Source organism: Myxine glutinosa, chromosome 5 (assembly GCF_964187855.1).
Source record: "Myxine glutinosa chromosome 5, kmMyxGlut1.1, whole genome shotgun sequence".
In the NCBI taxonomy this organism is placed as follows: domain Eukaryota; kingdom Metazoa; phylum Chordata; class Myxini; order Myxiniformes; family Myxinidae; genus Myxine; species Myxine glutinosa.
In genome coordinates, this window is record NC_136265.1 from 73,507,068 (window position 1) to 73,579,156 (window position 72,089).

Sequence of the window (72,089 nt, forward strand, 5' to 3'; positions counted from 1 at the left end):
CCATGATGGTGAGCTGCCCAGGCCCCGATGCAGCAAACCTGCCCCAAACCATAATATTTCCACCACCATGCTTTACAGTTGGTATCAGGTTCTTGTGGTCAAATGCTGTCTTTGTTTTTCGCCAAACATGTCTTCTGGTACTGTGGCCAAATAGCTCCACCTTTGACTCATCTGTCCAGAGCATATTGTTCCAGAAGTGCTGGTCTTTGCCTAGGTGTTCATTGGCAAACTTTAGTCTTAACCCTGATGTTCTTTCTTGACAGCAAAGGTTTCCTCCTGGCACACATCCCATGTACATCAAATTTGTGCAGCTTCTTTCTAATGGTAGACTCGTGCACTTTGACATCAACAGTGGCAAGAGCTACCTGTAGGTCCCGTGATGACATTCTGGGGTTCTTAGAGACTTCTTTCAGCATCTTGCGGTCTGCTCTCGGGCTGAACTTGCTGGGGTGGCCTGGCCTGAACAAGTTGGCAGTTGTTTGGAATCTTCTCCACTTGTAGATGATCTTCCGGACAGTCGAATGATTGATTTCAAATTGTTTGGAGATCTTTTTAAATCCCTTCCCAGACTCGTAGGCATCTATAACCTTATTTCTGAAGGCCTCAGAGAGCTTTTTTGATCTTAGCATGGTGACGCCGCACACTTCAACAACAAAGAGCGAACCAAACTAAATGTCTAAGGTTTAAATAAGACAGGTTCCTCGAAGATCCTCTCTAACAATGTACTCATCATTTGCACCTGAGCTGGTGCACCTGATTCTAATTTTAGGTATTTGAAGTAGAGATAAATGTTGGGGTGTACTTACTTTTTCCACATGCGAAATTTGCATTTATGTTTATTTAAATTATACAATGGATGACAAAATGTAAATGTTTCATGATATTTGTTATATTATATCACATTTATCTGTCAATATTGTTGAAATGAAGATCAAATAGCTGTATGTTGAAATATGTTGAAAAAGTCAAGACTTTACATGGGGTGTACTTACTTTTTCAAGTGACTGTAAACACTTAGACAGGCCCTGTAGTGAAAACAGTAATTAAATTTCCTTCCCTGACAATGACTTTGTAAGAAAACAGACAGGAAACCAGGCCAGGACACCACCGATGATGGCGGCCACCGGTCGCAATTCGAACTTGCATAGCAACATGCCCAGGAGGCCTGTGATTGGTCAGCGCGGTAAGCGCAAACCTCCAGCCAACCAGTGTGGGAGGTGCAAGGACGCAACTAAGAGGGAGGTTGTTCATTGGAGGAAAGTCGCTGGAAGGTTCGGTGGCTGGCAGAAAGCTATGCGATGCTGATTGGGGAGCGCGCCAAGATTGACTTCACCGGGAAGGTTATAAAAAGGATGCGCTGGACGATGCGCGAACGTGGATTTGGATTCGCGCTTGGCTCGGAGCAGCAGCTCACTTGAATTTGGACTTTAATTCGTGCTTGGCTCGGAGCAGCAGCTCACTTGGACCTGGACTAAGCTCTCTTGGGTTTTCATAGCGTGCAGTCGCCATTGCTCTCCTTTGGTCTCTCTCCCCTTTTGCCATTCTTCTTCGCTGGTCACTGGACGCTATACGACATCTGTTGGTCCCTGTGCTTCTCTTCATCGGGCCGACAGTTCGCTCGTGGTGCTTGGAGCGGTGCTCGGTGCTTCTGGAGCTTAGAGTGGTGCACGGACCTCGTGGGCGGTCGACGAGGAGCCTGGAGTGGGCTTTGGCTCGGGCAGTCGCGGTGCTGTGGTGCTGGAGCGAGGGACCTCATGGTGTGCAGCGGAGCTTGGAGCTGCATGGGAACAAGACGACGGACAGTTAAGACGCACCACATTTTACATTCCACCACACGACGATTATTTTCCTTTCATCCATTCCTGTGTGCGTATTCGAGGTGCGGTGTGTGGGATCCCAATATAGGATTTAGTTTATTTGATTACCGTCGCGTTTCTTGTTATCGGGTTCCTGGAATAAATCTCTATTTTTGTACATTAAATCTTTTGTCCGAGTTCATTAATTTCCCTGCAGAACCGGGGCTGCCATCGGTTCGCTCAAGGTAAGCGCTTTTACCACAGCTTCCACTTTCCTTCTTCTTCCCGCACAACATAAGTAAAATCCATGTTTGGTCGTCGCCTCAAGTAAATCCGTTCTGGTCATCCGCGGTCCCTGGTGTTAACCGGAAGGGTCCGTGCGACAATATATTAGACAAGCAAACTTACCCCCAATGCCGGTTACCTCCTCCCACCACTTCCCCTTCCTCATCCTATGCTTATTCCTACACCACCCCCTCCAAACTCCCACCCTCCCCTCCCTCCTATCCAACAACCCCCTTCCCTCCCTCCTCAAACCACCTCCCTGCTCCAAAACAGGTGGCTTGTGTGTTCACAAGTTATGAAATACAAGAAAATGACTGTTTAAAAGTATTAAAATAAAATGATAATCTCATTTGCTTTTATGTTGAAGATAACATTGTTCCAAGCTCCTAATGAATGAAATAACATCATAAATGAAAGCAGATTGCACAAATAGGTGAAAACTAAGAAACATCGAACAATAGCACTCAAAAGACTAGGTATTCAATGAGCTCTTTATTGTACAGAAACCATTATGACCTCTTCAAAAGTAAGGCATTTTTTTGTAGGTGGAAACAAAATGGCAGATTAAGACCACGTAACTTGTCCACCTGGTCACAGCCCCTGGCTGAAGCACCCCCCTATCGTTTGGTAAACGGAACTCACAGCAGGAGGGGAGCAAGCTGATGCCAGGACTCGGTGCACGCATGACCTCGGGGCATTAGCGGAGAAAGGATTAGCTGACCAAGGATAAAGCCTGTTTTTGTGTGAACACAAGTTGACCAAGGATAAAACCTGTTTTTGTTTTAATTTCATAAGCCTGTTAATTATCTTCAAAAGGGGTGTTTAAATGTACCCAAACACCCAGTTTACATTCGTGCACTCCCTTCGAGTACCCTTGGCATGCACACAAAGTTTTGGGCCGCTAGATATCATGGTTTTTTGAGTTATGGAGAAGACACTGACAAACAAACAAACTTTATTACACTAGCAAAGGTATTGGGGGTTGCCCGGCAATGCATTGTCGCTTTGCTGGCAGCAATGTTGAGAGGAGAGGGAGAGGGGTGAACCGGCAAGGCCTCAAAATACAAATTCTCCAATATCAAGGTGTGTAATCCCTCAAAAGCTTGATTTTCCCAAAACTTGTTTTAGCGCAAAGGGTAACACTAACAACCTCAGTTACATCTATTAGTAAAATCACATGTAATATTGATAAAACCATGCAGGAAACATGTAATCATGCCTGTACATGTCACGTTATTCCTTTTGCCTGCAGTGCACAGAACAATCGGATTTCATTTTATAACATGTTTTTCACCAAATTTGTTTCAATTTTGTGTGGAGCACCTGAATGAACCTTTAAAAATGTAAATACAAGTCAAATATACCCCATGGCAAAGCAGTCCCGAAAGGGGACAAAGCACAAAACAGTGGTAAAATGCATAGCATGTAGTACCCCTTTAAAAGCTATTCACAGCCTCACTGCGGTTATTTTAAAATAAATTTGAATCGTTCTCAAATTTTACAGAATTAATCGACTTTAGTGACGAGCAGAAATCAAATTAAAGTTAATGAGCATACGCAAAAGAAGAAATAAGCACCGTTTATTGTATCACCATTGCTTGCAAAAACAGTGCACTGAAGTACACTCCTGTTAATCTTCAAAAAAGGTGTTTACATTTACCCAAACATCCAATTTTCATTCATGAACTCCCTCACAGTTCCCTTCGTGTGCATACAAAATTTGGAGCTGCCATGTTTCATGGTTTTTGAGTTATGGCAGAGACGCACACACTATGGCTTTTATTAGAGGTGTCGGTCTGTAATCTGGTCCCATCTGATTACTTGCACTGGTGACAGGATTACAGGTTCAAATCCCAGGTGGTTTGCATTTGGATCCGCTGGCTCATGGAAACCTACATCTTCTCCTCCTCGATTTTAGAGCGCAAGGTCGTCCAGGTGTTTTTGACATGACGGAGAAAGAAATGCAAATTCAGAACTTGAGTAAGAAGGTTAACATGAGGCTTTTGTGCTTTGCAACAGAGAAGCCAGGTAAGGATCTGGAGATGGCAGACAAGGTGGTCTAACAATGTTACCACATGTGTATGGTATAGAGAGCAAGAGGTCTGGTTTTTCTCAGGCATTACTAAACACCAGATTTTGCTAACAAGCTTACTTGTGCTGTATGTATCGGCCACAGCTCACTACCTGGAAAAACATGCACACAAATGGTCACCTGGATGTCAAAAGAGTAACCATTATTTATCAATATTCAGGTAAAAGAAATCTGCAAGTCAAGCACTTTGGCCCTGAAGCTGCAAGACATGTCCCAGGGATCGTTGTAGTAATTTAGACCCATCGCAGTACGATTGTTAACTATTTGAACAGTCGTCCGCCATCACGAGTGTGGGACACATGGCTGATAGGATAGCCGAGAGGTACACCCACTCACCTGGGTTCGAATGCACACCCAGCTAAAAACCTTACACCAGCACTGTGTCCCAGGAGTGATGCTGTGTGCAGTTTGGAACAGAAGTGCTTGTGGTAGATTGTCAGGTGATATTACATTGAGAGAACCTCCAGCATAAACCTGTTACCCATCTAATTCAAACAAATGTATACTTAGATGGCTGCAGCTAAGAATTGTAGCTCACACGAGGCTTGAATTTTTATTTATATTTAATTTATTTTATAAACTTTTTTTTTTCTTTCTAAAAAGCACACGCAGAAGCAACCCGATGGGTTTGTGTGGAAGATTAATTATATTGAAAAAAATATACATATATATATATATAGATATATTCAGGCTTAAAATGACAGGTACTGCATGACCAGTTGGAAGACCATGGTCCACATGAGATTACATCTTTGACAGGAATGAATCAACGAATCAAAACAAATTCATTGAGCAATAATTTTATTTCCACCACTGGACAAACCAGGAAATGCAATCAATTCAATGTGAAGCTGAAAAAACATTTACAAAATGTGAAATCACGTGCGGACATTCAACACTTATTTGCTTTGTTTACCCTGAGGCTTCGTACCGGTTGAGGATTTACAAGCTTCAGAGGAGCGATCGGAATCGGGGTCCTGGTGCTTCGCCTCCACCACCTGGTTTAATGGAGTTTTCTGCAGAATGGAGTCGAACCCCGATTTTAAAGATTCGCTAACACCGGTTAAACGGACACGACCGCTCTCTGCAACAACCTGGATCCCGGCAGAACTCTTCCTGAACACCTCTCGCCCGGTCTTGCTCGACACAGCAACGAGTCGCCGGTAAAGGTCAAGGGACGAGGAGCTTGGTACGACAACCTTCTCTTCTTCAGGAGTTTCACCTTCTGCAGGATGCATAGGTATTGGTTTGTATACAAACACAAAACGTGATTCACGTCCATACAGCAATGACTTACCTTGCTTATCTTGTGGCAGGTATCGATCCACCTGAGAAATCAATGAATCTGCACCCGACAAAACCACCTGCCCAAACTTGGTTTTCAGTAGCGAGTCTGCACCGTCCAACACCACCTGCTTGGATCTCTCAAAACCCACTCCGACCTGGGACTTGGACCAATCCAGAAATATTTCCAAACGTTTTTGTGCAATTTGCAAATTCTTCGTTACATCATCAAGTACCTGGAAACAAGGAAATATAAACCAATCACCAGACAATATTTATTTTTAATTACTGCATCTGGTCACAGCAGGTACGTTTGGAAAGGTGAAGGTAGAGTCAAAAACACAACTTGATGTTATTTCTCCAGTTCCAAAGAGCCAGATGTCCCCACACTAAATTACATTCACAGGAAGATCCAGAATCACCTCCATTCTCCATACCTTGTTGACAGGTTGATGCAAGATCGGGACCTTCTCCTCCACAAGATCCAGACCCCGGCATGCGAGCTCGTCCACAAACTTAACTGGAGGAAATAAAAAGTGGAAAACATCAAAGATCATGGATATTGATGAATCACTCAGTGGAACAGAAAAAGGGAAATTTCAAAAACGACCCAGAACAACCTCCATCCTTCTCCAGAATCGATCACAATACAAAACTTTCCATTAAAATGAAGAAAGTTCCACAAGGTTCGAGTCAAAATAAACAGAAGTTCAGACATCACATCCGATCTGCATGGAATCACTCTCTGCAGATGAAGAATCCTGGTGATTGGTTCGATCCCACTGGAGGTGATCACAGCTACCCCCGTAACGCCCCGTTCCACCATGTTACCAAAAGAGAGAAGAACAGGCCTCGACTCCTTCCCACACTTGTAGGCCTGAACCAAGTCATCCGCAACAGAACTGAACAGCGGTAGCGAATACAATCTCTGAAATACATTCTGTGGGCAAGAACAGAAAGTTACAACAATGAGAGGACGTCTCACATTCCGAAACTTCATGGGATTGGCTGGTTGAGGTTTTCATTAGAACAGATGGATGGGGTTAGAGTGGGGGGTGGGGGGGGGGAACGGTTAAGGTTAAATCCACCAACATCAAATCACTGCTTAAATTGACATGCGTCGAACAGTTTTTTTCCAGAGCAAAGGTGACGAGGTTACCAGTTAAACAAGAACAGTTAACAATGGACCACAAACTTGTTACATCAAATTCATTCCAAGATAATCCGACTCATTCTTTATAAACGAACAATCGCAATCACGAGTCCGACATCAAAACTTGGCATGACAGATTTTACATTAGAAAATAGTTCCACACTTTATATGTACCAGCAACGGTACCCACCCTATGGCAGGGCTTCAATTGGGAGGCCCAAATGGAAAGGCAAAATATCAGAAATTGAAGGCTTTGTTTATTTTAAACGATTCATATGAACATCTGTTGAATCACATCACACGCAAATCATCAAAATCTAAACAGTACATGGCGCCCATTTTGAAAAAAGATAGAATTCTGCAAAACGGAAGCGGCCGCTACACGTGTTTCTCAGTCGTTCTGCACACGCTGCCGTGTTCCTTCGGAGCTGCACGTTTATATAGGAACAGTTCAAGTCGATCTACTCTCTCCTGGTACGTAGAATAAACAGTATTTGTAGAATTTCAACAAAAGCCACATCACTGTTCCATCGTGTTTGGAAAACCTGGAAAAACAATAGCCGATAGCCTATTTTACTCCCAGGGGTCCCAGGAATACCCACCCAAAATATCGTTGAGATCGGTTCAGCCGTTTTTGCGGTACCTTCGAACGGACGGACACGGTAAATTATAGTAAGATTAAGTGAGAAATGAGAAAACAAACTTCAAACTCACCCCGTCCGTCCGTTTCCCTCCAGACAAACACTCGCACCATCCCACCCCACTCCAAACTTCCACATTCCCACCCATACGTCCATCCCCACTAATAACTCATTCACCTGGAACTCGGCCCGACATGTTCACCTAAAAAACCAAAGAACTCACCTTGGTACCGACGCTCTGAATCTGGACGGCCATTTCGTTCAAAACAAGAAATGATTCACGGGGAGAGAACCGAGCGAGATCAAGACAAGAGCACTGAATCAATAAGAGCACTACCAGGTAAGCAACCCAAACCAGGCACAGACAAGGGAATGACGAAACGAATAAATTTCTCACCTTTTTATACAATAAACAGGAACACCTGCTCCTCTGACGTCACACCGTTGCACGACTCCTATTATAATGTTGTAATTATAACGGCCGAGCCCGAATGCATTAACCCCATTTTCGGACTAAGTCCAACGGGGGCAAATAAAATACTTCAAATGGAAATCGATCCGCCATCGCCAAAAATGGCAGGGACAAGATTGTTAAAAAATGGACCCAGGTTGCTCCTGTTTAAAATCATTGGAGAGGCGGGGGATGGTGTGTCTGATCTTCCGGTCATTGTTGGTCATAGAAACCAGAAGCATCATAGACTTGCAAGGCGGGCCGAAACTCTTTAAAAGCGAGCGGGAGATCCGTATAGTTTTATGGATCTCCCATAGGCTTCTTATTGTTATTTCTACGTTTTCTTTTCAACACAGGTATGTTCAGGTGCGTGGCGTGTATAGAGTATCGCGGCTCTGAAAACACCATATAAAAAAGTAATGGAAGAAGAAGAAGAACATTGAAAATTTAGCTATTACCTTTGGTCGGGGAAAAAAACAACTTCTTTTTTTCTGACATTTTTGTTCATGGCGGATTAGTTACCATTATTTGTCATGGAGACGTGACGTCATCGAGTGTAAAAAAATGACTTGACTTCATTCCGATATTCATATTGACCAAATACCGAAACATTCTTAGGTTCAGAATTTAGATGATATGACAGAATTTTTATAAATGATTGATAGTAATTGTCGTCAAAAATTAAATGTATATTAAAACTTTATCACAAAATTATATATACTGGACATTAAAACTTCAATACAAAATTATATATAGATTTAAACTTTAATACAAAATTATATATAGATTAAAACTTTAATACAAAATTATATATAGATTAAAACTTTAACACAAAATTATATATAGATTTAAACTTTAATACAAAATTATATATAGATTAAAACTTTAATACAAAATTATATATAGATTAAAACTTCAATACAAAATTACATATAGATTAAAACTTTAATACAAAATTATATATAGATTAAAACTTTAACACAAAATTATATATAGATTTAAACTTTAATACAAAATTATATATAGATTAAAACTTTAATACAAAATTATATATAGATTAAAACTTTAATACAAAATTATATATAGATTAAAACTTTAACACAAAATTATATATAGATTTAAACTTTAATACAAAATTATATATAGATTAAAACTTGAATACAAAATTATATATAGATTAAAAATTTAATACAAAATTATATATGGATTAAAACCTTAATACAAAATTATATATAGATTAAAACATTAACACAAAATTATATATAGATTAAAACTTCAATACAAAATTATATATAGATTAAAACTTTAATACAAAATTATATATAGATTAAAAGTTGAATACAAAATTATATATAGATTAAAAATTTAATACAAAATTATATATGGATTAAAACTTTAATACAAAATTATATATAGATTAAAACCTTAATACAAAATTATAAATTATATAGATTAAAACTTTAATACAAAATTATATATAGATTAAAACGTGAATACAAAATGATATATAGATGAAAAATTTAATACAAAATTATATATAGATTAAAACCTTGATACAAAATTATATATAGATTAAAACCTTGATACAAAATTATATATAGATTAAAACTTTAATACAAAATTATATATAGATTAAAACCTGAATACAAAATTATATATAGATTAAAACTTTAATACAAAATTATATATAGATTAAAACCTTAATACAAAATTATATATAGCTTAAAACCTTCATACAAAATTATATATAGATTAAAACTTGAATACAAAATTATATATAGATGAAAAATTTAATACAAAAATATATATAGATTAAAACCTTGATACAAAATTATATCTAGATTAAAACTTTAATACAAAATTATATATAGATTAAAACTTTAATACAAAATCATATATAGATTAAAACCTTAATACAAAATTATATATAGATTAAAACTTTAATACAAAATCATATATAGATTAAAACTTCAATACAAAATTATATATAGATGAAAATTTTAATACAAAAATATATATAGATTAAAACCTTAATACAAAATTATAAATAGATTAAAACTTTAATACAAATTATATAGTTTAAAACCTTAATACAAAATTATATATACATTAAAACTTGAATAAAAAATTATATAAAGATTCAAACTTTAATACAAAATTATATATAGATTAAAAATGTAATACAAAATTATATATACATTAAAACTTCAATACAAAATTATATATAGATTAAAACTTTAATAGCAGCCTCCTCATTCCTCACAGCCTCCTCACTCTCTGAAGACCTGGACGAAATCACAGACTGGTCAAACAAGTGGAACATGTCTTTCAATCCTGACAAATCTCACACTCTTACTATGTCTCTCAGAAAAGATTGACTGGACAACCCTCCCATCTTCTTTCTCAACAATCCTCTCCAAGAAGTTCTGTCGCTCAAGCTTTTGGGTCTCACTATCTTTCATGATCTTTCTTGGGAAAACCACATTTCCAAGCTGGCCTCCAAAGCCAGTCGCCGACTTGGCATCCTCCGTCGTGCGAAGTCCTTCCTATGCACACCTGAGCTCCTCAACACATACAAGGCTTTCATCCACAGCTCAATGGAATACTGTTCTCCCCTATGGGCCGGTGCTCCTGCCTCACACTGAGCTCGGCTTCACGCTGTTGAAACCAAAGCTTTCAGAATCATTGGAATCTCCCGTGATGAAGCTATCTCCGAGGGCCTTTCACTCACTCACCGCAGACAGGTAGGTGGTCTTTCTGTCTTCTACCGACTCCTCTCCGGTCTTGCTCCCTCAGCTCTCTCTGTGCTCTGTCCCCCAAATATTCCTACAGGTCGCACAAGATCCGCCAGCAACCCTCTGATGGTTAAACTACCGAAATCTCGGCTCTCTGCTCACCTTCACTCTTTCGTTCCTCTTTTCTCCCGCCTCTGGAACAAACTCCCACACTCCCTTCAATCCCACTCCTCCCTCCAGGTCTTTAAAACAGCTGTTCACCACCATCTCTTATCTTCCCCCATCCAAAACCTTGATCTTTTCTACCCCCGCTAATTCACCCCAGATCCACCTTGTTTGAAATTCCAACTTCTTTCCTGGAAGTCCTGGCAGTGTCCATATGTTTTATACCTCTCCCACCCCTCCCCTTCCCATCACCCCCCCCCCCACAAAGCCCTCTCCCTCCCACAGATCTCTCGATGTCTCCATGTCTCTCGATCCATGCTCTCAAATGTTATGTTATGTTTGTGTCCTTCCCCCTCTCTCCCCATCTTGTCTACCGCTCCCGATGTTATATGTTTTATGTGTCGGTTTGTCTTTCTGTGTGATTAATGTTCGCTCTTTCACGAGCCTCGATGTTGTATCCCCCAAAAAAAAAAAAAAAAAAAAAATTATATATACATTAAAACTTCAATACAAAATTATATATAGATTAAAACTTTAATACAAAATTATACATAGATTAAAAATTTACCTCAAATTATATACAGATTAAAACTTTAATGCAAAATTATATATAGATCAAAAATTGAATACAAAATTATATATAGATTAAAAATTTAATGCAAAATTATATGTAGATGAAAACTTTAATACAAAATTATATATATTGATTAAAACTTTAATACAAAATTATATGTATTGATTAAAACTTTACTACAAAATTATATATACTGGACATTAAAACTTTAATACAAAATTATATATGGTTTAAAACTTCAATACAAAATTATATATGGTTTAAAACTTTAATACAAAATTATATATAGATGAAAAATTTAATACAAAATTATATGTAGATGAAAACTTTAATAAAAAATTATATATATTGATTAAAACTTTAATACAAAATTATATGTATTGATTAAAACTTCACTACAAAATTATATATGCTGGACATTACAACTTTAATACAAAATTATATATGGTTTAAAACTTTAATATAAAATTATATATGGTTTAAAACTTTAATACAAAATTATATATAGATTAAAACTTTACTACAAAATTATATATAGATGAAAACTTTCATACACAATTGTATTTATTGATTAAAACTTTACAACAAAATTATATATGGTTTAAAACTTTAATACAAAATTATATATGGTTTAAAACTTTAGTACAAAATTATATATAGATTAAAACTTTAACACCAAATTATATATAGATGAAAAATTTAATACAAAATTATATGTAGATGAAAACTTTAATACAAAATTATATATGTTGATTAAAACTTTACTACAAAATTAAATATAGATGAAAACTTCAATACAAAATTATATGTCGATGAAAACTTTCATACAAAATTATATATGGTTTAAAACTTTCATACAAAATTATATATTGGTTTAAAACTTCAATACAAAATTATATATGGTTGAAAACTTTAATACAAAATGATATATAAATGAAAAATTTAATACAAAATTATATGTCGATGAAAACTTTCATACAAAATTATATATAGTTTAAAACTTTCATACAAAATTATATATTGGTTTAAAACTTCAATACAAAATTATATATGGTTTAAAACTTTAATACAAAATGATATATAAATGAAAAATTTAATACAAAATTATATGTAGATGAAAACTTTAATTCAAAATTATATATAGTTTAAAACTTTACCACAAAATTATATATAGATGAAAACTTAAATAACAAAATTATATGTAGATGAAAACTTTAATACAAAAATTATAGATAGATTAAAACTTTACTACAAAATTATATATAGATTAAAACTTTAATACAAAATTATATGTAGATTAAAATTTTACTACAAAATTATATATATGGGACATTAAAATTTTAATACAAAATTATATACAGATGAAAATTTTAATACAAAATTATATATAGATTAAAACTTTATGACAAAATGGTATATAGATTAAAACTTCAATGCAAAATTATGTCTGTGGAAGGGAGAGGGCTGGAGTGCAGTACACTGGATAAACAAGGACACTACAGGGGGTTTCGAGAAAGAAAACAATTTGAAAAAGGTGCATTTGTGATGTATTAACTGGGGTAGAAAAGATCAAGGTTTTGGATAGGGGAAAACATATGGTGCTGAACAGCTGTTTCGAAGACCTGGACGGAGGAGTGGGATTGAAGAGTTTATTACAGAGGCAGAAAAAAGAGGAATGAAGGTGAGCAGAGTCTTGGTTTTGGCAGTTTCACCAGAAGAGGGTTGCTGACAGATCTTGTGTGCCCTGAAGGAATATTTGGGGGACAGAGCTGGGGGAGCTAGGCTGGAGAGGAGTCTGTAGAAGACAAAAACCACCAACCTACCTGTGGTGAGCGAGTGTAAGGCCCTCAGAATCAGCTTCATCATGGAAGATACCAATGATCCTGAAAGCCTTGGCTTCTACAGCGTGAAGCCGAGCTAGGTGAGAGGCAGGAGCACCAGCCCAGGTGGATAGCAGTATTCCATTGAACTACGGATGAAAGCCTTGTATGTGGTGAGGAGCTCAGGTGTGCCAAGAAAGGACTTCATGATGGAGGGTGTTGAGTCGGCGACTTGCTTTGGAGGCCATCTTGGAAATTTGGTTTTCCCAGGAAAGATCCTGGCAGATCGTGACACCCAAAAGCTTGAGTGATAGAATTTCTTGGAGAGGATTGTTTAGAAAGTAGATGGGAGGGTTTTTCTAGACGGTCTTTTCAGAGAGACATTGCGAGAGTGTAGGATTTGTCAAGATTGAAAGACATGTTCCACCTGTTTGACCATTTTGTGATATTGACCAGGTCTGCAGAGTGAAGAGGCTGCTGATTGCTGATCTGAGGGTTGAGAAATGTAGCGGCAGAGAGGGTTGTCATCAGCAAAGAGGTAGAGAGGATTTTCCAGAGAGTCGGAGAGATCATTAATAAAGCCCAAAAACTCACAGGGCCCAGACAGAACACTGTCGTGAGGAACTCCAGCCTGGACAGGAAGCGGAGATGGGAGAATTCCATTTTGGGCCACATGTTGATTACCACAGGAAAGGAAGTCCTCGAGCTATGCGTGGATTTCCATGGATACTTTAAGGAAAGTGAAACTCATGAGAAATCAATGGTGCGCCATCACAAATCCCCGTGCGTCCCAACAAAAGCAAAGTTAAATGATGGCAAAAGGTTCCTTCCACCAGGAACGACCCAATATCAAATTTTGAGTTGAAAGTTATTTTCCATTTTTACCCTCTGACCCCAAGTCCCCACCCTCTGAGGCATGAACCTGGGGTTAAATCCCAAAAATCGTTCCCTGTAACGGACTCGTATAACATTGAATAATTTTGCTTTGGCAAAAGTGATGTTGGATGGTGTTACGGTCTGTGGCCTTTTTCTTATTGCTTCCCACCCACCCCCTGGGAGTTTGACCAAGTGGTTTGGTCCATGTGTATAAAGCCTAAGATTGGTTGTGGGGCAGGGGTGTGGCCAGGAAGGTGATTCAGAGGAGTGAGTGGCCATTTTGGAGGAGGGCTTATGGCAGAGTGCTTTTTCGGCGGTTGTGGAGTGTCCGGCTGCAATCTCTCCACCTGAAGGGTGACGTTGATCGAACTCTTGCTGCCAACCACTGAGGCCTGCCTTGGGGCCTACTTGTGGACTTGCCTACTCCTACCCTCTACCACTGGGCTGGCCCTGGGGCCGACTGTTGGGCCTGCGTTGGGGCCTACTCTTGGACCGGCCTGCTCTTGGACCGGCCTGCTCTTGGACCGGCCTGCTCTTGGACCGGCCTGCTCTTGGACCGGCCTGTTCTTGGACCGGCCTGCTCTTGGACCGGCCTGCTCTTGGACCGGCCTACCCTTGGACCGGCCTTCTCTTGGACCTGTCTACTCTTGGACCTGCCTACTCTTGGACCGGCCTACTCTTGGACCGGCCTACTCTTGGACCGGCCTACTCTTGGACCGGCCTACTCTTGGACCGGCCTACTCTTGGACCGGCCTACTCTTGGACCGGCCTACTCTTGGACCGGCCTACTCTTGGACCGGCCTACTCTTGGACCGGCCTTCTCTTGGACCGGCCTTCTCTTGGACCGGCCTTCTCTTGGACCGGCCTTCTCTTGGACCGGCCTTCTCTTGGAACGGCCTACTCTTGGACCGGCCTACTCTTGGACAGGCCTACTCTTGGACCGGCCTACTCATGGACCGGCCTACTCATGGACCGGCCTACTCATGGACCGGCCTACTCTTGGACCGGCCTACTCTTGGACCGGCCTACTCTTGGACCGGCCTACTCTTGGACCGGCCTACTCTTGGACCGGCCTACTCTTGGACCGGCCTACTCTTGGACCGGCCTACTCTTGGACCGGCCTACTCTTGGACTGGCCTATTCGGGTTTTTCTCTCTTTTCTCCCTTCTTGGTTTTATGTGTAGGAAGAGATTTTCGTGTGATAATCCATAAATAAAGACAGTGTGATTGAAGGCTTGGCTTGGTGTGCTTCAGGCTGTAACAAATTGGGGGCTCGTCCAGGAGCTGGATTACATGATACCTGTCTTGGATTTTTGTTTCTTTTTGCAGTAGTGCGTTTTCTCATTGGCAGATAATTTGAATTTTGTTTACAGTGCTGATACTTCTATATTTACTGCAGTCGTACACCATGGCTGAGGAGATGGATTTTGAAGTGAAGGAATTTGTGGAGAAGAAGGGGCTATCAGTGCAAGATGTAGAACTGTTAGGTAAGGTAGAGTTACGAGCTGTAGCTGATCATCTTGGGGTTAGTGGGACATCTCGTATGAAAAAGGCGGAGATTGTTTCGGCTGTCAGTCACATGGGTTTAGAACCGTGGGTAAGATTGAGGAGTGAAGCCTTGGAATTGGCCCGGATAGAATCAGAAGAAAGACAGCTAAGACCAAAGTTAGAAGACAAAGAATGGCAAAGAGAGTTTGAAAGAGAAAAGGAAGAAAAGCAAAGAGTTTGAAAGAGAAAAGGAAGAACAGCAAAGAGAAAAGGAAGAAAAGCAAAGAGTTTGAAAGAGAAAAGGAAGAAAAGCAAAGAGACTTAAGGAAGAAAAGGAAGAAAAGCACAGAGAGTTTCAAAGAGAAAAATGAGAACGGCAACGAGAGTTTGAGTTAAGAAAATTAGAAACTCAGGTGGGACAGGCCCAACCGGTTTCCATCGATTCAGGTGGGGGTCAAAATGATCTCCCCCATTCCTTTGATGTGGCTCGGAACATTAGACCTGTTCCCAAGTTTAACGAGGAGGAGGTGGAAACGTTTTTTCTGTCTTTTGAAAAGATAGCAAAACTCTTCAGTGGCCTGTACAATACTGGACCCTGCTACTACAAAGTGGGTTCATAGGGAGAGCCCAGGAAGTGTATTCAGCTCTGTCGGAGGATCAGTCAGAGAATTATGAGGCTGTTAAAAAGGCTGTGTTGTCAGCCGATGAGCAAGTTCCAGAAGCATACCAGCAGCAGTTCCGAACCTTAAAAAGACAGGCTGGGCAGACATTTGTTGAATTTGCGAAAGATAAGGAAATGAGTTTTGATCGGTGGCATCGTTCTCGATAAGTGGATCGGACCTATGGTAATCTAAGGGAGGTTATCTTGATGGAAGAGTTTAGGAACAGTATACCCTTGGACATTAGGACACACCTTACGGATCATATGGTTGGTGAGTTGAAAAAAGTTGCTGTTGGTGCAGATGATTATGAACTTACCCATAAGAGAGGCCTTGGTTTTCCTCATTACGGTACTACCTGGGATAACAAGAAGGGGGTTAGAGAGGACCGGTCAGAGGGGAAGTGGACAGACCATAGGGGTCCATTGGTGCGGCCGTCTCTGGGTAGACAGTTTGAGTGGTCGAGTCAGGCATCTCGCCGGGGACCGGCCCCCACGTGTTATTACTGTAAACAGAGGGGACATCTGAAGTCGAATTGTTGGAAATTGCAAAGGGAGGAGAAGCAGGGAGACTCCGTTAGACCTATTGCATTGGTTCGAACCAAAGTGGACAGCCACAGGGATCGTGCCCTTACAGTTAAGGCGGAGGAAACTGCGGACCTTACGAGCCCCGTACAGGACCATTACAAACCCTTTGTGTCAAAGGGCAAGTGTCTTGTGTTACGTGCTCCTCCTGAAACCCCGGTCACGGTGTACCTCCGAGCCCTGAAAGGAGTCATGGCAGAAAGATGTGTTATTATGTGTGTCAATGACAAATGGTGAAACCACACCAACCGATTGTTACCAAAAAACAAGTATTGTATTAATGTCGCACAAGAATGACAGCACAAGTACAATATACTTTCAATTGCACAACCAAAACACCATATAATTTCTATGATGGTACCATCAGTTTGAGCGAAAAGAACATTCCCCAAAGTCTCTGTCCCGGCACCAAGCCAAAGTCGATCCATGCGCCGGTGATCGCAAGAAAAAGGTCATATCGAGACCAGAATCCAGGTCGGCTGACAGTCAACGCTGCCAAAGAGGCGCAAAGGTGCACCCAAAAGGCGACTGGGAAATCACACCTTCGGGTATGAACGTTTAGCGGCTCCCAAACGGAAAACCGCAAATTCCCACTCGAAATCCACGTTACACATGCAAACCAGGCTAACGGCTGGGTGCAGTGAAATGGCTGGAGCGAGGTGAAAAGGCTGGAGCGATGCGAAATGGCTGGAGCGATGCGAAATGGCGGGAGCGATGCAAAATGGCGGGCGGGCCCCTAATGGAGGTGTACCTGCTCTCCAACAGCGATTCTCTTCGGAATCAACCTCAAAACCCGTCACGCAGTTTTATCTGTCACAGCGATAACCACTCTGTCACAGGAATCCCTTTCCCGGGAAAACCAAAGTTCGCTCGTGACCCACGTTCGCCAGCGTCTCCTCGAGACCTCAAAGCAGCTCGGCTTTTTCTTCCCGACCTCTCTTTGCTCCGCTTTTTTTGCTTCCTCTTCTTCCAGTTTCTCCCGATCCGGTTTCCGGTTTCTTTTAAAACACTAATTTTCCACCTTTTGAAAACATTTATCTCCATTTCACTCAAACTATACCAAGAATAGTACATGGAACCAAAAATGCTTACAGTGGATGAAAACCACAACGACGGAAGTGACGAGTCCGTAACACTTGGGATGGGAAAGTCAAGTCCGTAGTTATTCTGAGGGATACTGGGGCAGCCCAGTCGTTTATGTTGTCTAACATTTTACCATTGACTTTGAGTAGTTCGGGGAAAGCAAGTGCCTTAATCCAGGGCATTGCAGGTCGTTATGTCCCAGTCCCCTTACATAGGGTGAACTTGAAGTCTGATTTGGTCACAGGACCCATGATGGTAGGAATAGTCCCCACTCTCCCCATAGAGGGTATTAGTTTCGTATTGGGAAATGATTTGGCTGGCAATAGGTTTTGTGTTTCCCGAGTAGTGAAAGAGAGTTTCCTCGAAGAGACGGAGAACCCTAACCTTCCAGACTATGTAGGTACTTTCCGGGAGAGACTTACCACCGCCTGCAATGTCGCCAAGGAATAGTTGAAAGTATCTCAGCGCGTAATGAAGACCCGTTTTGACCTGAATACGACAGCTCGTAATTTTAGGCCTGGAGACAAAGTGCTAGTTTCACTACCTCTGCCTGGGGAGCCACTATTGGCGAAGTTTAGCGGTCCCTACTTGGTCGAAAAAAGCTGAGTGAGGTGAACTACATGGTGCGGACCCATGACAGATGGAAACCCCACCGGGTGTGCCACATTAATATGCTTAAAAGGTACTATGGGTGTGAGGCTGACCTCAGCCGGCCAGTTGGTAGGTCATATAAAGCATCAAGATATTGACCAGTGAATTAGACAGCATTGCTCTACAAGCACCTGATAGGGAACCGATGGGGGATTTTAGTACAACCGTACCCCTTGAAGATTGTACATATTTCGGGTCGAGATAATGTCATTGCAGATGCTCTATCTCGAGCTTAAGATATTTTTTTTTCATGCCCCTGCATAGTAGCTATGATGCCTGGTAAATGTCACAATGAGAGGTGGCTGTTTGTTTATTGCACTGTTTATGCTGGGTTTAGACTAACCTGCCTTTGTAGTAGAAAACTTTTCTTGGGTAAAGTTTTCTTCTCGAAGGGGGGGGGGGGGGGTGTTACGGTCTGTGACCTTTTTCTTCTTCCTACCCCCCCACCCCCCTGTGAGTTTGACCAAGTGGTTTGGTCCATGTGTATAAAGCCTATGATTGGCTGTGGGGCAGGGGAGTGGCCAGGAAGGTGATTCAGAGGAGTGAATGGCCCATTTTGGAGGAGGGCTTATGGCAGAGTGCTTTTTCGGCGGTTGTAGTGTCCGGCTGCAATCTCTCCACCTGAAGGGTGACGTTGATCGAACTCTTGCTGCCTACCACTGGGGCCTGCCTTGTGGCCTACTTGTGGACTTGCATACTCCTACCCTCTACCACTGGGCCTGCCCTGAGGCCTACTGTTGGGCCTGCTTTGGGGCCTACTGTTGGGCCTGCCATGGGGCCTACTGTTGGGCCTAACCTGGGGCCTACTGTTGGGCCTGCCTTGGGGCCTACTCTTGGACCGGCCTACTCTTGGACCGGCCTACTCTTGGACCGGCCTACTCTTGGACCGGCCTACTCTTGGACCGGCCTACTCTTGGACCGGCCTACTCTTGGACCGGCCTACTCTTGGACCGGCCTACTCTTGGACCGGCCTACTCTTGGACCGGCCTACTCTTGGACCGGTCTACTCTTGGACTGGTCTACTCTTGGACCGGTCTACTCTTGGACCTGCCGACTCTTGGACCTGCCGACTCTTGGACCTGCCGACTCTTGGACCTGCCTACTCTTGGACCTGCCTACTCTTGGACCTGCCTACTCTTGGACCTGCCTACTCTTGGACCTGCCTACTCTTGGACCTGCCTACTCTTGGACCTGCCTACTCTTGGACCGGCCTACTCTTGGACCGGCCTACTCTTGGACCGGCCTACTCTTGGACCGGCCTACTCTTGGACCGGCCTACTCTTGGACCGGCCTACTCTTGGACCGGCCTACTCTTGGACCGGCCTACTCTTGGACCGGCCTACTCTTGGACCGGCCTACTCTTGGACCGGCCTACTCTTGGACCGGCCTACTCTTGGACCGGCCTACTCTCGGACCGGCCTACACTCGGACCTGCCTACACTCGGACCTGCCTACACTCGGACCTGCCTACACTCGGACCTGCCTACACTCGGACCGGCCTACACTCGGACCGGCCTACTCTTGGACTGGCCTATTCAAGATTTTCCCTCTTTTCTCCCTTCTTGGTTTTATGTGCAGGAAGAGATTTTCGTGTGATAATCCATAAATATAGACAGTGTGATTGAAGGCTTGGCTTGGTGTGCTTCAGGCCGTAACAATGGAAAATATCCTGTTAAGTCACAACAACAGCAACACCAAAACAGCAACAACAACAGGAGGGATAAAAGAGCATTGGCAGTTTGAGAACGGCAGAAGAAGAAGAAACGGAGACAATGAGGAGGAGAAGGCAACGACACTTCTGAGCTGTCACGCTCATTTTCAAAAAGTGCAAATCATTTTTAAACTGACATAACCAGTAAAGGAGGAACCGTGGATCTTCTGCATGCGAACCTGGGCCGAGTTTAGTGACTCGCCTATTCCCTGAAAACGATAGACCAACTTCGACCCACTGTGTGTTGGTCTATGGAGACAGCTTGGCTTCTTATATTATACCTGGTGAGGTAGTCTTGTCTGAACGCCTTCTACTCATGGAATCTACCTGTCGGCCATTGCACTGTTGTTATCTAAGTGACCTTTTCAAACCTTGTATACCTTCATTGGCACCATTTTGGGTTATTTACATGCCATTTCTGAGAAGGCACGCGGCTGATTGACCCGTGCATAACTTCAGAACATATTCGTCCCTCCAATCTCTCCTCTTCCACAAGTAATGAAACGGAAAATCAAATACTCCATTGGAGTCATTAGAAGGAACCAGAAGAAATAAAAAGCAAAGTTGGAGTCATCAGGAGGAACCTGGATAAGATTTGGGTTTCAGCCCATACTCCACAACGCTCAAACCCATCGTGGATCTTCAGTATGTCATTCGTGGATCTTCTCCAGTGCCCTGAGGTCGACATGTAATTGCTATGTTGTTTGTACTCCCGATCCGTGTTTCCTTCATTGTAAAAACTACCAAGTCAACAGTTAAAAGGATTTTGAGACGATAGGTGCTATGGCCTTTGCAAGATCGATGGAGACAGCGATCTGTTGGCTTATACACCGCCAAAATAGCTTTGTGGAATTCTCTCATGTCGAGATTAAACCCACGTCGTTTGAACTTTGGCTGAGGTCATTATTTACTTTTATTGATCCAAAATGGCCGATAAAAAAGTACTTTCCAGCGAGTCCTTGGTCTCTGACCGATTTTTAATCTGTTTATCTGTCTGTGAGCGTGACATCCCAAAAGGTTATGACGGATACAGAGGAAATTTGGTGTATCACAATAAATCAACGAATGATTAGATTTTGGTGAATATCTGGATCCGAACCAATAATTTTTTTAAGTGATTGTTCACCATTGAGTGATGCGACTGTATGTAACTTGATATTTCAAGAAGTTGTGGATGGATTATGACAAAACTTGGTGGATAAGTTGGGTCGGTGACACGAACAAGCCGATTAGATTTGGGTTCAGGTCTGGATACAGATCCAGTGTATCAGTGGTATACAAACCCATAAACTGTTCAGCCTGGTGGAGGTCTGCGCTCTACCAAGTGCCGTTCTAGTTTTTGTTGTTTTCTTCGTTAATAATTTGTGCACGTGAATTTTTTGACCGCTCTTGGAGATGTAATCTAATCTAGGCTGTCGACCGCAATGACGACTCCTCCTTTGCCCGTTACAGATAACAACCAGCACAGGAGAGGTCATGATCAGGTACCTGCTCCGCATGGGAAACGGAGCACTCGACGTCGCAAGGCAAATACCCACACCTGAGGGCCTGTAATCCAAGCACGAGTAGCCTAATGGTGCTGTCAGGCTCCGCCACGCGACACCCGGGCGTTCCTGGAGTTCCGGCAGGACTCCACGATGTCGACGACTGCAGGTGCAGTGTGGCCTCGGTGAAGCGAACGGGACATCCAACTTACCTATCCAGGCCTGTGGCCGTATCTGTGCGGGCTGGGGCCTCGCTGCATTTGGTTTGCGGGGCTTTAGGCATGATAGTATGCAATGATCCAGATTGTTGGGTCTCATTTGAGTTACCCGATTGGATTTCACTTTTTTTTTCTTTTTTTTTTTGTCCAGCCCTGAAGGAACGGCGCTTGTGGCTATCACCCACGGAGACCCATCACGGTCCCTTAAGCATGCTCATAGCTATCCCCTCCCATTTGCTTATGTTCTGGCCTGAACCATTTGCTTATGTTTTTTAGGAGCAGGTGACATGTACTTGACGAAACATAACATTGTAGCAAAAATTGAAAAACCACACTTGAAGTGATTATTTTGCATGCGCTTGTAATGCGAATGAAGCCCATGCACTGATGTTTGTACCCCGGTTGAGGTTGGTGTTTGCATGGATTGTATTGCACGTGAGGCCTAGGTTTATTTTTTTCAATGGGGAAGGGGGATAAAGGTTTTACAGTGATGTGTGATGAAAGTTTTAAGATTACACTTGTTCCCTTATCAAAGCAAACCGGACTGAAGCAAAGGTTTTTTTTTTAGTTCTTCGTACAAACTGGTCATTTGGTTTTATGATGCTATTGTGACACTCCTTTTTAAAAATGTGTTGGTTGTTTGCATTCAATCATTTTTTTTCTTCATTGTTTAAAGCTTTTCTTTTGTCGAGAATATTTCCAATTTGCTTAAGTAACCAGCCCTGAGAGCTGAGATTAAGCCTTGAGAAATTCAGTGAAATGTTATAATAATTTTGAGTTGACAACAAATCACGACAACCTCCATATACAGTCTTCACAAAACATACGGCTCGATGGCTCCCAGGAAAATCCAGGTGGTGTTTAAGCAACATACACACTCGCGGCCTGAACATGGAGGTGTTATCAGTGTGAAGCAATCTTTTTAGTAACAGGTGCACATGTAAACACGCTGATTGAATTTGTGTTGACAACAAATCACAACAACCTCAACATATGATCTTCACAATACATATTACTCGCTCACTCCTGGGAAAACCCACGCAGTGTATAAGCACAAGACCTGATCGAGGCCTGAAAGCCAATTATCTGGTTTTATCTGGCATCAATTTTTCATCCAAACATATAGCCCTGTGTCCTTTCTCTAGATGAAAGATGGGGCAATGCAAAGTTTGGTCTCACTGGTTATTGCAGGGTTTGAAGGCATAAACAAACAAACGCACATTCTACTTTATATTTTAGAACAGCAAACATACCCGCAACGCCGGTTCCCTCCTCCCGCCACTTCCCCTTCCTCATCCTATGCTTACTCCCACACCACCCCTCCAAACTCCCACCCCTCCTAATTCCCACCCCTCCTAACTCCCACCCCTCCCCTATCTCCTATCCAACAGCCCCCTTCCCTCCCTCCTCAAACCACCTCCCTGCCCCCAAAACAGGTGGCTTGTGTGTTCACAAGTTATGAATTACGAGAAATTGACTGTTTAAAAGTATTAAAATATGATGATAATGTCTCATTTGCTTTTATGTGTAAGATAACATTGTTCCAAGCTCCTAATGAATGAAATAACATCGTAAATGAAAGCAGATTGCACAAAAAGGTGAAAACTAAGAAACATCGAACAATAGCACTCAAAAGATTCGGTATTCGATGAGCTCTTTATTGTACAGAAACCACTACGACCTCTTCAAAAGTAAGGCTTTTTTTGTCGGTGGAAACAAAATGGCAGATTAAGACCACTGAGGTGAACACAGGCTGACCAAGGATAAAACCTGATTTTGTTTTAATTTAATGAGCCCGTTAATTATCTTCAAAAGGGGTGTTTAAATCTACCCACACACCCAGTTTTCATTCGTGCACTCCCTTCGAGTACCCTTAGCATGTACACAAAGTTTTGGGCCGCTAGATATCATGGTTTTTTGAGTTATGGAGAAGACACGCTGACTGACAAACAAACTTTATTACACTAGCAAAGGTACTGGGCGTTGCCGGGCAATGCATTGTCGCTTTGCTGGAGCAATGTTGAGAGGAGAGGGGGAGGATTGGACCGGCAAGGCCTCAAAATACAAATTCTACAATATCAAGGTGTGTAATCCCTCAAAAGCTTGATTTCCCCAAAACCTGTTTTAGCGCAAGGGCAACACTAACGACCTCATTTGCATCTATTTGTAAAATCACATGTAACATTGATAAAACCATGCAGGAAACATGTAATCTTGCCTGCACGTGTGTCGCATTATTCATTTTGCCTGCAGAGTGCACAGAACGATGGGATTTCATTTTATAACATGTTTTTCACCAGATTTGTTTAAATTTTGTGTGGAGCACCTTAATGAACCTTTAAAAATGCAAATACAGGTCGAATATACCCCATGGCGAAGCAGTCCCGAAAGGGGACAAAGCGCAAAACCGTGGTAAAATGTATAGCATGTAGTACCCCTTTAAAAGCTATTCACAGCCTCACTGCGGTTATTTTAAAATAAATTTGAATTGTTCTCAAATTTTACAGAATTAATAGACTTTAGTGACGAGCAGAAATCAAATTGAAGTTAATATGAGCATACGCAAAAACAGAACAAGAAGAAATAAGCACCGTTTATTGTATCACCATGGCTTGCAAAAACAGTGCACTAAAGTGCACTCCTGTTAATCTTCAAAAAAGGTGTTTACATTTACCCAAACATCCAATTTTCATTCATGAACTCCCTCAGAGTTCCCTTCGTGTGCATACAAAGTTTGGGGCTGCCAGGTTTAATGGTTTTTGAGTTATGGCAGAAACGCACACACTACGCCTTTTATTATAGAGGTGTCAATCTGTAATCTGGTCCCATCTGATTACTTGCACTGGTGACAGGATCGCAGGTTCAAATCCCACGTACAGTTTGCATTTGGATCCGCTGGCTCATGTAAACCTACAGCTATATCTCCTCGTCCTCGATTTGAGAGCGCAACGTCCTCCAGGTGTTTTTTGACATGACGGAGAAAGAAATGCAAATTCAGAACTTGAGTAACAAGGTTAACATGAGGCTTTTGGTCTTTGCAACAAAGAAGCCAGGTAGGGATCTGGAGAGGGCAGACAAGGTGGTATAAAAATGTTACCGCATGTGTATGGTTGGGAGAGCAAACGGTCTGGTTTTTCTCAGGTTTTACTAAAAACCAGATTATTTTGCTTACAACCTTGTGCTGTATGTACAGGCCGCAGATCACTCCCTGTAAGCACATTCACACAAATGGTCACCTGGATGTCAAAAGAGTAACCATTATTTATCAATATTCAGGTGAAATAAATCTGCAAAAGTCAAGTTAGTCTGGGATCCAGTCACCAAAATTTGAGAGAACCTGACATGGCATGTTATACTCTTTGTTTGTGTTTTTTCTATTAATTTGGACATTAAGGTCCGCTGAATGAGAGGTCTGCTCTGCTGGAAACCTTGCGAAAAAAAGTTGTGGCCATTTTTGTATATGCCTTAAAAAATGGTCTTAAAATGCATGTTGTTGTTGTTGTTGTTGTTGTTGTTGTTGTTTTGTATATGCGCCCTTTATTTTTTGACCGAAAAATGTGAAAAATGTTTTTTTCCTTAAAATCCTCAGTGGGTTGTGAAGGGTGTTTCCCACACATAGACTTTACTTGGGCGGGCCGGGCCGCCCAGGTATATTAACGGCCACCCAAGTAAAAAAATAAAATAAAATAAAATGTTTTAATTAAAAAAATAAAAATTAAGCCATCCGTCCGAGAGAACGACGCGACCCGCGACACCTGCGATTGATTAACTAGTCCAGCGGACAATCTCCCCTCGCTCTACCCCTCCCCCCTCCCCTACTGACAAATGTGCGCTCTGCAGAGATCAAAAAACACAGAGAGAGAGAGAGCGAGAGGGTTCTCTGGACAGCTTTTCAAGACGCGGACACTGTGGATATTTTGGATGGATACAGCACGGACGAGGTAAAGCAACTCCTTTTCTCCTTATTGTGTAATTGTTTTCTTGACTTTTTTCATAGTAGCTTGAATTCTATGAAAGCAAGCGGCAACTATGCTGCGTTACCAAAAAAAGCTTGATATTGAAGGAGCTGTGGCTCCCACGTCGATCGAAAGAATGGACGCGACAAAAAGCTTGAATTCATCTGAGCTGCTTTATTAGAATCAAACACTCAGGCACTCTCCTAAAAACGTTTTACGGTCGGCAATATATATCTATTCCGCCAGGGGGTTTGCCCAGGCCTGGCGCCAGGGGGCGTGGCCCCGCGGGCCGGCTGCGGCCTGGCAAGCCGAGGGCGAGCCTGCCCGGGCGTCCCGACCGAGGCCTGGCAAGTCGAGCGCGGGCCTGCCCGGGCGTCCTGGACGAGCCCGGCCTGGTGATCGCTCCGCGTCCTTGATAGGTGCAAGGCGATTGTGTAACCCCAGCGGCAGCCGCTACACACGTCCCCCCAGAATCGACTTGCACCGACAGGGTCAACTTGAGGGGGGTCCTGATGACCCGGCCGAAGCGACCCCTGGTGGGTCGTGGGAGGGGGTCCGGTGAGGTGGTGGGCGGTCGAGTGGGGGGCACCGTGGACGGGGGGCGGCCTCGCCGCGGCGGGAGGGCCACCCGTGGTGGGTGGTCGACGTCCACGTGCGCCGGCTTGAGGCGGTCCACTGCAATCCGGTCCGACCTGCCGCCGATGTCGATGACGAACGACTTGTCGTCCCGTCGCAGCACCCGGAAGGGCCCGTCGTACGGCGGCTGGAGTGGCCGCCGATGTGCGTCGTGACGCACAAAAACATACTCCGCGGTGCGGAGTGCTGGGGGGACGTAGGACTGGGGGTCACCGTGGTGGGATGTCGGCACGGGGGCAAACCGTCGGGCGGCCTCCTGGAGGTCCGAGCGCTGGCGAGCTGCGGACCAGGGGCTGGTAGCGTCGGGCACGAATTCGCCCGGGACGCGTAGCACCTGGCCATAGACCAGCTCGGCGGTGGATGCCTGGAGGTCCTCCTTGGGGGCCGTGCGAAGGCCCAAAAGGACCCACGGCAGCCGGTCGGCCCAACCGCCGTCTTGAAGGCCGGCCATGAGCGCGGCCTTCATGGAGCGGTGGAATCGCTCGCACAACCCGTTTGCTTGGGGGTGGTAGGCCGTAGTACGGTGGAGCTTGACCCCCAGGTTGCGGGCGACCGCGCCCCACAGCTCGGAGGTGAACTGTGGTCCGCGGTCTGACGAGATGTCCGCCGGTGCGCCGAAGCGGGCGACCCAGGTGGCGATGAAGGCCTGCGCCACGTCGGCGGTGGTGGTGGAGACGAGGGGAACGGCCTCCGGCCACCTGGTGGTCCTGTCCACCATGGTGAGCAGGTGTGTGAACCCTCGTGATGGGGGAAGGGGGCCCACCAGATCCACGTTGACGTGGTCGAAACGTCGTTCGGGCACGGTGAAAGGTGCCAGCGGGGCCTGGGTGTGTCGGTGGACCTTGGCCCGTTGGCAGGCGGTGCAGGCGCTGGTCCAATCGCGGACGTCCCGACGAAGGCCGTGCCAGACGAAACGCGCCGACACCAGCTTCTGGGAAGCTTTCCGGCCCGGGTGGGAAAGGCCGTGGAGGGAGGCGAAGATGCGGCGTTGCCAGGTGACGGGCACGATGGGGCGAGGCCGGCCTTGGGAGACGTCGCAGAGCAGGACAGTGTCCGCGCAGGGGATGTCGGCCAGGCGGAGGCCCGTGTCCGCCGCCCGGAGGGCTTGCACCGTGGTGTCGGTGGTTTGGTCCGCCGCCATGAGCGCAAAATCCACGCCCAGGTGGACCGCGTTCGCGCTGGCCCGGGAAAGACAGTCGGCCACGGCGTTGTTTTTGCCGGCGACGTGCCGGATGTCCGTGGTAAACTCCGACACGGCGGAGAGGTGGCGCTGTTGGCGGGCCGACCATGGCTCCGTGACCTTGGCCATGGCGTAAACCAACGGCTTGTGGTCGACGAACGCCGTGAAAGGTCGGCCCTCCAGGAGGTGGCGGAAATGGCGGACGGCCAGGTGTAGACCGAGGAGCTCCCGGTCAAACGTGCTGTATTTGAGCTCGTTCGGCCGGAGCTGCCGGCTGAAAAAAGCGAGTGGCTGCCAAACCCCGTTCACCCATTGCTCATGTACGGCGCCCACCGCGTAGTCGGAGGCATCCGTGGTGAGGGCGATGGGAGCGTTGAGCACCGGGTGAGCGAGCAGTGTTGCGTCGGCGAGGGCCCGCTTTGAGCTTTGGAAGGCCGCATCCATTGCTGCGGACCAGGCGATGTCGTGCTTGGCCGGCTTGCCCCGGAGGGCTTCGTAGAGGGGCCGCATGAGTTGAGCAGCGCGGGGCACGAAGCGGTGATAAAAATTCACCATTCCCAGGAATTCCTGCAGGGCCTTTATGGTGCGGGGACGCGGGAAAGTGGTGATGGCCTCGACCTTGGTTGGCAGCGGCACAGCCCCGTTCTTGGTGATGTGGTGGCCCAAAAAATCAACGGCCGTCGTGCCGAAGTGGCATTTGGCCGGGTTGACGATGAGGCCGTGCTCGCTGAGGCGCCCGAACAGTGTTCGGAGGTGGAGGAGGTGCTCGGCCCGGGACGTGCTGGCGACGAGGATGTCGTCCAGGTAAACGAAAAGGAACGGCAGGTCACGCAGCACGCCGTCCATCAAGCGCTGGAACGCCTGAGCCGCGTTCTTGAGACCAAACGGCATCCGCAAGAACTCGAATAAGCCGAACGGCGTGATGACTGCCGTTTTAGGGACGTCGGCCGCCCTGACAGGTACCTGGTGATATCCCCGTATGAGATCAATTTTTGAAAAAATGACCCGTCCCGCCAGACGGGCGGAGAAGTCTTGGATATGCGGGATCGGGTACCTGTCGGGTGTTGTAGCGTCATTAAGACGGCGGTAGTCGCCACACGGGCGCCATCCACCCCCCGGCTTTGGCACGATGTGCAGTGGCGAGGCCCACGCGCTATCGGAGCGCCGCACGATGCCGAGGTGCTCCAACGCGTCGAATTCGGCCTTCGCAACGGCAAGCTTGGCTGGGTCGAGGCGGCGGGCCCTGGCGTAGACCGGCGGGCCCGTGGTTGGTATGTGGTGCTCGATCCCATGCCGTACTGCGACGGCCGAAAACGTCGGCCGCGTGAGGGCCGGGAACTCCGCGAGCAGGCGAGCAAACTCGTTCGCCGCCGGGACGGTGCTTGCCAGCTCGGTCGGCGCGGAGCTGCTCAATGTGCATACCAGGGAGCTGAAGGTTTCAGCGTTGATTAAACGACGCCGTTGGACGTCCACCAGCAGTCCGTGTGCGCAGAGGAAGTCGGCGCCGAGCAGAGCCATGGGCACGTTGGCGGTTACAAACGTCCAAGCGAAGCGTTGGCCGCCGAAGCAGAGGGTGACGTTGCGCGGGCCGAAGGTGCGGATAGTCGATCCGTTGGCCGCAACCAAGGAGGGGCCGCAAACCGCGGATTGCCTGTCCTGGTCAGAGGCGGGCATGACGCTCACTTGGGCGCCGGTGTCGCACAGGAAGCGCCGTCCGGACGCTTTATCCGTGATGAACAGTAAGTTGCCCGTGTGACTGTGGCCGGCGTTCATGGCAGGTAATGAACGCCGGCCTGGCCGTTTCCCGACCCGCCGAAGGTGCACGGGGGTCGGCATGTCCGGGCCTTCTGTCCGAACCTGGCATGATAGGAACACCACGCTTGGTCGGGTGGAGGCTTCGGACGTCGTGCTGAACGTGGTCGGCTCGGTATAGCGGCCGCCAATTGCGTCGGCAGTTCGGCCGTCGAACGCGCCGGGTGCTCGGGCGCCATGGATGGTGCATCAGGCGGCGGCGGGTCCCATGTCGCCGCTGCGATGCGCTGTCCCGCGGCGGAGATTTTGTCGGCTTCTCTGGCAAGGGCCCGGGGATCTGTGATCGTCGTGCTTGCCAGGGCGAGGCGTACCGGGTTAGGCAGCTGACGGAGGAACAGCTCCCGGAACAGGAATGCCGGAGAGTGCTCGCCGAGCAGCGAAAGCATGTAGTCCATTCGCTCGGAAGGGCGCGTGTCGCCGAGCTCCGGCAAATCGAGCAGGCGCCGTGCGCGTTCCGCCGCTGGGAGGGCGAAAGCATCGAGGAGAAGCTTCTTAATCGCGCCGTATTTGTCCGCGGCTGGCGGTCTCTCGAGGAGGCTCAGGGCGCGGGCTGCGGTGGCTGAACCGAGCGCAGCGACCACGTGGTGGAAGCGGGTGTCGTCCGCCGTGATGCCTCGCAGGGCGAACAGGGACTCCGCTTGTGCGAACCAAACCGCCGCGTGAGCCTCCCAGAAGGTAGGCAGTTTAAGGGCGACTGCCGTGTCCATGTCGATAGGTCACCAATGAAGGAGCTGTGGCTCCCACGTCGATCGAAAGAATGGACGCGACAAAAAGCTTGAATTCATCTGAGCTGCTTTATTAGAATCAAACACTCAGGCACTCTCCTAAAAACGTTTTACGGTCGGCAATATATATCTATTCCGCCAGGGGGTTTGCCCAGGCCTGGCGCCAGGGGGCGTGGCCCCGCGGGCCGGCTGCGGCCTGGCAAGCCGAGGGCGAGCCTGCCCGGGCGTCCCGACCGAGGCCTGGCAAGTCGAGCGCGGGCCTGCCCGGGCGTCCTGGACGAGCCCGGCCTGGTGATCGCTCCGCGTCCTTGATAGGTGCAAGGCGATTGTGTAACCCCAGCGGCAGCCGCTACAATATACCTGTATGCGAGCTAGGTAGGCAGGCACACGTGTTTGTCCAAGGCTAACGTTCGACTGTATTCAGAACACATGCGCAACAACATGCAGCAAAGTTGTACTGGCTAAATATGATCAGCTAATTTTTCACCAGAATGCAGGAAAATAAGTGTTTGATGCTCAAAATTTTCTGGGGGACGACCGCCAGACCCCCCGCTAAAATTCGCCCCCTCCCCCCCCCCCCCAATAGGCTACCACCACAAGTATATTTCAGACCTGTGGGAAACACTGGCTGTCAATAAATGCATCCCAGATACACAGAACCCGTGTTGACAACATCAAGTTGAGAAATACACTTACAAAACCTTTCCAAATGATTTAGAATCATTTTCATGCAAAAGCGCCCCCGATATGTTTTCATTTTTTCATTATTTTCATCTTGCTAAAAAAAATTGTGGCCATTTTTGTATATGCGCCCTTTATTTTTTGACTGAAACATGTGATTTTTTTTTCTTTTTCTGCTGCAGGACCTGAAGACCCTGCAGGACCTGCAGCCTGAATCATGGAGCCTGAGTTCTCAACCAAGCAGCTGAAGAGAAAGCGGCCCGATACCAACTATACTGCTTGCCTAATATGTCAGAAGACAGACAGTAACGCTGGTCCTCTTCAGAAACTGACAGGTCAAGGCTATCCTGCACTCCTACAGTCACGTGAAAAAGTAAGTACACCCCATGTAAAGTTTTGACTTTTTCAACATATTTCAACATACAGCTATTTGATCTTCATCTATCTATAATTCCAGTAATCTCTGTTTGTTTGTTTGTACGTTTGTACGTTTGTACGTTTGTACGTTTGTACGTTTGTACGTTTGTACGTTTGTTTGTCTGTGACCGCTGTTTCTCGACAACTACCGGTCCGATATACTTGAAACTTGCCAGGTATATTGCTGGGGACCCGAGGATGTGCCTTTTCAAGGTTTGAAATTAATCGGACAAGTACTTACCGAGCTATGGCGATTTAGCCGTTCGCCGTTCGCTTTGGCTTTGCGAATGGACCAAACCATTCATGTAAATAGAGGGGGGGGGGGGGGGTGTTCTGTGGTCGTTCGCTTTGGCTTTGCGAATGGACCAAACCATTCATGTAAATAGAGGGGGGGGGGGGGGGGTTCTGTGGTCGTTCGCTTTGGCTTTGCGAATGGACCAAACCATTCATGTAAATAGAGGGGGGGGTTCTGTGGTCGTTGCGAATGGACCAAACCATTCATGTAAATAGAGGGAGGGGGGGTTCTGTGGTCGTTACTGCCACGTGGTTTCAAAGTTTTTTTTTGTTGTTGTTGTTTGCACGCATGTTTTTTTGCACCCACGTACGGGCACGCCCTAGGATGTTTACACACACACACCCCTACACAAATTTTTTTTTTTTTTTTTTTTTGGCAAGGAACGGGCACCCACGTACGGGCACGTCCTAGCTTATATATAGTACGGGCATGCCCTAGTCTATCTATAATTGCAGTAATCTCTGTTTGTTTGTACGTTTGTACGTTTGTTTGTCTGTGACCGCTGTTTCTCGACAACCACGGGTCCGATATACTTTTAACTTGCCAGGTATATTGCTGGGGACCCGAGGATGTGCCTTTTCAAGGTTTCATATTAATCGGACAATTACTTACCGAGCTATGTCCAAAAAACGATTCAACCAATCAGAGAGCAGCGAACTATCGCGTGTGCCGAACGTGGCGGACACACTCTGCCTCGGATGGCACATTTGAGAGCGTATTCATTTATTTCACGTTTGCAAACTATGTTGGCGTTAAACTATGTTTTAAAACTAATAAAAACGAATTTGCGATTCATTCGCTTTCCTGCGCGTTTGTGCACGCGATGGCGATTTCTTTACCAAACTCCGGAAGCCGTTCGCTTTGGACCAAACCATTTCATGTAAATAGAGGGGGGGGATATAATTTTAGATATAGATATAGTACGGGCAATGCCCTAGTTTCAACAATATTGATAGATAAAGGTGATATAATATAACAAATATCATGGAACATTTACATTTTGTAGTCCATTGTATAATTTAAATAAACATAAATGCAAATTTCGCATGTGGAGAAAGTAAGTACACCCTTGGCTCTAATAGGTGGTATTGCCCCCTTTGGCAGAACCAACCTCAAGGAGGCGTTTCTTATAACTGTCCAGCAGTCTCCGACATCGACTGGGAGAAATTTTTGCCCACTCCTCCATGCAGAATTCTTTCAGCTGTGCGATGTTTGAGGGGTTTCTTGCATGCACAGCTCGTTTCAAATCCCCCCCACAACATCTCGATGGGATTTAGATCCGGGCTTTGACTTGGCCATTCCAGAACCCTCCATTTCTTTCTTTTCAGCCATTCCTTGGTGGATTTACAGGTATATTTAGGGTCATTGTCATGTTGCAAGGTGCACCTTCGGTTGAGCTTCAACTTTCCGACAGATGGCCTCACATTATCCTCAAGCACCCTCTGGTACAATGAAGAAATCATAGTGGATTTCTGATGGTGAGCTGCCCAGGCCCCGCTGCAGCAAACCTGCCCCAAACCATAATATTTCCACCACCATGCTTTACAGTTGGTATCAGGTTCTTGTGGTCAAATGCTGTCTTTGGTTTTCGCCAAACATGTCTTATGGTACTGTGGCCAAATAGCTCTACCTTTGACTCATCTGTCCAGAGCACATTGTTCCAGAAGTGCTGGTCTTTGCCTCGGTGTCCATTGGCAAACTTTAGTCTTGCCCTGATGTTCTTTCTGGACAGCGAAGGTTTGCTCCTGGCACACCTCCCATGCAGATCAAATTTGTGCAGCCTCTTTCTAATGGTAAACTCGTGCAATTTGACATCAACAGTGGCAAGAGCTACCTGTAGGCCCCGTGATGACATTCTGGGGTTCTTAGAGACTTCTTTCAGCATCTTGCGGTCTGCTCTCGGGCTGAACTTGCTGGGGCGGCCTGGCCTGAACAAGTTGGCAGTTGTTTGGAATCTTCTCCACTTGTAGATGATCTTCCGGACAGTCGAATGATTGATTTCAAATTGTTTGGAGATCTTTTTAAATCCCTTCCCAGACTCGTAGGCATCTATAACCTTCTTTCTGAAGGCCTCAGAGAGCTCTTTTGATCTAGACATGGTGATGCCACACACTTCAACAACAAAGAGCAAACCAAACTAAATGTCTGAGGTTTAAATAAGACAGGTTCCTCCAAGATCCTCTCTAACGATGTTCTAATCATTTGCACCTGAGCTGGTGCACCTGATTCTAATTTTAGGTATTTGAAGTACTGATAAATGTCGGGGTGTACTTACTTTTTCCACATGCGAAATTTGCATTTATGTTTATTTAAATTATACAATGGACTACAAAATGTAAATGTTTCATGATATTTGTTATATTATATCACCTTTATCTATCAATATTGTTGAAATGAAGATCAAATAGCTGTATGCTGAAATATATTGAAAAGGTCAAAACTTTACATGGGGTGTACTTACTTTTTCACGTGACTGTATATGCTGTAAACAACAGAAAGGACGATGTCTCATTCAGACTTGAGAATGAGCTGGAACCTCAATGTGACTTTCTGGGAAGGAATCTTGTGTGGCACGCACAGTGTCGCACCAAGTACACAAATCGCAAAACTGTTGACCAGAGAATTATTTTTTTTGCAAAGCAAGAAGGCAATTCATCTGAAGCAGGACTCTCCACTGAGCCAAACAGCAGTGCTCCAAAAACACGGTTTTCAATGCGACAGACCATCAAATACAAGGAAGAATGCTTCATTTGTGGAAGTGCTCGCACTACCAAGGGGGATAGATCCCTCCTTTTGATCGCCACTTATGATAGACAGAATTCAGTCTGGAAAAAAGCAAACAAACTTGAAGATGAGGATATGCTACGCAAGATTCGTGGTCCTGATGGAAACAAGTGCACTGATATGATTGCTGACGACTTCCGGTACCACAGGGACTGCATGAACTTCTACCTGACAAGACGTGTTCATAAACAGGAAAAGAAAAGTACTAACAATTCAATATGATGCTGCACTGACCCAACTGGTATCTCGCATAGATGAGCCCCTTTTCAGAGATGGTGCCATATTCTTCGTTAACGCTTTGAGGGATGAATTCCGTAAATGCCTGGAAAACCATGGAGTTGACAATGTTAACTCATACAGATCTCAGTCCTTGGTAGCCCGCCTTAAAAGGCACTATGAAGTAGATGGCAACTGAAAGATAATGATTGTGCCACAGAAAGGATGCTCTAGCCTGGTTTGCTCTGCAGAATTGAACATTAGCTGCATGCTCACCAAGTTGAAGGAACTAAAGGAGACAGCTGAAGAGGCAGAGTTTGAAGAAGAAAGTGACGATGAGGTGACACCTGATGATACCATAGTCTCCTACAACACTGCAAAGAGAATACGGATGGAACTCCAGGACCAACGTAAGGCAGAGAAGCAGGCACTGAAAGCTGCAAGAGAAGCCAGATTATCTTCAGCCATTGGAAGTCAGCAGATGCCTGGAAGTGACTGAAGACCCGTCACTGCAGCTGGAGATATCATACTTGGAGGCATCGCGGACAGTGAGCTGCAACCTGTACAACCACCTGGCATGGTTAACAGATACATCCCCAGAAGTGGGTGAGGACGACCGGGTGAAAGTCAGTCCCAAGCAGAACGAACAAGGTCTCAACCTTGCCCAGGATGTCTGCCCAACAGTTGCAGGGATCAACACCAAAACATATTGGAACAGCATTGCACATCTTCAAGGAAACCAGAAGCAAGGCGACTGTGACACTCCTAAACAGATTTTTTCGCGTGAGGGTAATAAAATCACCACAGATCCATTGATTTTGGTTTGATTTTCAGAATAGTCTGGAGGCACTTCCAGGAAATGTGACAGTAGGGGTACACTCATGTTACAAGCTGGCAACAATGTTTTTCTGAAAGCCCAGACCTCTAGGAACCCAAAAAGTCTTGTTGCCAGCTTGGGAAATGGTTTGGACCAGATTTGTGGCCATTTTTCAAAATGGCCGCCTACATTTTTGGTGTTTTCTAATATTTGAGCTCTAGAACTTATATCTGGCTGTCTTAAAGGTCTCTAGGGTTATGACCTTATAACATATAGTCATACAACAATCCTCACCCAAATTGGGGTGCATGGCATATCTATAAGTGGTTTTATTGAAGCAAAAAGGCAAAAATATGCCTGAAAAACGCCTTCATTTAGATTTTTCCAAATCACTAAATTGCATACTGTGAAGTTGTTCTTTGGTCAATTTCTTTCAAAATAGTTTTAAAATTTGCCCAGATCCCTCCTCTTCATTAGCAAATCTTCAGGAATATACCCAAGTTCTCAGAAAATATGTTTTATGCATGATCAGCTACCCCTACCCCCTAAATCACAAAACGTGCCAATTTTCAATATTTCCAGATTCCAACCAATATCATTGTTGTATGACTTTTTCTCATCATGATAGGTCCAAATTAACTTACTCTATGTGATTAGGTGTTAATAAAAATTGAATTTCACACTTTAGTGAAAATCCAAGATGGCTGCCAAATGGCCAATAAAATATAATATTTCACATTATGACGTTAAGTTAAGGTAATGCAGTCTACCATTTGATACCAACACATTTTTGAGACATAATATATTGCAATAATGATGCTTTCCTTTGTATCCTTCCTCAGGTCCTGCCCGAATCATCATTTTAACATAATTGTTGTGTTAACAATGTACTATAACATATTGCTTGTTGCATGTGCTGTAAATAGCTTTCAGTGTTGTGGTAGACATAGTCTTTGTCTCTTTCCAGATATGAATGAAGATGGAACCTGTAGCTGTGATAGGCGGGAGACGGAAGAGAGAATCAGTTGCACTGGACATCGACTGGAGCACATGCTTCATTTGCCAAGGCAACAGAAAAAATGAAAAGACAACCAAGCCCACAGATGTTGGTCTCGAACGCTTTAAAGACTGTGTGATTACGAGACAGAAATACCATGACCATGAGTACATCTCAACACTTGACAGAATACAGAGTATTGACCTTGATGATGAAAAAGAACACATAGTATGGCACAGGGGCTGTTATTCAAAGTTTACACATGCCAACCATATTGAGAGACTGAAAAATCGGCATGAAAAGGAAGCAAAGGACTCGTGTGACCAACCATGTACATGCATTCGCCCCTCTTCTAGAGCATCAGTTGCTTCAGTGTCCTGGGACAAATGTATTTTCTGTCAGGAGGATAAGGCAGGAAAGCAATTGAGGAATGTAGCCACTTTAGAGACCTCAGACAGAATACTAAATGATGCTCAAAAGAACAAGATTATGAGATGCCGGTTGGCAGGAATAAGTGACCTAATAGCTGCTGAAGGGAAGTACCACCTTCCTTGTTATGTAACCTTCAGGAGGAAGTCTGAGTCAACTGTGGTAGAAGAAGGCCCAGAATATCCACCAGATGTTTGTTTCAACAAAATGATCGAGGAGGTGGATGCTGGGCTGTCTGGAGGAGACATCTATACCATGAAAACCATCTGGCACCAATACTGTTACATGATGAGAAGAGACTTCAGTGTCTGTGTGGAGCAATGTGACCGACAGAGTTACAAAGCATTCAAGAACAAAGTCAAAAGGGTATTAGGAGATAGGGCAGATTTTGTACAGTCCATGAATCAACAGGATTCACTTCTAGTCTTCCCACTAATTCAAACAGGTATTGTTGTTCAGAACTTAGCAGAGATGGCAGATGAGCTAGAACAAAGTGAGATACAAGATTCTGATGAAACCTCCCAGCACATTCCATCTTTCTCAGCCGAAACAAAGGACAAGGAACTCTTGAGTTGGCTTTACAGAGTGGCAGTCAAAATGAGAAATGACATCAAGACAATGCCAGGACACTCAGATATTGGAGACATCAATACTGAAAGTGCACAGAAGGTGGTTCCTGAAAGCCTTTACATTTTCCTACGCCTGCTGTGTGATTGTGACAGCATATTTGAAGATTCTGAAGGGACCTCCGAAGGTGATGATGATGGAGAAAGCAAAAGGATTTTGAGCATAGCACAGGACATAGTATGTTTGGCATCTGGTGGCAGAAAGCAGACACCAAAGCAACTAGGGCTAGCTCTCACTGTTCACCAAGCAACAAGGTCCAAGGACTTGGTGCAACTAATGCATGCTGCAGGACATGGTGTTAGTTATGAAACTGTAAGAAGAGCTGACACTGCCCTTGCAAACTCTGTCTTGGCCAGATATGTTGAGCAAAACAACACAATAATACCCCTGAATTTTGCACAAGCTACCTACCAAGGATACATCAGATATGCTAATGATAACATTGACATCATAGAGGAGACCCTTGACGGTCAAGGCTCCTTTCATGCCTCACAGTCTGCTGCCTTTCGAAGAAGCATACCTGGCGAAAAGACCATTGCACCTGATGTCAAGTCAAGCAGTAGCAGATCTGTAACTGTGCCAGAGCATTTCAATGAGATTCAACCTTCAGGCATGGGCACCCAGAAACCCGAAGCAACATTTCCAGTAGCTGTGAAAGCTGATTGGTATATGGAATCGGATGCCCAGGTTATCTCTGAGGCTATGGCCATAGATGTGTCATGGCTCCTTGCACATCAGTCTCACACCGAGGACCAGCATGTTCCAGGCTGGACAGCATTTAACCAGCGTGTGTCTGATGTGAATCCAGCAAAGACTACAGTAGTAGAAGAAGGCAGCATGGAAAATATTTTGTGAAGTTCCTCACCTACTCTCCCAGCTAGGGGTTGCACATGTTCCAAGTGAAGAGATTTGTGCAAAGGCTGAGGAGTTTGTCTGCCGTCTTTACAACCCGAAAGGAGACGCAAAGGAAATCCAGGCGCTGAGATGTTCCCAATTCAGAAAAGTTGGTAAAAAGCCAGAGAACATGCCACCAACAGAGGATGCATTGCACCAGCACATTTTAAGGGCACATCATCAAGCCCTTGTGTGGCGAAATGCCAATGTGCCAAATCCAGGAATCCCCAATCCAACAACATCCGGCTGGTACCTTGAGGACAACCAGCTGATGCCCCGTCTCATGACCAAGGAAGGGCTCACAGCAGAATGTGTCAAAATTGCGACGTGTGCATGTACCTCAAAGGCCCGTCCATGTCTAACTGGCAGGTGCAACTGTAGGAAAAATGGATTGCGGTGCACATTGGCATGCAAATGTGCAGACTTATGCAGGAACCCCCTCAATGACTCTGATAGTGATTAGACGACATGCATGGAAACTTGAGTATATTCCATAATGTCATATTGTTACTATGCTGGCTGTATTTGACGTAATGTAACTAGTCTTGCTTCAGCTCTGTTCCACCAATGTATTACTAGTCTATGATATGACTGTATCCCACATTCTGTCACTTATGTATGAATAGCCAGATTAGCTTGTTGGGTATGACTTTGTTAATTCAGTGCCAAATATTTGTTTAGTTTAAAGGTGCAAGCATTGCATTGACGTTTGTATTGTTGGGATCAGTGTAACATAATAATGTTTGCATTATCTATCTATAATTCCAGTAATCTCTGTCTGTACGTTTGTACGTTTGTACGTTTGTCTGTCTGTGACCGCTGTTTCTCGACAACCACGGGTCCGATATACTTTTAACTTGCCAGGTATATTGCTGGGGACCCGAGGATGTGCCTTTTCAAGGTTTCATATTAATCGGACAATTACTTACCGAGCTATGTCCAAAAAACGATTCAACCAATCAGAGAGCAGCGAACGATCGCGTGTGCCGAACGTGGCGGACACACTCTGCCTCGGATGGCACATTTGAGAGCGTATTCATTTATTTCACGTTTGCAAACTATGTTGGCGTTAAACTATGTTTTACAACTAATAAAAACGAATTTGCGATTCATTCGCTTTCCTGCGCGTTTGTGCACGCGATGGCGATTTCTTTACCAAACTCTGGAAGCCGTTCGCTTTGGACCAAACCATTGCATGTAAATAGAGGGGGGGGGGGGGGGGGGGTTCTGTGCTCGTTGCGAATGGACCAAACCATTCATGTAAATAGAGGGGGGGATATAATTTTAGATATATATATAGTACGGGCATGCCCTAGTCTATCTATAATTCCAGTAATCTCTGTACGTTTGTACGTCTGTACGTCTGTACGTTTGTCTGTGACCGCTGTTTCTCGACAACTACCGGTCCGATATACTTGAAACTTGCCAGGTATATTGCTGGGGACCCGAGGATGTGCCTTTTCAAGGTTTGAAATTAATCGGACAAGTACTTACCGAGCTATGGCGATTTAGCCGTTCGCCGTTCGCTTTGCCGTTGCGAATGGACCAAACCATTCATGTAAATAGAGGGGGGGGGGGGGGTTCTGTGGTCGTTCGCTTTGGCTTTGCGAATGGACCAAACCATTCATGTAAATAGAGGGGGGGGGGGTTCTGTGGTCGTTCGCTTTGGCTTTGCGAATGGACCAAACCATTCATGTAAATAGAGGGGGGGGGGGGGTTCTGTGGTCGTTGCGAATGGACCAAACCATTGTTTTTTTTTTGCAGTTTTTTTTTTTTTTGCAGTTTTTTTTTTTTTGCAAGGAACGGGCACCCACGTACGGGCACGTCCTAGCTTATATATAGTACGGGCATGCCCTAGTGTATACAAGTTATGTATGTTTATTTTTGTTTTACATTAAATAATATAGCTTATATTTTACAATCTTCTATGTCTTCATTTATGTAAGTGCCTTGTTTGTCAGCTATGTTGGAACTAATATACTCCGCAAACAAGGCACTTCCAAATCCACACTACTTTCCTGAAATTCAAATGTTATAAAACATAAATTTTACATAAAGTCCCCGCTAAAATAATACATCTTCAACTCATCAAGACTCTTTCACATACATGTGACCTATAGAATAGTAGTGCCTCATATATTTAGTATAAATGGAACATTTTAGAAGTGCCTCTGAATGAAATTGCAGTCTTATGGTCTCGCGCCACCAAATATTCTATGGCCATTTGGCAGCCATCTTGGATTTTCACTAAAGTGTGAAATTCAATTTTTATTAACACCTTATCACATAGAGTAAGTTAATTTGGACCTATCATGATGAGAAAAAGTCATACAACAATGATATTGGTTGGAATCTGGAAATATTGAAAATTGGCACGTTTTGTGATTTAGGGGGTAGGGGTAGCTGATCATGCATAAAACACATTTTCTGAGAACTTGGGTATATTCCTGAAGATTTGCTAATGAAGAGGAGGGATCTGGGCAAATTTTAAAACTATTTTGAAAGAAATTGACCAAAGAACAACTTCACAGTATGCAATTTAGTGATTTGGAAAAATCAAAATGAAGGCGTTTTTCAGGCATATTTTTGCCTTTTTGCTTCAATAAAACCACTTATAGATATGCCATGCACCCCAATTTGGGTGAGGATTGTTGTATGACTATATGTTATAAGGTCATAACCCTAGAGACCTTTAAGACAGCCAGATATAAGTTCTAGAGCTCAAAAATTAGAAAACACCAAAAATGTAGGCGGCCATTTTGAAAAATGGCTACAAATCTGGTCCAAACCATTTCCCAAGCTGGCAACAAGACTTTTTGGGTTCCTAGAGGTCTGGGCTTTCAGAAAAACATTGTTGCCAGCTTGTAACATGAGTGTACCCCTACCACCTTTTCTAGGCCACTTTTGGGGATATGCCTCCAGACTAGAATGTTTAATGTGGAATGACTATAATGTTTGGTGAAAAGAATGACACATTAGCTGGTCATAACTCAGGGCATAGTTGATAACTAATGAAGTAAAGATGAAAAAAAAAAAGCGGGGGCACTTTTGCCTAAAAATGATTCCAATTCATTTGGAAAGGTTTTGTAAGTGTATTTCTCAACTTGATGTCAACACGTGTTGTGTATCTGGGATGCATTTATTGACAGCCTACACAACCCACTGAGGATTTTAAGAAAGAAAATGTCTCACATTTTTCGGTCAAAAAATAAAGGCTGCATATACAAAACATGCATTTTAAGACCATTTTTTAAGGCATATACCAAAAAGGGTACAAATTTTTTTCGCAAGGTTTCCGGCAAAGCAGACCTCATTCAGCGGACGTTAATGTCCAAATCAATAGAAAAAACAAACAAAAAGTATAGCATGCCATGTCAGGTCCAACCCATTTTATTGAGCTTTTGAGCCTGTGGATCCCAGACTAAGCACTTTGGCCATGAACCTGCAATAGACATGTCCCAGGGAACGCTGTATCCGCTTATCCGCTTATCCGCTGCAGCGGACTAACGTTTTCGAAGCGGATAAGCGAATCGGAACAATCCCCGGAAACCGAAGCGGATAAGCGTAAGCGGACTACCGAAAAATTAAAGCGCATCGCGATTCGCCAAATCAGCTGTTAGCCTGAGCCGTTACTCTAGAATTGTGAATATTTATTTAAGTGAATAATAAGTGAAAACTGAATATTTTATTGGACGCTAGAGCGGCAATAGTCAAGATGGAGAGATTTCTGACTCTCCAGCCCAGCGGCAGTGCCAGGGATGGGACAGGCACACGAGCGACGCAAACCAGCAGTCCCAGCACAGCGACATCCACAACCCGGCGGTCAACATGATGGGGGACGTGATGCTTGGGTAACTCTATTTCTCAGGCATAACACGCCGCTCCCGAGCTCTGCCTCGGTCGAGCGCGTGTTCAGCTACGGGTCGGACATCCTCAGGCCTAAGAGGTCGGCCCTGGCTGCACCGAACTTCGAGGCCCTCGTCTTCATGAAGGGCAACCTCCAAATCCTCAAGAAGGCCCACGAGGTGGAGGAGGAAGACGAGGACTAGTCAACAGACTGCTAGTCTGTTGACTAGTAGACTCTTGTCAAAGAAAGGACGGGCAAATTGATTTTTCTTTAATGTAACTTGCATATATTAAAATTATATTTAAATTAACTGTAGAGTAGAGTAGAGTCGAGTGGAAAACTTTATTTCAATAAATTTTGAATAAATTTTATTTAAATAAAAATGTATATTTTTGATCTTAAAAGCTTTGTTTGTCTTTGTAGTAGTTAGAAATGGCTATTTAGGCTTAAAAAGCATTAAATTCCCTTTAGAAACGTCAAAAATCGCTTTAAAAACGTCGAAGCGCTTTTAAAAAAATCGAATCGAAGCGGATAAGCGGTAAGCGGACTAAGATTTTCGGCCGCTGAAGCGGATAAGCGAATCGGACTACACGGGCTGGCGGAGCGGATAAGCGGTAAGCGGACTTAAAATTTTCCGAATCGCGCCCACCTTTATAAACCTTACACCAGCGCTGATGTGTCCCAGGAGTGATGCCGTGTGCAGTTTGGAACAGAAGTGCTTGTGGTAGATTGGCAGGTGACGTTACATTGAGAGAACTTCCAGCATAAACCTCTTACCCATCGAATTCAAACAAATGTATACTAGATGGCTGCAGCTAAGAATTTTAGCTCAGAGGCTCGAACTTTTATTTAGATTTAATTTATTTAATAAAAAAATTTTAAAAAAACACGCAAAAGCAACCTGATGGGTTTGTGTGGAAGAGAAATTATATTGAAAAAAATATATATATATATATATATATTAGGCTTAAAATGACAGGTACTACATGACCAGTTGGAAGACCCCGTGGTCCACGAGATTACATCCTTGACAGGAATGAATCAACGAATCAAAACAAATTCATTGAGCAATAATTTTATTTCCACCACTGGACAAACCAGGAAATGCAATCAATTCAATGTGAAGCTGAAAAAACATTTACAAAATGTGAAATCACGTGCGGACATTCAACACTTATTTGCTTTGTTTACCCTGAGGCTTCGTACCGGTTGAGGATTTATAAGCATCACAGGAGCGATCGGAATCGTGGTCCTGGTGCTTCGCCTCCACCACCTGGTTTAATGGAGTTTTCTGCATAATGGAGTCAAACCCCGTTTTTAAAAATTCGACAACACCGGTTAAACGGACACGACCGCTCTCTGCAACAACCTGGATCCCGGCAGAACTCTTCCTGAACACCTCTCGCCCGGTCTTGCTCGACACAGCAACGAGTCGCCGGTAAAGGTCAAGGGACGAGGAGCTTGGTACAACAACCTTTTCATCATGTTTCACCTTCTGCAAGACAGAGGTATTAGTTTGTATACAAACACAAAAACTGAATCACGTCCACACGGCACCAACTGACCTGGCTTATCTTGTGGCAGGTATCGATCCACCTGAGAAATCAATGAATCTGCACCTGACAAAACCACCTGCCCAAACTTGGTTTTCAGTAGCGAGTCTGCACCGTCCAACACCACCTGCTTGGATCTCTCAAAACCCACTCCGACCTGGGACTTGGACCAATCCAGAAATATTTCCAAACGTTTTTGTGCAATTTGCAAATTCTTCGTTACATCAAGTACCTGGAAACAAGGAAATATAAACCAATCACCGGACAATATTTATTTTTAATTACTGCATCAGGTCACAGGAGGTACGTTTGGAAAGGTGAAGGTAGAGTCAAAAACACAACTTGATGTTCTTATTTCTCCAGTTCCAAAGAGCCAGTTGTCCCCACACTAAATTACATTCACAGGAAGATCCAGAATCACCTCCATTCTCCATACCTTGTTGGCAGGTTGATGCAAGATCGGGACCTTCTCCTCCACAAGATCCAGACCCCGGCATGCGAGCTCGTCCACAAACTTAACTGGAGGAAATAAAATGTGGAAAACTCCAAGATCATGGATATTGATGAATCATAGTGAAACAGAAAAAGGGAAATTTCAAAAACGACCCAGAACAACCTCCATCCTTCTCCAGAATCGATCACAATACAAAACTTTCCACTAAAATGAAGAAAGTTCCACAAGGTTCGAGTTGAAATAAACAGAAGTTCAGACATCACATCCGATCTGCATGGAATCACTCACTCTGCGGATGAAGAATGCTGGTGATTGGTTCGATCCCACTGGAGGTGATCACAGCTACCCCCGTAACGCCTCGTTCCACCATGTTACCAAAAGAGAGAAGAACAGGCCTCGACTCCTTCCCACACTTGTAGGCCTGAACCAAGTCATCCGCAACAGAACTGAACAGCGGTAGTGAATACAATCTCTGAAATACATTCTGTGGACAAGAACAGAAAGTTACAATGAGAGGACGTCTCACATTCCGAAACTTCATGGGATTGCCTGGTTGAGGTTTTCATGAGAACAGATGGATGCAGTTAGAGGGGGGTGGGGGGGTTATGGTTAAATCCACCAACCAAATCACTGCTTAAATTGACATGCGTCGAACAGTTTTTTCCAGAGCAAAGGTGACGAGGTTACCAGTTAAACAAGAACAGTTAACCATGGACCACAAACTTGTTACATCAAATTCATTCCAAAATAATCTGACTCATTCTTTATAAACCAACAATCTCAATCACGAGTCCGACATCAAAACTTGGCATGACAGATTTTACATTAGAAAATAGTTCCACACTTTATATGTACCAGCAACGGTACCCACCCTATGGCAGGGCTTCAATTGGGAGGCCCAAATGGAAAGGCAAAATATCAGAAATTGAAGGCTTTGTTTATTTTAAACGATTCATATAAACATCCGTTGAATCACATCACACGCAAATCAAAATCTAAACAGTACATGGCGCCCATTTTGAAAAAAGATTAGAATTCTGCAAAACGGAAGCGGCCCCTACACGTCTTTCTCAGTCGTTCTGCACACGCTGCCATGTTCCTTCGGAGCTGCACGTTTATATAAACAGTTCAAGTCGATCTACTCTCTCCTGGTACGTAGAATAAACAGTATTTGTGGAATTTCAACAAAAGCCACATCACTGTTCCATCGTGTTTGGAAAACCTGGAAAAACAATAGCCGATAGCCTATTTTACTCCCAGGGGTCCCAGGAATACCCACCCAAAATATCGTTGCGATCGGTTCAGCCGTTTTTGCGGTCCCTTCGAACGGACGGACACGGTGAATTATAGTAAGATCAAGTGAGAAATGAGAAAACAAACTTCAAACTCACCCCCGTCCGTCCGTTTCCCTCCAGACAAACACTCGCACCATCCCACCCCACTCCAAACTTCCACATTCCCACCCATACGTCCATCCCCACCAATAACTCATTCACCTGGAACTCGGCCCGACATGTTCACCTGAAGAACCAAAGAACTCACCTTGGTACCGACGCTCTGAACCTGGACGGCCATTTCGTTCAAAACAAGAAACGATTCACGGGGAGAGAACCGAGCGAGATCAAGACAAGAGCACTGAATCAATAAGAGCACCACCAGGTAGCCAACCCAAACCAGGCACAGACAAGGGAATGACGAAACGAATAAATTTCTCACCTTTTTATACAATAAACAGGAACACCTGCTCCTCTGACGTCACACCGGTGCACGACTCCAATTATAATGTTGTAATTATAACGGCCGAGCCCGAGTGCATTAACCCCATTTTCGGACTAAGTCCAACGGGGGCAAATAAAATACTTCAAATGGAAATCGATCCGCCATCGCCAAAAATGGCAGGGACAAGATTGTTAAAAAATGGACCCAGGTTGCTCCTGTTTAAAATCATTGGAGAGGCGGGGGATGGTGTGTCTGATCTTCCGGTCATTGTTGGTCATCGGAACCAGAAGCATCATAGACTGTGCAAGGCGGGCCGAAACTTCAAAAGCGAGCGGGACATCCGTATAGTTTTATGGATCTCCCATAGGCTTCTTATTGTTATTTTTAGGTTTTCTTTTCAACACAGGTATGTTCAGGTGCGTGGCGTGTATAGAGTATCGCGGCTCTGAAAACACCATATAACAATCTAATGGAAGAAGAAGAAGAACATTGAAAATTTAGCTATTACCTTTGGTCGGGGAAAAATACAACTTCTTTTTTTCTGACATTTTTGTTCATGGCGGATTAGTTACCATTATTTGTCATGGAGACGTGACGTCATCGAGTGGAAAAAAATGACTTGACTTCATTCCGATATTCATATTGACCAAATACCGAAACATTCTTAGGTTCAGAATTTAGATGATATGACAGAATTTTTATAAATCATTGATAGTAATTGTCGTCAAAAATTAAATGTATATTAAAACTTTATCACAAAATTATATATAGATTAAAACTTGAACGCAAAATTATATAGAGATTAAAACTTTAATACAAAATTATATATAGATTAAAACTTTACGACAAAATTATATATCGATGAAAACTTCAATACAAAATTATATGTAGATTAAAACTTTAATACAAAATTAGATATAGATTAAAACTTTAATACAAAATTAGATATAAATTAAAACTTTAATACAAAATTAGATATAGATTAAAACTTTAATACAAAATTATATATAGATTAAAACTTTACGACAAAATCATATATCGATGAAAACTTCAATACAAAATTATATGTAGATTAAAACTTCAATACAAAATTATATGTAGATTAAAACTTCAATACAAAATTTTATATAGATTAAAACTTTACGACAAAATTATATATCGATGAAAACTTCAATACAAAATTATATGTAGATTAAAACTTCAATACAAAATTATATGTAGATTAAAACTTTACGACAAAATTATATATCGATGAAAACTTCAATACAAAATTATATATAGATTAAAACTTTACGACAAAATTATATATCGATGAAAACTTCAATACAAAATTATATGTAGATTAAAACTTTAATACAAAATTAGATATAGATTAAAACTTTAATACAAAATTATATATAGATTAAAACTTTACGACAAAATCATATATCGATGAAAACTTCAATACAAAATTATATGTAGATTAAAACTTCAATACAAAATTATATGTAGATTAAAACTTCAATACAAAATTTTATATATAGATCTTGGTCTTGCTGCCCCAGCTCTCTCTGTGCTCTGTCCCCCAAATATTCCTACAGGTCGTACAAGATCTGCCTGCAACCCTCTGATGGTTAAACTGCCGAAATCTCGGCTATCTGCTCACCTTCACTCTTTCATTCCTATTTTCTCCCGCCTCTGGAACAAACTCCCACACTCCCTTCAATCCCACTCCACCCTCCAGGTCTTTAAAACAGCTGTTCACCACCATCTCTTATCTTCCCCCATTCAAAACCTTGATCTTTTCTACCCCCGCTAATTCACCCCAGATCCACCTTGTTTGAAATTCCAACTTCTTTCCTGGAAGTCCTGGCAGTGTCCATATGTTTTATACCTCTCCCACCGCCCCCTTCCCATGCCTCACCCCAGAAAGCCCTCTCCCTCCCACAGATCTCTCGATGTCTCAATGTCTCTCGGTCCCTGCTCTCAAATGTTGTGTTTGTGTCCTTCCCCCTCTCTCCCCATCTTGTCTACCGCTCCCGATGTTATATGTTTTATGTGTCGGTTTTTCTATCTGTGTGATTAATGTTCGCTCTTTCACGAGCCTCGATCTTGCATACAAAAATAATAATAATAATAAAAAAATAATTATATATACATTAAAAATTCAATACAAAATTATATATAGATTAAAACTTTAATACAAAATTAAATATAGTTTAAAACTTTAGTACAAAATTATATATAGTTTAAAACTTCAATACAAAATTATATATAGATTAAAACTTTTGTACAAAATTATATATAGATTAAAACTTTAATACAAAATTATATATGGTTTAAAACTTCAATACAAAATTATATATGGTTTAAAACTTCAATACAAAATTATATATAGATTAAAACTTTAATACAAAATTATATATAGATGAAAAATTTAATCCAAAATTATATATCGATGAAAAATTTAATACAAAATTATATGTAGATGAAAACTTTCATACAAAATGATATATAGAGGAAAAATTTAATACAAAATTATATGTAGATGAAAAATTTAATACAAAATTATATGTAGCTGAAAACTTTAATACAAAATTATATATAGATTAAAACTTTAATACAAAATTATATATAGATGAAAAATTTAATACAAAATTATATGTAGATGAAAACTTTAATACAAAATTATATATAGTTTTAAACTTTACGACAAAATTATATATCGATGAAAACTTCAATACAAAATTATATGTAGATGAAAACTTTCATACAAAATGATATATAGAGGAAAAATTTAATACAAAATTATATGTAGATGAAAACTTCAATACAAAATTATTAGTTTAAAACTTTACCACAAAATTATATATCGATGAAAACTTAAATAACAGAATTATATGTAGATGAAAACTTTAATACAAAATTATAGATAGATTAAAACTTCACGACAAAATTATATATAGATTAAAACTTTAATACAAAATTATATGTAGATTAAAACTTCACGACAAAATTATATGTAGATTAAAACTTTAATACAAAATTATATGTAGATTAAAACTTCACGACAAAATTATATGTAGATTAAAACTTTAATACAAAATTATATGTAGATGAAAACTTTAATACAAAATTATATATAGATTAAAATTTTACTACAAAATTATATATATGGGACATTAAAACTTTAATACAAAATTATATACAGATGAAAATTTTCATACAAAATTATATATAGTTTAAAACTTTATGACAAAATTGTATATAGATTAAAACTTCAATGCAAAATTATGTCTGTGGAAGGGACAGGGCTGGAGTGCAGTACACGGGATAAACAAGGACACTACAGGGGTTTCGAGAAAGAAAACAATTTGAAAAAGGTGCATTTGTGATGTATTAACTGGGGTAGAAAGATCAAGGTTTTGAATAGGGGAAAACATATGGTGGTGAACAGCTGTTTTGAAGACCTGGAGGGAAGAGTGGGGCTGAAGAGTTTATTCCAGAGGTAGAAAAAAGAGGAATGAAGGTGAGCAGAGTCTTGGTTTTGGCAGTTTCACCAGAAGAGGGTTGCTGACAGATCTTGTGTGTCCTGAAGGAATATTTGGGGGACAGAGCTGGGGGAGCTAGGCTGGAGAGGAGTCTGTAGAAGACAAAAACCACCAACCTACCTGTGGTGAGTGAGTGTAAGGCCCTCAGAATCAGCTTCATCATGGGAGATACCAATGATCCTGAAAGCCTTGGTTTCTACAGTGTGAAGCCGAGCTAGGTGAGAGGCAGGAGCACCAGCCCGCGTGGATAGCAGTATTCCATTGAACTACGGATGAAAGCCTTGTACGTGGTGAGGAGCTCAGGTGTGCCAAGAAAGGACTTCATGATGGAGGATGCCGAGTCGGCGACTTGCTTTGGAGGCCATCTTGGAAATTTGGTTTTCCCAGGAAAGATCCTGGCAGATCGTGAGACCAAAAAGCTTGAGTGATAGAATTTCTTGGAGAGGATTGTTTAGAAAGTAGATGGGAGGGTTTTTCCAGATCGTCTTTTCAGAGAGACATTGTGAGAGTGTAGGATTTGTCAGGATTGAAAGACATGTTCCACTTGTTTGACCATTTTGTGATATTGACCAGGTCTGCAGAGTGAAGAGGCTGCTGCTTGCTGATCTGAGGGTTGAGAAATGTAGCGGCAGAGAAGGTTGTCATCAGCAAAGAGGTAAAGAGGATTTTCCAGAGAGTCGGAGAGATCATTAATAAAGCCCAAAAACTCACAGGGCCCAGACAGAACACTGTCTTGAGGAACTCCAGCCTGGACAGGAAGGGGAGATGGGAGAATTCCATTTTGAGCCACATGTTGATTACCACAGGAAAGGAAGTCCTCGAGCTATGCGTGGATTTCCATGGATACTTTAAGAAAAGTGAAACTCTTGAGAAATCAATGGTGCGCCATCACAAATCCCCGTGCGTCCCACCAAAAGCAAAGTTAAATGATGGCAAAAGGTTCCACCAGGAACGACCCAAACTCAAATTTTGAGTTGAAAGATATTTTCCATTTTTACCCTCTGACCCCAAGTCCCCACCCTCTGAGGCATGAACCTGGGGTTAAATCCAAAAAATCGTTCCCTGTAACGGACTCGTATAACATTTAATAATTGTGCTTTGGCAAAAGTTATGTTGGATGGTGTTACGGTCTGTGGCCTTTTTCTTCTTCCTTCCCACCCACCCCCCTGGGAGTTTGACCAAGTGGTTTGGTCCATGTGTATAAAGTCTAAGATTGGCTGTGGGGCAGGGGAGTGGCCAGGAAGGTGATTCAGAGGAGTGAGTGGCCATTTTGGAGGAGGGCTTATGGCAGAGTGCTTTTTCGGCGGTTGTAGTGTCCGGCTGCAATCTCTCCACCTGAAGGGTGACGTTGATCAAACTCTTGCTGCCAACCACTGAGGCCTGCCTTGGGGCCTACTTGTGGACTTGCCTACTCCTACCCTCTACCACTGGGCTGGCCCTGGGGCCTACTGTTGGGCCTGCCTTGGGGCCTACTACTGGGCCTGCCCTGGGGCCTACTCTTGGACCGGCCTACTCTTGGACCGGCCTACTCTTGGACCGGCCTGCTCTTGGACCGGCCTGCTCTTGCACCGGCCTGCTCTTGCACCGGCCTGCTCTTGGACCGGCCTGCTCTTGGACCGGCCTGCTCTTGGACCGGCCAGCTCTTGGACTGACTTGCTCTTGGACCTGCCTACTCTTGGACCGGCCTACTCTTGGACCGGCCTACTCTTGGACCGGCCTACTATTGGACCGGCCTACTCTTGGACCTGTCTACTCTTGGACCGGCCTACTCTTGGACCGGCCTACTCTTGGACCGGCCTTCTCTTGGACCGGCCTTCTCTTGGACCGGCCTACTCTTGGACCGGCCTGCTCTTGGACCGGCCTGCTCTTGGACCGGCCTGCTCTTGGACCTGCCTACTCTTGGACCGGCCTACTCTTGGACCGGCCGACTCTTGGGCCGGCCTACTCTTGGACCTGCCTACTCTTGGACCGGCCTTCTCTTGGACCGGCCTTCTCTTGGACCGGCCTTCTCTTGGACCGGCCTTCTCTTGGACCGGCCTACTCTTGGACCGGCCTACTCTTGGACCGGCCTACTCTTGGACCGGCCTACTCTTGGACCGGCCTACTCTTGCACCGGCCTACTCTTGGACCGGCCTACTCTTGGACCGGCCTACTCTTGGACCGGCCTACTCTTGGACCGGCCTACTCTTGGACCGGCCTACTCTTGGACCGGCCTATTCGGGTTTTTCCCTCTTTTCTCCCTTCTTGGTTTTATGTGTCGGAAGAGATTTTCGTGTGATAATCCATAAATAAAGACAGTGTGATTGAAGGCTTGGCTTGGTGTGCTTCAGGCCGTAACAAATTGGGGGCTCGTCCATGAGCTGGATTACATGATACCTGTCTTGGATTTTTGTTTCTTTTTGCAGTAGTAAGTTTTCTCATTGGCAGATAATTTGACTTTTGTTTACAGTGCTGATACTTCTATATTTACTGCAGTCATACACCATGGCTGAGGAGATGGATTTTGAAGTGAAGGAATTTGTGGAGAAGAAGGGGGGTATCGGTGAAAGATGTAGAACTGTTACGTAAGGTAGAGTTACGAGCTGTAGCTGATCATCTTGGGGTTGGTGGGACATCTCGTATGAAAAAGGCGGAGATTGTATCGTCTATTGTCAGTCACATGGGTTTAGAACCGTGGGTAAGATTGAGGAATGAAGCCTTGGAATTGGCCCGGATAGAATCAGAAGAAAGACAGCTAAGACTAAAGTTAGAAGACAAAGAATGGCAAAGAGAGTTTGAAAGAGAAAAGGAAGAAAAGCAAAGAGAGTTTGAAAGAGAAAAGGAAGAACAGCAAAGAGAAAAGGAAGAAAATCAAAGAGTTTGAAAGAGAAAAGGAAGAAAAGCAAAGAGACTTAAGGAAGAAAAGCAAAGAGAGTTTGAAAGAGAAAAAGAAGAACGGCAACGAGAGTTTGAGTTAAGAAAATTAGAAATTCAGGTGGCACAGGCCCAACCGGTTTCCATCGATTCAGGTGGGGGTCAAAATGATCTCCCCCGTTCCTTTGATGTGGCTCGGAACATTAGGCTTGTTCCCAAGTTTAACGAGGAGGAGGTGGAAACGTTTTTCTGTCTTTTGAAAAGATAGCAAAACGTCTTCAGTGGCCCGTACAATACTGGACCCTGCTACTACAAAGTGGGTTCATAGGGAGAGCCCAGGAAGTGTATTCAGCTCTGTCGGAGGATCAGTCAGATAATTATGAGGCTGTTAAAAAGGCTGTGTTGTCAGCCGATGAGCAAGTTCCGGAAGCATACCAGCAGAAGTTCCGAACCTTAAAAAGACAGGCTGGGCAGACATTTGTTGAATTTGCGAAAGAGAAGGAAATGAGTTTTGATCGGTGGCATCATTCTCGATAAGTGGATCGGACCTATGGTAATCTAAGGGAGGTTATCTTGATGGAAGAGTTTAGGAACAGTATCCCCTTGGACATTAGGACACACCTTATGGATCATACGGTTGGTGAGTTGAAAAAGGTTGCTGTTGGTGCAGATGATTATGAACTTACCCATAAGAGAGGCCTTGGTTTTCCTCATTACGGTACTACCTGGGATAACAAGAATGGGGTTAGAGAGGACCGGTCAGAGGGGAAGTGGACAGACCATAGGGGTCCATTGGTGCGGCCGTCTCTGGGGAGACAGTTTGAGTGGTCGAGTCAGGCATCTCGCCTGGGACCGGCCCCCACGTGTTATTACTGTAAACAGAGGGGACATCTGAAGTCGAATTGTTGGAAATTGCAAAGGGAGGAGAAGCAGGGAGACTCCGTTAGACCTATTGCATTGGTTTGAACCAAAGTGGACAGCCACAGGGGTCGTGCCCTTACAGTTAAGGCGGAGGAAATTGCGGACCTTACGAGCCCCGTACAGGACCATTACAAACCCTTTGTGTCAAAGGGCCAAGTGTCTTGTGTTACGTGCTCCTCCCCAAACCCCGGTCACGGTGTACCTCCGAGCCCTGAAAGGAGTCACTGCAGAAAGATGTGTTATTATGTGTGTCAATGACCAATGGTGAAACCACACCAACCGATTGTTACCAAAAAACAAGTATTGTATTAATGTCACACAAGAATAACAGCACAAGTACAATATACTTTCAATTGCACAACCAAAATACCATATAATTCCTATGATGGTACCATCAGTTTCTTACTCAATAACTTACTGTGCTCCAAGTGGGCGAAAAGAACATTCCCCAAAGTCTCTGTCCCAGCACCAAGCCAAAGTCGATCCACGCTCCGGTGATCGCAAGAAAAAGGTCGTATCGAGACCAGAATCCATGTCGGCTGACAGTCAATGCTGCCAAAGAGGCAGAAAGGTGCACCCAAAAGGCGACTGGGAAATCACACCTTCGGGTATGAACGTTCAGCGGCTCCCAAACGGAGAACCGCAAATTCCCACTCGAAATCCACGTTACACACGCAAACCAGGCTAACGGCTGGGTGCGGTGAAATGGCTCGAGCCCGGTGAAAAGGCTGGAGCAATGCGAAATGGCGGGTGGGCCCGTAATGGAGGCGTACCTGCTCTCCATTAACGATTCTCTTCGGAATCAACCGCCAAACCCGTCATGCAGGTTTATCTGTCACAGCGATAACCACTCTGTCACAGGAATCCCTTTCCCAGGAAAACCAAAGTTCGCTCATGACCCACGTTCGCCAGCGTCTCCTCGAGACCTCAAAGCAGCTCGGCTTTTTCTTCCCGACCTCTCTTTGCTCCGCTTTTTTTGCTTCCTCTTCTTCCTCCGGTTTCTCCCGATCCGGTTTCCGGTTTCTTTTAAAACACTAATTTTTCACCTTTTGAAAAGAGTTATCTCCATTTCACTCAAACTATACCAAGAATAGTACATGGAACCAAAAATGCTTACAGTGGATGAAAACCACAATGACGGAAGTGACGAATCTGTAACACTCTCCACCATCAAGAAAGAAAGTTTGAACATAGTGAAAACTTTATTTTCATGCAAAAACCCTTTTTAACAAACAAAAGTAAAACTCACCCCCAAATGATCAATTCGCATGAGCAACAATAATTAATATTCCCCAGAAGAAAGCAACAAAACTTCCAAACAACCTACATAGTCTAGTAGGAAGACTAGGTCCCTGCACCCCCCGGAGATATACTTCCAATCAGTGTTTCTAGATTGGAAAAAATGTGTAGAAAATGACTAGCTATGGCCCCAAGCTGAAAAAATGTCCCACATACCATTTGTATGCAAATTACTGCTGCCATTATCAAAAAAACGATTTTTGACATATCTCAGCCAATATTGCAGATAATTGAAAAATGAAGGTGTCTAGACCCATGTTTTGAAGGGCATAGATCATGATAGAACTATTCATAACATGATTACATGTGTCTATGGTATACTAGTATGCATATTAATGCTGTAATTACAAAATAATCAGTTTTACAAATGATAAGGATACGTTAATACTGCAGATAACTTAACATGGTACATAAGGGGTCTAAACCCAGGTATTTTCAAGGTTAAATGTCAACAAGATGCTCCTGAGTCTTGCATAGGGGCGGGACATTGGCAGTAACATTGGTACCACTCAACTTTTCTTCCCACCATTGACTTTGTATTGCGAGAGATTTTCACTTGCTTATTTAAAGGTTTCTCACCCAGCCCACGTAAAATCTACCAACTCCTGCTGTTAACTCCCAAACATATTTTTTTATGTTATCCAATCACAGTGCAGAAATGACAGACTAGAGATCCAAATTAGTGCTGCTATAGCTGCCATTTTACATTTCCATCCATGTAACATGCGCGCTCGCGCGCTCGTATCAATTGGTAATGTCGCGCGCTCGTATCAATTGGTAACGTTGATGTTATTGAATACCTCAGTTGAAAGTTCAGTCTTCCATTCCATCTGTGTGTTGTTCTTGGTATTCATCCTCCAATCTAGCCAGGTAAGATGCTAACTATAATGTTACTCACACTCTTGACTTCAGTTTCTGCATGAAATCATAAACAGGCAGAATAACAGCTGAGCCAGCTAGCACCATGTTAGCTAACGTTAAAGCTAGCCTCATCTATGTACAGTATGTTCCTAATGTCGGTGTAACTTAAACTTTTGTTAATGCCAAACATGAGACATATCTGTTGACTTCTGTATATGAATTGAACCAGAAAGAGGCACGACAGCTGAGCTAGCTACAGTGAACTTAGCACAATGTTTCATTGGCCTAGATAGCTAACGTTAGTGTGGAAGAATTTAGATGTTTTAGCTATTAGCACTTTTGATGCCACTAAACATGGTTTAGTCAGCTAAAAAGTACCCTAGTGTAGAACATGACTCAGAACCTCTGTTACCTCACTGAAAACTCAGAGCCTCCTTTCACAGGCACTTTTAACATCATTCGTGATTTCTTATTTGTCATTTAACAGTGATGGTAGACATCGACAGCAAGCATGCCCAAAAGAAAACGGAGTGTAGAACCTGCAGCCCAAAGCTCTCCTCCTACATGCATCCTTCATGTACCATCCATGTCTGATCATGGGGATTTCACGCCCCTCCGTAAAATTAAAGGATCTGCTTCAGAAAAACTGCAACTGCTTCAAAAGATCCGGGATAGACGTCTCAACCAACCGCATGACTCCCCATGTCGTATGCAATCAGTATGTGATCAGATCCCGGCAACTCTTCCTGATGACCTAGAAAGAGTAGGATATCACAGCAAGTGTTATAAGCACTTTGTCCGCCACTTTCATCGTCTGGGAGATGATACAGAACCAGGGCCATCAACCTCATCATGGCATCACTCTCCTCGTAAACCAGGAGGTTCTGCTGAACCCATCTTCCCGCCAGAGTGTATATTTTGTGAGAAAGTTGAGACCAAAGATGCTCATCGCAATACTGAGAGGCCTACAACCTTCCCATCCTTTAAAAACAAAGAAAATGCATGGGAGCAAATCGAAACACGGGCTGAGAAAATGGGTCTCTATCGACTCCATCGAAAGGTGAAAAACAAAGACCTCTTTGCATGTGAGGCCAAACACCATCCGTCATGTTTTAAAGCTTTCCGCACAGCATTCTACAACTATGAGCGTGCGATTCACAGAGCCGAAGCACCAAAGGAGCAGGCTTGCATGTCAGCCGCCCATGAAAAGGCATTCAACTCAGTACTGGAACACATTCAAACCCAGGTCATCCAGCAGAATAAAGTTCTACAGCTTTCTTCCTTGCGCTTGCTCTATGTCGAGGAACTGAAACTGAATGGATATGAGAACTCAAATTATCGGTCAGAGAAACTACTGAAACGCCTACAGAATGACCCAATCAAGGAGCATATCCACTTCACGAAGGTTGATCATGACAAATGTGATGTCATTTCTTTCTGGCTTGTGCACAGCTCAAACATAACAGTTTCCAATGCTCTCGCACGAGCATTCACACTCGGAAGCACAAACAAGAACCAAAATGTTGCCCTCCAACTTCGCCAGGGTATTCTACAGGCTTTCAGAGAGTGTAAAGACCAACCATGGCCACCAACAGCTGAAGACATGGAGCTCAATCCTGAAGACATCCTACCTCCAGACCTTGTCCGCTTTCTCAGCGTGCTAATGACTGGCAAGGAGGGCATCGAGACAGAAAAGGTGAAGCGTCTGGTCTTCTCCATTGTACAAGATCTGTGCCGTGCAGTGTCAGATGGAAAATGGAAGTTACCAAAGCACATTCTCCTCTGTGTGACTGTAAGGCACCTGTTCCGAAGCAAACAGCTCACCACAATACTACACAGGCTTGGACACTCTGAGAGCTACGATTTCGCCTTGGAGTTGGAAACTGCTCTCGCCAAGGTCCTGGATGAAGTCTCAACTTATCGTACACCACAAATTGTGACAGGAGAGGGCAACCTTGTATTCCACTGTGAGTGGGACAACTTGAATAAAACCACTACCAGTGTGCACGGCAGCAACATTGTAAACAGTGCTGGAGGAATCATGGTGCAGGAGGTCAAGCCCGGGTTCGAGAGCAGCAAGGACCGAATGCTACCTACCATCAATAGGTCACAACAGCGTAGCCTGAAGGTCGACACACCAAAAACTCTCCCACCCTTGCACTTTACTCGCGTTGGCCCGAAGTTCCCTGAAGGCTCATCATTCACACCGCCAGCAGAGAATGACACAGTCTATGCCACTACGATGCAAGAGTACTACATCTGGCTCTTCATCAGATACATCGGAAGCTGTGGCCTGCAGCCTGTGCCTGGGCTAGGGGGTTTCACCTCTGCAACTGGTTCTCCCCCACCCAGCAAATCAACAGTCGACTACTGCACGCCTATCCACCAACCGATCACAGACAACGCAGTTGTTCGTGAGCTACTGAAGCGTTCCGAGGCAGCAACTGCTGAGGTGGGTCAGAGATGGGTCCTGAATACATTTGATCTGGGTGTCTGCATGAAAGCCCTTCCCATCATCTGGCGCTGGCCAAATGAATTTGCTAGTCATGTAGTAACGATTGGACCCTTCCACACATCCATGAACTACATCGGGATGCTCACTGGACACAAGATGCGTGGTTCTGGATATGCAGAGATTCTCTTTGAGGCACAACTAGTAACAAGTGGATCTCTCAAAGGTGTTCTCAGTGGAAAGGCCTACGCAAAGTCCCTCTTTTGCCTCAAAACAGTGTGTGAGGCAATGGAGAGGCTGTTGATGGAGAGATTCACTGAGGAGGAGAACATCATGATCTCTGACCCTGCTGTGCTTCTCAGAATGACCCAGTCTTGCAACCGAGAGCACCTCGATGAAGCCCTCAAAGACCCCTCAACTCTACTCCTCATCAAAAAGTACCATGCCTTTGAGGAAAAGGTGCGCAAGGGCCACCTGGGGAAGACAGCTGCCTTCTGGATGTCGTTCATTACCCACTGCCATCTTGTCTTCATGCTCCTCCACTCTGTGAAGACCAACAACCTCCAGCTGTTTCACAAGTGTAACGGGGTACTATGTGTTCAGCGGAGAAGACTGCACCAGTGCCTTCAAAGGGAAGGGAAAAGTCGGGCCCTTGAAAAAGCTGGAGAAGAATCCCAGGTTTCACAGGGCATTCGGTGAACTGGGTGACAACTGGGATGCCAACCCTGAGGTGGAGAGGCAGTTAGAAAAATTCACCTGTGTGATGTACGGCCAGAGTCGCGAGTCATCAGTGGACATTGTCCGTGCCAAGCTGCTACGAAAAATGGTGGGAGAGGACAAGACCCTCACATCCAAGTCCAAGGTTGATCTGGCTCGCCTTCCTCCATGCCAGTCTGCCCTGAAGCCGCACATCCAGCGTGTGAACCACCGCGTAGCATTGTACAAAAGAGCCGATCAACCTATCATCGAAAAGCCAAAACCTTATGAGGAGCAAGGATGGATAAGGACTGATGAAGGACTGTTGAAACCAATGTGGTCCAGTGGTCCCATCCTACCAACCTCACTGGTGGATCTTCTGAACACAGGAGAGCACGAAGAGGAGGAGGAAGAGGAAGGAGAAGAAGAGTTTGACTCTGACGATTTCGATGAAAATGATGATGACTGACTCAGTGTAGAATCACTAATGCTAATGATGTTTATCTAAAACAAGCAAGAGAAGAGTGGTCACATTGAGTGCTAGGACTATTTTGACAGTTGTAATATTTAGAAAAATAAAACTTTGTGTTAACGTCTGTGTAGACGGACCTTAATATGAGTCTATTATTTCGTAAAACTGTGATTATTTTGTAAATAAAGCACTAATTAGCATACTAGTATACCATAGACACATGTAATCATGTTATGAATAGTTCTATCATGATCTATGCCCTTCAAAACATGGGTCTAGACACCTTCATTTTTCAATTATCTGCAATATTGGCTGAGATATGTCAAAAATCGTTTTTTTGATAATGGCAGCAGTAATTTGCATAAAAATGGTATGTGGGACATTTTTTCAGCTTGGGGCCATAGCTAGTCATTTTCTACACATTTTTTCCAATCTAGAAACACTGATTAGAAGTATATCTCCGGGGGGTGCAGGGGGACCTAGTCTTCCTACTAGACTAACAGGAATTTTCAAAGTTTGTTCACTCTGGAGAAAGCATCAGCAACGACATTGTCCCTGCCCTTTACATGCTCAATTTCCAAGTTGAACTCCTGCAAAGACAAACTCCATCTCATCAACCTCTGATGTTTATTTTTCATTTTTTGAATGAAGGTTAAGGGTTGTGATCAGTGAAGACTTTTATAGGAAAGGTAGTTGTTCCCAGATACACCTCATAATGCTGAAGTGCTAGCAGGAGAGCAAGGGTCTCTTTTTCCACAGTGGCATAATTTGCCTGATGTTTGTTAAACTTTTTCGAATAGTAGCGCACCGGTGATCCATGCCATCCTCATCTTCCTGTAATAGAACTGCCCCAGTCCCCACATCACTTGCATCAAAGGCCAACTTGAAAGGTGCTTGAAAATCCGGGGCTGCTAGGACAGGAGAGCTCATTAATATCGCTTTGACGTGGGCAAAGGCAGCTTGACATTTGTCATCCCAAATAAACTTGGTCTCTTTCCTCAGCAAATTCGTTAAGGGGGCTACCACATCAAAAAAATTCATGCAGAACTGCCGGTACCAACCAGCCATACCCAAGAATCTCATAAGCTCCTTCGTCCCTTTTGGAACTTGGAAGCGATCAATGGCTTCTATCTTGGCTGTCACCGGTTGCACCTGACCCTGACCTACTACATGGCCTAGAAACACCACCTGTGCTTTTACAAACTCGCTCTTAGATAAGTTGATGGTCAACCCTACCTCGGTCAGTTTCTTGAAAAATGCATGAATTTGTTTCAGATGATCTTCCATGGTCATGGTGTGGATGATGACATCATCCAGATAAGCCTCCACCCCCTCAAGGTCTGCAATAAGCTTATTAATCAGCCGTTGAAATGTAGCAGGCCCGTTTTTCAATCCAAAGGGAAGAACCTTGTACTGATACAACCCATTTGGTGTGACTAAAGCTGAGATTTCCTTGGCTCGATCAGTAAGGGGAATCTGCCAATACCCTTTCAGCAAGTCAAACTTAGTTACAAATTTAGCTGGGCCTATTCTGTCAATACAGTCATCAACCCTCGGGATGGGATAAGAGACTGTCTTGGTTACTGCATTAACCCATTTGGTGTGACTAAAGCCGAGATTTCCTTGGCTCTCTCAGTAAGAGGAATCTGCCAATACCCTTTCAGCAAGTCAAATTTAGTTACAAATTTAGCTGGGCCTATTCTATATATACAGTCATCAATCCTCGGGATGGGATATTAGTCGGTCTTGGTCACTGCATTAACCCGTTTTAAATCCGTAAAACAGCAAAAACTGCCATCGGATTTTGGAACCAACACACATGGTGAGCTCCATTCACTGCTGCTTGGTTCGATGATGTCATTCTCCAACATAAACTGAACCTCCTTCCGAAGATACTCCATCTTCACAGGGTTCATCCGATAGGGGTGTTGCTTCACAGGAGTGGCTTCCCCCACCTCAATATCATGATATACCAGGTCAGTACGACCAGGTACACCTGTGAACAAATGTGCAAAATCAAAAATTAGGCTGCATAGTTGTCCTTGTTGTTCCCTCGTCAATGACCTAATTTCTCATCTAAATTACTCAACACTTCCGTGTTCATCAATCTTGGACCAGCCTGGTCATCAATGTTATCAAACTTCACACCAGCCTCAACCTCTGTATTCTCTTGCACCCCGGCTACAGGCACGACAGGTGAGACAGGAACCATTTCTTCCACAGGCTTCCTCTCATAATATTTCTTCAGTCGGTTGACATGACACAGCTGCCGCTTCTTCCGTCGGTCGGGAGTTGTCACCACGTAATCTGTTTCATTAACCCTCCTTTCGATTGCATAGGGACCAAAATACCTAGCCTGTAGTGGCTGACCTGGAACAGGAAGCAACAATAACACTCGGTCCTCAGGACTGAAATTTCTTATCTGAGATTTCTTGCCATGTCTCACTTTCATTTTAGCCTGTGTCACTTCCAAGTTTCTTCTCGCAACTTCACAAGCCTTTGCCAATCTGTGCCTAACCGTTGACACATACTCTACCACTGTTGACTGCGACTCCTCCTGTAGCCACTGTTCTTTCACCAATTTCAATGGTCCTCGAACGGTGTGTCCAAACACAAGTTCAAAAGGACTGAACCCCAATGACTCCTGAACAGATTCTCTCGTAGCAAACAACAATAAGGGTATTCCCTCATCCCAATCCTTGTCACATTCAAACCAATACATTCTGATCATATTCTTCAATGTCTGGTGAAACCTTTCCAAGGCCCCTTGGCTCTCGGGATGGTAAGTACTTGATCTTACTTGCTCCACTCCCAACAGGTGTATCACTTGCTGAAAAAGCGTTGACATGAAATTGGAACCCTGATCAGACTAGATGACCATAGGTAGGCCAACCAAAGTGAAAAATTTAATCAAGGCCTTCGCAATAACTGCCGCAGTAATTTTTCTAAGAGGCACCGCTTCTGGGAATCTCGTGGAAGTGCACATGATGGTCAGCAAATACTGATGTCCAGCCTTAGTTTTAGGTAAAGGGCCTACGCAGTCAATAATGACTCGGCTGAATGGCTCTTCAAAATCTGGAATTGGTTTTAAAGGTGCGGATGGGACTTTCTGATTAGGTTTTCCCACCAGCTGGCAAGAATGGCAAGATTTACAGAACTCCGCCACATCACGTCGCAATCCTGGCCAGAAAAAATGTACCAATATTCTGTCACATGTCTTGTTCACTCCAAGGTGCCCGGCCAAAGGTGTCTCATGTGCCAAACTCAATATCTCCTTCAGGTACGGCGGTGGCACCACAATTTGGTAATGAACTTTCCACTCGTCATTTGCTGGCACCTCCGGTGGTCTCCATTTTCTCATGAGTATTTTCCCTTTCATGAAGTAACCAACAGGTATCTGCATAGCCTCTTCCTCTGTAACGGCTTTATCAATCAAACTCCAGAGCTCCGAATCTCTGTGTTGTTCTTCAACAAGTCTCTTTCGGACCAGCACCATTTGTTCAGCCTCGTTCCCAGATGTCTCCGACGGACACTCCATTTCCTCTTTTGGTCTAGATGCCACCTTTTCCTTAGGTTCTTTGATGTCACTCCCTTTCCTATTACCTCTTCCAGACTTTTCCTCCAAAACCTCTAAGGAACCCAAATCCACATCACCTTCCTTCTCCTTCTCTTCAGAGCACTTCCTACCCATAGCACAGGTCACTGCACAGGATGGCAAGCTACCCGGAATCTCCTGCTCTAACTGTGCTGTGTTATTTTCCATACTGGGCTTTTCAACCAACATCAGATTACCAGAAACTCGACCACCGGCCAAATCATTCCCGATAATGAAAGAGATTCCCTCTACAGGAAGAGTGGCTTGTAACCCCACAGTGACCGGTCCTGACACCAAATCAGACTTGAAATGGATGACATGAAGCTGAGCTTTAACATGGCCACCAACCCCCTGTAAAAGAACACTAACACCAGTTGCCGTCTTCTCTGTCAATGGCAAAATGCCCTCGAGCATCAAAGATTGATGTGCTCCTGTGTCCCTCAATACCCTAACAGGTCTCTGGTTCGTTAAGTCCCCATCCAATGACACAAACCCCTCGGAAATAAAACGTTTGTAACCCTCTTGGACAAGGTCGTTCTGTGATGCCGTAACTTTGGCATGGGAACCTTCACAAGGCACTGTCTTCCAAGGACGATTTCTCGCATTGGCCAATGCATTCGGAGTTGCACTAGTCTGACTCTGCTCCTGATTTTTCCTTTTCAGGGCATAACATTGGGACATCAAATGCCCAGGTTTCTTGCAAAAGGCGCAAGTAGGCCCGGAGGAAAAACTCGTGGTCTGCCTCGGGCCCCCCGGAAGATAGGTATGTCTTGGAACTGCAGTCTTCTGATCCCTAAAAGTCGCGGTATCAGATTTGTCCCCATAGTCCTCTCTAGGCCGCCGCCATGAAAATTTGTTCTCCGATCCTGATTTACCGTAACTCCCCTGGCTAACTCTAGGCGGGAAGTTAGGTTTGTGGAACCCCATCCTGTGTGTCAAGGCATAGTCATCTGCCACTGTTTCTGCCTCATACAACTCCGGTACCTTTTTTCATGCAGATGCACTTTAATGTCCACGTGGACACACTGTTTGAATTACTCCACCAATATCAATTGTCGTAAAAGGTTGAAGTCTTTCCCAATCTCCTTTGAGTCACACCACCAATCAAACATCATTTTCTTCATTCTGGCAAACTCCACATGGGTCTCACACTCCCTCTTCCTGGCATTCCTGAATTTTTGTCGGTAAGATTCAGAAATCAATTCATAGGCTTTGAGAATGGCTTTCTTCACTATCTCATAATCTGCACATTGGTCAATCGGTAAAGCCGAATAGATATATTGAGCTTTACCCACCAGAACACTAACACATAGTCCATGACCCCACAGGCCATTTTAACATTTGAGCCACCTTCTCAAAGTGTAAAAAAAACTTGGCCACCTCCTTTTCGTTGAAGGGTGGAACCAGCCTCACATGTCTACCAACATCACAATAGTTCTGACTGGTTGTCGAACTAGCCGGCATGGATACTACTTCTCTCCGTTCCCCCAGTAATTCCACCTCCTTGAGTTTACGTTCCCTCTGATAATCCATGTCCTGTTCCTTTAACTCCCTTTCGGCTTTCCTTTCCTCTGCACTTTCCTCTGCTCTTCTCTCCTCGAGTTCTCAATCCTGTTCTGCTCTTTCCTCTGCTCTTTCCTTTTCAGCTCTCCTTTCCTCTGCTCTTTCCTCGGCTCTTCTCTCCTCGAGTTCTCATTCCCGTTCTGCTCTTTCCTTTTCCGCTTTCCATTCCAAATCTTTTAACCTTTCCTGGCTCTGCAGTTGCATCTCCATTTTCCCGAGCTCCACATTTCCTTTTTCCTCTGGTAACCAATCCAAGGCTACCTCTTCCCATGTTCCTTGTCCCACTGGAGATTCTACCACCAATGTCTGAATCTCTGCTTTCTTCATACTAACTCGGACCTCCAAGTAACAATATTTGGCCAATATCATGTGTTCCGATCTTTTTAACGCCTGGAACTGTGCCTCATGAGGGGACGTCACAAACTTTTCTGCGTCAAACACCATGGTGACTATCAGTTAGCACCTGTTAACCTTCACACAAAAATTCCAAATTTGGGATTTTTGGGAATGTTCGGGAATTCTATCCCGGACGAGCCCCCAATTTCTGTTACGTGCTCCTCCCCAAACCCCAGTCACAGTGTACCTCCGAGCCCCGAAAGGAGTCACGGCAGAAAGATGTGTTATTATGTGTGTCAATGACCAATGGTGAAACCACACCAACCGATTGTTACCAAAAAACAAGTATTGTATTAATGTCACACAAGAATAACAGCACAAGTACAATATACTTTCAATTGCACAACCAAAATACCATATAATTCCTATGATGGTACCATCAGTTTCTTACTCAATAACTCACTGTGCTCCAAGTGAGCGAAAAGAACATTCCCCAAAGCCTCTGTCCCGGCACCAAGCCAAAGTCGATCCACGCTCCGGTGATCGCAAGAAAAAGGTCATATCGAGACCAGAATCCAGGTCGGCTGACAGTCAAGCTGCCAAAGAGGTGCAAAGGTGCACCCAAAAAGGCTACTGGGAAATCACACCTTCGGGTATGAACGTTCAGCGGCTCCCAAACAGAGAACAGCAAATTCCCACTCGAAATCCACGTTACACATGCAAACCAGGCTAACGTCTGGGTGCATTGAAATGGCTGGAGCGAGGTGAAATGGCTGGAGCGATGCGAAATGGCGGGAGCGATGCGAAATGGCGGGCGGGCCCGTAATGGAGGCATACCTTCTCTCCAACAACGATTCTCTTCGGAATCAACCGCAAAACCCGTCACGCAGGTTTATCTGTCACAGCGATAACCACTCTGTCACAGGAATCCCTTTCCCGGGAAAACCAAAGTTCGCCTGTGACCCACGTTTGCCAGCGTCTCCTCGAGACCTCAAAGCAGCTCGGCTTTTTCTTCCCGACCTCTCTTTGCTCCGCTTTTTTTGCTTCCTCTTCTTCCGGTTTCTCCCGATCCGGTTTCCGGTTTCTTTTAAAACACTAATTTTTCACCTTTTGAAAACATTTATCTCCATTTCACTCAAACTATACCAAGAATAGTACATGGAACCAAACATGCTTACAGTGGATGAAAACCACAATGACGGAAGTGACGAATCCGTAACACTTGGGATGGGAAAGTCAAGTCCGTAGTTATTCTGAGGGATACTGGGGCAGCCCAGTTGTTGATGTTGTCTAACATTTTACCATTGACTTTGAGTAGTTCGGGGAAAGCGAGTGCCTTAATTCAGGGCATTGCAGGTCGTTATGTCCCAGTCCCCTTACATAGGGTGAACTTGAAGTCTGATTTGGTCACAGGACCCGTGATGGTAGGAATAGTCCCCACTCTCCCCATAGAGGGTATTAGTTTCGTATTGGGAAATGATTTGGCTGGCAATAGGTTTTGTGTTTCCCCAGTAGTGAAAGAGAGATTCCTCGAAGAGACGGAGAACCCTAACCTTCGGGACTATGTAGGTACTTTCCGGGAAAGACTTACCACCGCCTGCAATGTCGCCAAGGAATAGTTGAAAGTAGCTCAGCGAGTAATGAAGGCCCGTTTTGACCTGAATACGACAGCTCGTAATTTTAGGACTGGAGACAAAGTGCTAGTTTCACAACGTCTGCCTGGGGAGCCACTATTGGTGAAGTTTAGCGGTCCCTACTTGGTCGAAAAAAAGCTGAGTGAGGTGAACTATGTGGTGCGGACCCATGACAGATGGAAACCCCACCGGGTGTGCCACATTAATATGCTTAAAAGGTACTATGGGTGTGAGGCCGACCTCGGCCGGCCAGTTGGTCGGTCATATAAAGGATCAAGATATTGACTCCAGTGAATTAGACAGCATTGCTCTACAAGCACCTGATAGGGAACCGATGGGGGCTTTTAGTACAACCGTACCCCTTGAAGATTGTACATATTTCGGGTCGAGATAATGTCATTGCAGATGCTCTATCTCGAGCTTAAGATTTTTTTTTTTCATGCCCCTGCATGTTAGCTATGATGCCTGGTAAATGTCACAATGAGAGGTGGCTGTTTGTTTATTGCACTGTTTATGCTGGGTTTAGACTAACCTGCCTTTGTAGAAGAAAACTTTTCTTGGGGTAAAAATTTCTTCTCGAAGGGGGGAAGGTGTTACGGTCTGTGACCTTTTTCTTCTTCCCAACCCCCCACCCCCCTGGGAGTTTGACCAAGTGGTTTGGTCCATGTCTATAAAGCCTATGATTGGCTGTGGGGCAGGGGAGTGGCCAGGAAGGTGATTCAGAGGAGTGAGTGGCCATTTTGGAGGAGGGCTTATGGCAGAGTGCTTTTTCGGGGGTTGTAGAGTGTCCAGCTGCAATCTCTCCAACTGAAGGGTGACGTTGATCGAACTCTTGCTGCCTACCACTGGGGCCTGCCTTGGGGCCTACTCTTGGACTTGCCTACTCCTACCCTCTACCACTGGGCCTGCCCTGAGGCCTACTGTTGGGTCTGCCTTGGGGCCTACTGTTGGGCCTGCCATGGGGCCTACTACTGGGCCTAACCTGGGGCCTACTGTTGGGCCTGCCTTGGGGCCGACTGTTCGGCCTGCCTTGGGGCCTACTCTTGGACCTGCCTACTCTTGGACCTGCCTACTCTTGGACCTGCCTACTCTTGGACCTGCCGACTCTTGGACCGGCCTACTCTTGGACCGGCCTACTTTTGGACCGGCCTACTCTTGGACTGGCCTATTCTTGGACTGGCCTATTCAAGATTTTCCCTCTTTTCTCCCTTCTTGGTTTTCTGTGCAGGAAGAGATTTTTGTGTGATAATCCATAAATAAAGAGAGTGTAATTGAAGGCTTGGCTTGGTGTGCTTCAGGCCGTAACAATGGAAAATATCCTGTTAAGTCACAACAACAGCAACACCAAAACAGCAACAACAACAGGAGGGATAAAAGAACATTGGCAGTTTGAGAATGGCAGAAAAAGAAGAAAGGGAGACAATGAGGAGGAGAAGGCAACGACACTTCTGAGCTGTCACGCTCATTTTCAAAAAGTGCAAATCATTTTAAAACTGACATAACCAGTAAAGGAGGAACCGTGGATCTTCTGCATGCGAACCTGGGCCGGGTTTAGTGACTCGCCTATTCCCTGAAAACGATAGACCAACTTCGACCCACTGTGTGTTGGTCTATGGAGACAGCTTGGCTTCTTATATTATACCTGGTGAGGTAGTCTTGTCTGAACGCCTTCTACTCATGGAATCTACCTGTCGGCCATTACACTGTTGTTATCTAAGTGACCTTTTCAAACCTTGTATACCTTCATTGGCACCATTTTGGGTATCTTACATGCCATTTCTGAGAAGGCACGCGGCTGATTGACCCATGCATAACTTCGGAACATATTCGTCCCTCCAATCTCTCCTCTTCCACAAGTAATGAAACGGAAAATCAAATACTGCATTGGAGTCATTAGAAGGAACCAGAAGAAATAAAAAGCAAAGTTGGAGTCATCAGGAGGAACCTGGATAAGATTTGGGTTTCAGCCCATACTCCACAACCCTCAAACCCATCGTGGATCTTCTCTATGTCGTTCGTGGATCTTCTCCAGTGCCCTGAGGTCGACATGTAATTGCTATGTTGTATGTACTCCCGATCCGTGTTTCCTTCATTGTAAAAACGACCAAGTGAACAGTTAAAAGGATTTTGAGACGAAAGGTGCTATGGCCTTGGCAAGATCGATGGAGACAGCGATCTGTTGGCTTATACACCGCCCAAATAGCTTTCTGGAATTCTCTCATGTCGAGATTAAACCCACGTCGTTTGAACTTTGGCAGAGGTCATTATTTACTTTTAATGATCCAAAATGGCCGATAAAAAAGTACTTTCCAGCAAGTCCTTGGTCTCTGACCGATTTTTCATCTGTTTATCTGTCTGTGAACATGACATCCCAAAAGGTTATGACGGATACAGAAGAAATTTGGTGTATCACAATAAATCAACGAATGATTAGATTTTGGTGAATATCTGGATCCGAACCAATAATTTTTTTTAGTAAATGTTCACCATTGAGTGATGCGACTGTATGTAACTTGATATTTCAAGAAGTTGTGGACGGATTATGACAAAACTTGGTGGATAAGTTGGGTCGGTGACAAGAACAAGCCGATTAGATTTGGGCTCAGGTCTGGATACAGATCCAGTGTATTAGTGGTATACAAACCCATAAACTGTTCAGCCTGGTGGAGGTATGCGCTCTACCAAGTGCCGTTCTAGTTTTTGTTGTTTTCTTCGTTAATAATTTGTGCACGTGAATTTTTTTGACCGCTCTTGGAGATGTAATCTAATCTAGGCTGTCGACAGCAATGATGACTCCTCCTTTGCCCGTTACAGATAACAACCAGCACAGGAGAGGCCATGATCAGGTACCTGCTCCGCATGGGAAACGTAGCACTCGACGTCGCAAGGCAAATACCCACACCTGAGGGCCTGTAATCCAAGCTCGAGTAGCCTAATGGTGCTGTCAGGCTCCGCCACACGACACCCGGGCGTTCCTGGAGTTCCGGCAGGACTCCACGATGTCGACGACTGCAGGTGCAGTGTGGCCTCGGTGAAGCGAACGGGACATCCAACTTTCCTACCCAGGCCTGTGGCCGTATCTGTGCGGGCTGGGGCCTCGCTGCATTTGGTTTGCGGGGCTTTAGGCATGATAGTATGCGATGATCCAGATTGTTGGGTCTCATTTGAATTACCCGATTGAATTTCACTTTTTTTTTTTCTTCTTTTTTTTGTCCAGCCCTGAAGGAACGGCGCCTGGCTCGGTCAGTTCCGGTCAAGCCTCATTTTTTTGGTTTGTTTGCGTCGGACCGGAACCGGCGGCGCTTGTGGCTATCACCCACGGAGACCCATCACGGGGACTTAAGCATGCTCATAGCTATCCCCTCCCATTTGCTTATGTTCTGGCCTGACTTTTTTTAGGAGCAGGTGAAATGTACTTGACGAAACATAACATTGTAGCAAAAATTGAAAAACCACACTTGAAGTGATTATTTTGCATGCGCTTGTAATGCGAATGATACCCATGCACTGATGTTTGTACCCCGGTTGAGGTTGGTGTTTGCATGTATTGTGTTGCACGTGAGGCCTAGGTTTTTTTTTTTCAATGGGGAAGGGGGATAAAGGTTTTTAAGTGGTGTATGATGAAAGATTTAAAATTACACTTGTTCCCTTATCAAAGCAAACCGGACTGAAGCAAAGGTTTTTTTTTTAGTTCTTCGTACAAACTTGTCATTTGGTTTTATGATGCTATTTTGACACTCCTTTTTAAAAATGTGTTGGTTGTTTGCATTCAATCATTTTTTTTCTTCATTGTTTAAAGCTTTTCTTTTGTCAAGAATATTTCCAATTTGCTTAAGTAACCAGCCCTGAGAGCTGAGATTAAGCCTTGAGAAATTTAGTGAAATGTTATAATAATTTTGAGTTGACAACAAATCACTACAACCTCCATATACAGTCTTCACAAAACATACGGCTCGATCGCTCCCAGGAAAATCCAGGTGGTGTATAAGCAACATACACACTCGCGGCCTGAACATGGAGGTGTTATCAGTGTGAAGCAATCTTTTTAGTAACAGGTGCACATGTAAACACGCTGATTGAATTTGTGTTGACAACAAATCACAACAACCTCAACATATGATCTTCACAATACATATTACTCGATCACTCCTGGGAAAACCCACGCAGTGTATAAGCACAAGACCTGATCGAGGCCTGAAAGCCAATTATCTGGTTTTATCTGGCATCAATTTTTCATCCAAGCATATAGCCCTGTGGCCTTTCTCTAAATGAAAGATGGGGCAATGCAAAGTTTGGTCTCACTAGTTTTTACAGGGTTTGAAGGCATAAACAAACAAACGCACATTCTACTTTATATATTAGACCAGCAAACATACCCACAACGCCGGTTCCCTCCTCCCGCCACTTCCCCTTCCTCATCCTATGTTTACTCCCACACCACCCCTCCAAACTCCCACCCCTCCCCTATCTCCTATCCAACAGCTCCCTTCCCTCCCTCCTCAAACCACCTCCCTGCCCCCAAAACAGGTGGCTTGTGTGTTCACAAGTTATGAATTACGAGAAATTGACTGTTTCGATGTATTAAAATATAATGATAATGTCTCATTTGCTTTTATGTCGAAGATAACATTGTTCCAAGCTCATAATGAATGAAATAACATCGTAAATGAAAGCAGATTGCACAAAAAGGTGAAAACTATGAAACATCGAACAATAGCACTCAAAAGATTAGGTATTCGATGAGCTCTTTATTGTAGAGAAACCACTACGACCTCTTCAAAAGTAAGGCTTTTTTTTGTCGGTGGAAACAAAATGGCAGATTAAGACCACTGAGGTGAACACTGGCTGACCAAGGATAAAGCCTGTTTTTGTGTGAACACAGGCTGATTAAGGATAAAACCTGATTTTGTTTTAATTTAATGAGCCCGTTAATTATCTTCAAAAGGGGTGTTTAAATCTACCCACACACCCTGTTTTCATTCGTGCACACCCTTCGAGTACCCTTAGCATGCACACAAAGTTTTGGGGCGTGAGGTATCATGGTTTTTTGAGTTATGGAGAAGACACGCTGACTGACGAACAAACTTTATTAGCGCTGAGGAAGCGCCTCTAGCGAATGACTTCCAGCCAGTGTAACGCGAATTCCTGTCACAGGAATTCTGAGATCATATAAGTGTGACGTGGCAGTTCCTGATTGGTTCGTGTTGGGGAACCCCTTCTCGCTGCCGACGTGACGTAAATTCGCGCACGCGCACTGGTGAAGCGCGAGATTCGGCCCAAGGTTCTTATTATTATTATTATTATTTTTGTATACAAGATCGAGGCTCGAACCATGATCGAGGCTCGAAATTCCATGCCCGAACCTCAGTGCAATCCAAGAGGATTCACTTGTTACACTAGCAAAGGTACTGGGCGTTGCCGGGCAATGCATTGTCACTTTGCTGGCAGCAATATTGAGAGGAGAGGGAGAGGATTGGACCGGCAAGGCCTCAAAATACAATTTCTACAATATCAAGTTGCGTAATCCCTCAAAAGCTTGATTTCCCCAAAACTTGTTTTAGTGCAAGGGTAACACTAACAACCTCATTTGCATCTATTTGTAAAATCACATGTAACATTGATAAAACCATGTAGGAAACATGTAATCTTGCCTGCACGTGTGTCGCATTATTCCTTTTGCCTGCAGAGTGCACAGAACGATGGGATTTCATTTTATAACATGTTTTTCACCAGATTTGTTATAATTTTGTGTGGAGCACCTTAATGAACCTTTAAAAATGTAAATACAAGTCGAATATACCCCATGGCGAAGCAGTCCCAAAAGGGGACAAAGCGCAAAACCGTGGTAAAATCTATAGCATGTAGTACCCCTTTAAAAGCTATTCACAGCCTCACTGTGGTTATTTTAAAATAAATTTGAATTGTTCTCAAATTTTACAGAATTAATAGACTTTAGTGACGAGCAGAAATCAAATTGAAGTTAATATGAGCATACGCAAAAAAAGAAGAAGAAGAAATAAGCACCGTTTATTGTATCACCATGGCTTGCAAAAACAGTGCACTAAATTGCACTCCTGTTAATCTTCAA

General features: G+C 44.1%; 1 protein-coding gene across 1 annotated transcript; it reads right to left on the reverse strand.

Annotated features, from left to right (window-relative positions):
* Window positions 1–4,969: 4,969 nt before the first annotated feature.
* On the reverse strand, window positions 4,970–45,741 carry LOC137428348 (perilipin-1-like). The gene is made up of 5 exons (XM_078777188.1): window positions 45,613–45,741; window positions 44,359–44,554; window positions 44,053–44,135; window positions 5,471–5,693; window positions 4,970–5,398 (listed from the first exon to the last, which is right to left on the reverse strand). Exons 1-5 carry the CDS (start codon window positions 45,643–45,645, stop codon window positions 5,073–5,075), a joined length of 861 nt encoding a protein of 286 aa, XP_078633314.1. The 5' UTR covers window positions 45,646–45,741; the 3' UTR covers window positions 4,970–5,072.
* Between the last annotated feature and the right edge of the window lie 26,348 nt (window positions 45,742–72,089).

What these genes read in the sequence shown, in the direction of transcription:
- LOC137428348 (XM_078777188.1), bottom strand. Translation starts at nt 45,645, where the DNA reads ATGGCCGTCCAGGTTCAGAGCGTCGGTACCAAG. An exon ending in TTCAGAGCGTCGGTACCAAG is followed by an intron (nt 44,555 to 45,612) that starts GTGAGTTCTTTG and finishes TCTTGTCCACAG; the next exon opens with AATGTATTTCAGAGATTGTA. An exon ending in CAGCATTCTTCATCCGCAGA is followed by an intron (nt 44,136 to 44,358) that starts GTGAGTGATTCC and finishes TATTTCCTCCAG; the next exon opens with TTAAGTTTGTGGACGAGCTC.